At 42.0% G+C, this 71,486-nt stretch overlaps 3 protein-coding genes and 1 long non-coding RNA gene across 5 annotated transcripts in view; 2 read left to right on the forward strand and 2 right to left on the reverse strand.

Moving 5' to 3' along the window:
- The first annotated feature begins 27,740 nt into the window (after positions 1 to 27,740).
- On the forward strand, positions 27,741 to 36,907 carry CDC37L1 (cell division cycle 37 like 1). 2 transcript variants are annotated; one of them, XM_042877508.1, is made up of 7 exons: positions 27,741 to 27,895; positions 29,212 to 29,493; positions 30,206 to 30,296; positions 34,385 to 34,500; positions 34,804 to 34,926; positions 35,511 to 35,666; positions 36,729 to 36,907. In XM_042877508.1, the coding sequence occupies exons 1-7, from the start codon at positions 27,800 to 27,802 to the stop codon at positions 36,828 to 36,830; spliced, it is 966 nt and encodes a 321-aa protein (XP_042733442.1). In that variant the 5' UTR covers positions 27,741 to 27,799; the 3' UTR covers positions 36,831 to 36,907. The 2 variants fall into 2 exon arrangements, with proteins under 2 accessions (XP_042733442.1, XP_042733440.1); XM_042877506.1 differs by having other exon boundaries at positions 35,511 to 36,907.
- On the reverse strand, positions 34,839 to 37,967 carry LOC122183516. Its single transcript, XR_006180274.1, has 2 exons — positions 36,188 to 37,967; positions 34,839 to 36,081 (listed from the first exon to the last, which is right to left on the reverse strand). It is a non-coding gene; the product is annotated as an uncharacterized LOC122183516 (long non-coding RNA).
- Positions 37,968 to 39,712: 1,745 nt separating this feature from the next.
- On the reverse strand, positions 39,713 to 51,106 carry AK3 (adenylate kinase 3). Its single transcript, XM_042877509.1, has 5 exons — positions 50,946 to 51,106; positions 47,696 to 47,815; positions 44,835 to 45,007; positions 42,027 to 42,145; positions 39,713 to 40,748 (listed from the first exon to the last, which is right to left on the reverse strand). The coding sequence occupies exons 1-5, from the start codon at positions 51,091 to 51,093 to the stop codon at positions 40,625 to 40,627; spliced, it is 684 nt and encodes a 227-aa protein (XP_042733443.1). The 5' UTR covers positions 51,094 to 51,106; the 3' UTR covers positions 39,713 to 40,624.
- Positions 51,107 to 61,059: 9,953 nt separating this feature from the next.
- RCL1 (RNA terminal phosphate cyclase like 1) overlaps positions 61,060 to 71,486 on the forward strand; it is a 32,428-nt gene continuing 22,001 nt past the window's right edge. Inside the window, exons 1-4 of the mRNA XM_042877492.1 lie at positions 61,060 to 61,224; positions 63,649 to 63,720; positions 64,464 to 64,639; positions 70,609 to 70,683. Of these exons, the coding sequence (XP_042733426.1) occupies positions 61,080 to 61,224; positions 63,649 to 63,720; positions 64,464 to 64,639; positions 70,609 to 70,683 (468 nt within the window). The 5' untranslated portion in view covers positions 61,060 to 61,079. The remainder of the gene's footprint in view (positions 61,225 to 63,648; positions 63,721 to 64,463; positions 64,640 to 70,608; positions 70,684 to 71,486) is intronic.

A 71,486-nucleotide genomic window follows, 5' to 3' on the forward strand; every position in this document is an offset into this window, starting at 1 on the left:
CTGGTATAAGAAGACAGTGACTTTCCCTACAATGTATATGTTTTGTTTTCTGTTTTCCAGAAAGGCTACTGTTTAATAGAGACATATAGAAAGCTATTTCTATCTGTCCCTGACTTCTATTTCAGTGACGGCAAATCCAAGATGGAGTTATTTATTTCATATTCAAGGAAGGTGTACAAATCCATTACATTAAAACTTGAGATATTCATTTCACACTCAAAGAAGAGCTATTGTTCAATTCACTGATAGTCCCTCCCTTCCTCTTCCACACAATCTGTGAACAGGAATTGTTCATTTCAGACGGCAAAAATGACATAATTCAAAGAATCAAAAAATCACAAAATCCTCAGAGTTGAAAGAAACGTCTGAACGTAATGTAGTCCAACTCCCCTGCAATGAACAGAGATACACATACAGCTAGACCAGGTTCCTCAAAGCCAGGTTCAGCCTGGCCTTGAAAGTCTCCAAGGACAGAACATAAACAAATATCTGGGCAGCCTGTTCCAGTGCCTCACCACCCTCACTGTAAAAGACTTTTTCCTTGTATCGTTTTCTCATTAGCTTCCTCAGTATCTGTACCAAGATACTGTGCACTCTTTCAGTTTGAAACCATTTGCCCTTGTCCTGTCACCACAGATCCTACTAAAGAGTCTGTTCCTTTCTTTCCTGTAGCTCCCCTTTACATACTGAAAGGCCACTATCAGGCCACCTCAGAGCCTTCTCTTCTCCAGGCTGAACAGCCCCAGCCCTCTAAGCCTGTTCTCATAGGAGAGGTGTTCCATCCCTTGGATCATCTTTGTGGCACTCCACTGGACTTGCTCCAACAGGTCCATGTCTCTTCTGCACTGACAACTCCACTCCTGGATGCAGTACTCCAGGTGAGGCCTCATCAGCAAAGAGTACAGGGGCAGGATCACCTCCCTTCACCTGCTGGCCATGTTTCTTTTAATGCAGCCCAGGATATAGTTGGCTTTCATCCAGAAGGGCGCCCATTGCTAGCTCATGTTCAGCGTGCCATTCACCAGTACCCCCAGGTAATTTTGACAGGGCTCAATCCTTTCATCCCCCAGTTTGTACTGTTAGTGGAAGTTGCCTCAGTCTAGGTGCAAGACCTTGCACTTGGCTTTGTTGAACTTCCTGTGGATCTCTGTCAGTGGTTTATGGGCTGGTTTGGCCTAGTTCTGTGACTAGCAGGGTGGAGGGATTAGTGAATCTGGGACTCTGGAAAAGGGAAACAGGGTACCCGAAATAATTAAAACAATGACAGTGATCTGAGGAGAAACAAACTAATTTACTAAATATGGTATCAGAATGCAAGATAACATACTATAATGCAGTATAATTAGAATCGAAGTTAATAAATCAAATATAATGAAAGAGCATCCAAAACCTGAAAGACCTTACACTAATGCTAAGGCAGTGTGTGCACTCAGTATGAGCAGCAGGGACGAGAGCCATAAAAGGGAAAAGAGCACATCAGGTGACCTACCAAGGCCTTATATCTGTTCCCCCTCAGCAGAAATGGTAACAGAACAGTCTTCTGGGGAATGTAACAGTTCTTCTCTTCTGGGACAGGTACTCAGACCTGGAGCATTAACCCTTTAACTCTCAGTGCACTACATGATGTTATGATGTGGAATACCGATAGACAAAACTCATAAAACCATTATATCCTCCTCAGCCCTCTACTCAAGGCTGTCTAGGTCCCTCTGGATGGCATCCAGTCCCTTGAGTGGAGAGCTGGGCAGGGAGAAATTTAATGAACTATAGCAAGGGCAAGTGTAGAGTCTTACATCTGGGCAAGAACAATGGCAGGTACCAGTTCAGGAGGGGGACTGACCTGTTGGAGAGCAGTGCAGGGGAATGAGACCTAAGGGTCCTGATGGACAGCAGGATGACCATGAGCCAGCACTGTGCCCTTGTGGTCAAAAAGGCCAATGGCATCCTGGATTGTATTAGAGGGCGTGTGTTTAGTAGACTGAGAGAGGTTCTCCTCCCTCTCTACTCTGCCCTGGTGAGATCACGTTTGGAACATACTGTCCAGCTCTGGGCCCCTTAATTCAAGAAGGACAGGGAACTGCTTGAGAAAGTCCAGCACAAAGCCACAAAGATGATTAAGGGAATGGAACATCTCCCTTACAAGGAAAGGCTGAGGGAACTGCATCACTTTAGCTTGGAGGAGACTGAGGGGTGACCTCATTAATATTTATAAATATGTAAAGGGTGAGTGCCAGGAGGATGGAGCCAGGCTCTTCTCAGCAATATCCAATGATAAGTCTAGGGGCTATGGACCAAGCTGGAACGTAGGAGGTTCCACATAAATAAGGGAAAAAAATTCTTCAAGGTGAGGGTAACAGAACACTGAATCAGATGTCCAGAGAGGCTGTAGGGTCTCCTCCTCTGGAGGCATTCAAAACCAGCCTTGACATGTTCCTGTGTGATCTAATCTAGGTGTTCCTGTTCTGGCAGGGGAATTGGACTAGACTGTCTTTCCAATCCCTGATATTCTGTAATTCTGTGATGCTGTAATTCTGTGTGTTGGTCTCACCACACAGCCTAGTCCACAGATTTTCTGAGGGTGCACTCGACTGCACTATTGATGTCATTGATCAAGATATTAAAGAATATCAGTCTCAGTACTGCCTCATGCAGGACACTACTTGTCACTGACCTCCATCCAGACATGAAGCCATTGGCCACTACTCTGTTGATTTGATCCTGCAGCCAGTTCTTCATCTGTCAAACAGTCCACCCATCAAATTTGTATTTTTCCAATTTGGAGAGAAAGATGTTATGGTGTACCATGTCAAAGGCTTTACTGAAGGTCAGGTAGATGACATCGTAGAATCATAGAATCATAGAATATCCTGAGTTGGAAGGGACCCGCAAGGATCATCAAGTCCAACCATAGCTCCACAAAGAAGCACCCAAACTCAAACCCGTGTCTGAGAGCAGCATCCTAACACTCCTTGATCTGCAGCAATTTGGGGCTGTGCCCACCGCTCTGGGCAGCCTGCTCCATGCCCACCATCCTCTGATGCAGACCCTGTTCCCCCGCCTGACCTTTCCTTGACACCAACAGTTCTTCCCTTACCCACTGATGCAGTTACACCATCATGTAAGGCCTCTAGATTGGTCAACCAGGATTTGCCGCTGGTAAAGTCACGCTAGTTCTCCTCTATCATCTCCCTGTCTTCCATGTGCTTCCAGGAGGATCTGCCCACGATCCTTTCAGTACAGATGTGAGACTAACACTTTGGTAGTTCCCAGGGTCACCCTTTTACTCTTCGTAAAAATGGGTGTGATGTTGCTTTTTTTTCCAGTCACCAGGGACTTCATCTGACTGCCATGACTTTTCAAATATATATGAGAATAATTTGGTGACCACATCAGCCAATTCCCCCAAGATTCTGGGATGCATCTCATCAGGACCCATAGACTTGTCGATGCCTGATGTTCCTCAGGTGGTAACAAAACCGATCTTTGGTTACAACAGAAGGGGCACTGCTTCCTCAATCTCCCCTTTCAAACCTATCATTTGAGGGCTGTGTGATAAGCAGTTGTCAGAAAAAGCTTTGGAAAAAAAATATTGTTGCATGCCTTGTCCTTGTCTGTTGTTACCACATTGCCTGTGATACTCATTAGGAGGAGTCTACAAAGGACTTTCCTTTGCTGGTTGAGGAACCTGTAGAAGTCTTTCTTATTCTTCTTGGTACCCCTTGCCAAGTGTACTTCAAATTGTGACTTTGCTTTCCTGACTTCGTACCTATATAACCCAGCAGCTTCCTTATTTTCTTCCCATGGTAACTATCCCTATTTCCACTGCCTGTGCATTTTCTTCTTGCTCTCCAGTTTCACCAGTAGGTCCCAGTTCACCCATGTTGGTCCCTTGCCTTCCTTTCCTGACCTGCGACACTTGGGGATGGAGAGCTCTTGCACACTGAGGAAATGGCCTAAAAACACTGAAGAACAACAATTGGCTGTCATACAGAGAAGTCCACAAAATACGAAGTAACCATTCAGTTTAATATTCAAACTAACTTCACAGTTCTATAGACATTGGGCATAAATTAACATTAATCCATAAATTACAAAAGCAAATGAAGAGAAGTAGTAAAAATTGTCTTATTTGGTTATTTATTCAATTGTGCAATTTTTTGAGTGTGATGTCTTTTATTAAAGAAAAATACAAGCACAGTTTTAAAGTGGATTTTATCTAAAAACTGCTTTTCTCATAATTTCAAGCAAATAAATTCTTTTCCTTATCCACAAATGGATTTTTGTTTCTCATTAAACACATTTCATTGCAACTGTCCTTTTATAGCTCACTCTCTCCCTCTTCCACATCAGCTGTGAATGTGAATTACTCACCTCTTTGTTGTTGTATGTGAAATTTGAGCAGACAATGATGACTTGATTTGTTGGCATTTCACTGCCTCCTGTCTTGCTGATAATGGTTTATGTCTACTTTTTACAAACTTCTGCTTAGTGAATTCATGCTTCCTTCATTTACCACTGCATCCTTTGATCCAGACTGTATTAACCAGTTAGTTCTCCCATCAAAAAGTGCTTTGTGTGCTTTCTTTATTGATTATCTAAGAGGTTATTTATTAGATAATATTGCACAGAGCCACAATTCTATCCTTCCCATTTGAACAAAGCAATCACAGGAAGTAAAATACTTTCCCTTGAGTAACATATTTTGAATATGATTCCCATAAATTGTCACTTAACTGAGATACTTAGACGGTATACTTGAATAACCACCCCAGAGTCAGAAATTCAAGATTTTAGTTTTCCATTTTCCATGCTATCAAGTGCTTTTCTGAAATACTTTATCCTTCTCTGAGTTCTGTGGAAGCCATGGAACAACCTCTCAAAACTAAGTCCCTCTTCCAGGACTGAGCCCTGGATGAGAGGTTATAAAACTGAGATAACATGGAAGGAGAAAGAATCTGTCTCCAGCTCTGGACTTCCAGCTCAAAAAAAAAAAAAAAAGAAAAAGGGATCTCCTAGAAAGAGTCCAGCAGAAGGTAACAAAGATGATAAAGGGCCTGAAGCATCTTCCATGTGAGAAAAGGCTGAGAAACCCAAGACTGTTCAGCCTGGAGAAGAGAAGGCTGAGAGGAGATCTCACAACAGTTTATAAGCATCTAAAGCGCAGGTGTCAAAAGGAGGGGGCCAGGCTCTTTTTTTTCAGTAGAGTGCAGTGATGAGACAAGGGACAGTGAGAAAAAACTGGAGCACAGGAAGTTCTGTACATACATGAAGAGGAACTTCTTTACACTAAGGGTGACAGAGCACTGGAACAAGCTGCCTGAACAGGTTGTGGAGTTTCCTTCTCTGGAGATATTCAATACCTATCCAGATGTCTACCTGCACAACCCACTGTAGGGAGCCTGCTTTAGCATAAGGATTGGACTCAGTGATCTCTAGAGGTCCCTTCCAACCCCTACAATTCGGTGATTCTGTAATTCTGTGATGATGTGATATGTGAGCCCGTTCTGATTTCTTTCCATTCTTTTATTTTATCAGACTCCACACAGCATAACATTCTTCCATTTTTTTCTCCATGTCCAGAATTTCAAATTCTGCTATTCTGTGATCAATTACTATCGAACCAGTCCCTGTTTAGTGCTTAGTCTTCTTTGCAGTGGGTTGCAAATGGCATCTACCTGATTTTATTTAAGTAATTATACAATAGTAAATTTCTCTGCCAAAATGAAAACAGAAAAGAAATCAAAGATCTGCATCTGCATCACCAACATGAAGAAGCAGAACACAGTTTAAGACATCAGGGAAAAGAGATAAAAGCTACAAAATGCGTACAATCTTTTTAAAATCAACAGCTCATTCACCAAGCACTGGAGGTCACTTCAGTAAAATTTGTGGTGAAAATACACAGTAGCTTTCCAGGCTAAGCAAGGGTTCTGCTGAGTACAAATCAGGAAATAAGAGCAAGTCATGATTTCTAGTTAGACATGTATATCCTAAAATTGATGTATGGGATTTAAAAAATAAAAAATAAAAATAAATAAAACAGATTTTCTGTCAGTATTGACTGGAATATTTTTGTCTATCTTGAAATACTAGATAAGCACCATGCTGAAATTTAATAGCAACACATTTGAAAATAGAAGTGCTTTTTTGTTCAGTATGAAATTGTCCTGTTGAGCTCATTGATATCTCATGGAAATCAGACAAACCAGTTTACATTCAGGAAATGAAAGAGATATTACTAAGGCAGAAATTCAAATACACATTTCAGTAGTAGAAAAATATAATAAATTTTACCGCTGACTTTTCTTCTGGACATAAACCAACCTGCACATTGCTATTATTTGTATGGAATTATTAACTTCTATGTTTTTGAGATATTCCTTCTTCCTACCCCTGAAATCTCCGGGACTTCTTACTGGCAGGCTAGCAAACTGAGAAACCTAATGATGTTGCAGTGATAGTCAGTGATAGTTCCCATGATTCTACTTTTATCCATCCAAGACTTCTGTTAGAAGCTAAAATGAATGGAAAGTATTTTGTAGGTTTCATAGATAAATCTTTGCATTTAATTTAGCCAGCAGGATATTAGCCAGTAGGATATTGCTTCTGAATACTTTGAAGCAGAAACAATGATTAGAACACTGTTTGTTGATTATTTGCCCAGTTTAGGCAGAGAACAGATAGTGCATTTCAGTACTTCAAGGCTAAAGCAGTAGCAACTGGATTTGCCCATGTTTTGTTCCTACTTTTCACAGCCCCACTCCAGCATCCATGTCTTTTAGCAGTCCTGTATTTAAAAGTTACACTTAAGCCATATGTATTTTAAATGTTTCCACAAATATTTTATTTTAACCTGTGACAGGTAACATTTTTTAAAATCCAGGCTTTCATAAGAATCATAAAGTAATTCAGCTTAAACATCTGGAGGTGGTCTAGTCCAACCCTCACTCAAAGCAGATGAAATTAAGTTTCTTAAGGCCATGAGTGGTTGAGTTGTGAATATTTTCAAGTACAAAGATTTCATAGTGTCTTAGGGCTGACTATCATCACAGTAAAAATGTTTACCTAATTGGAACTTAATGACATGGGGTTATTTTGCCTTCTCAGTAGGCATCACTGAGAAGAGGTCTGCTCAATCTTCTCTGCCTCTTCCCATAAGATAGAGACAACATTAACATCTCAGAATCGCAGAATCATTTTGTTAGAAGGCACTTCTTCAGACCACTTAATGCACATTCTCCCTGCTAAAGTAGGATCACCTAGAGCAGGATGCTTGGATCATGTTTTGTTGAATGCAGAATATCTTCTTGGATGGAGACTCCCCAGTCTCATTTGGCAACCTGTTAAATCAACGTCACAGTAAAATGACATTTTCTTGTTTTCAGATAGTTTTTAGTTTGTTTGTTTGTTTGTTTGCTCTGTGTCTTTTCTCTGAGTACCACTGTGTTTGCATTGCTAGTTCAGGTCACATGTCACTTTTTCAACAGGACCATAATATCCTTCTTTGCAGTGCTGTTCTCCAGACAGTTGGCTGGCAATATGTACCGGTGCCTGAAATTATTATTTCTATTTCTCCTTGTTGATCTTCATGAAAGTTTTCTTGGATGAATTCTCCAGACTGTCAAAGTTGTCTGAATAGAGATACAACTGTCTCATGAAACTAATGTATGTTTTCTCTGTACTTGCTGAGGTTGCACTTATGGCACTGAAGAAGATGTTAAATAATATTAGACTTGGTGTTGATCCCTGGGCTACACCACTAGTGACCTGCCTTCAACTGAAATTTGTGCCAAGCTGTTCAGCCTCTTTCAATTCACTTCACTGTACACAAGCCTGTGCTTTATCAGCTATTCTATGAGGATATTACAAGAGATTGTGTCAAAACCCTTACTAAAGTCAAGGAAAACAATATGCGTTATTCTTCACTCACCTGCTAAGTTCATAAATCCATGCTCACTACTCCTGAACATCTTATCCTTTATGTATTTGCTATCCAATGTTGCTCTGTCACACTCTTAGGGATTGTGGTGAAGCTTATTATTTCACAGCTCCATGGATTTTTCTTCTTTTTCTTGGCAATAGGAGAGAAAATTGTTTTCTTCCACTTTTCAGGAACTTCTGCCAGTTACCATGACTTTTCAAAGATAATTGACAGTGGACTTGCAAGACACCAGTCAGCTCCCTTGGTACTTGCAGGGACAATCTCTCAGCCCCCATGAACTTAGATATTTCCAGTTTGTTTATGTTTTTTCTAATCTGGTCTTTCTCCATGGACTCTTTGTTTCCATCTTTCCCTTTGGTTGCTGGGTCCTGGGAATTTCTGAAAGTTAGTTTTGCTGGTGAAAACTGAGGCAGAGCAGGTATTGAGTATCTCAACCATTTCCATGGTCTTTGTCACCAGTGCCTTGCTCCACTTTGCAAGGCCCACATTTTTTGCAGTCTTTTTTCTGCAATTTATGTACTTGTAGAGTCCTTTCTTGTTAACTTTTACATCCAAAAATCTTGGAAGAGCCAACTCCAAGTGAGCCTTGACTTTCCTAATGATATCCCTGCAAAACTGGAAAAAATTCTACACCTCTCCCAAGTCATTTGCCCCAGCTTCCACCCTTTACATGCTTCTTTTTTATGTTTGAGTACAGTCAGGAACTCATTAGTCACTTACAGAGGATTTCTAATGTCTTTGATTTCCTGCTTCTTGAAATAGGCCCTCCTTAATCTTCGTAAGCATGATCCCTGAGTGTCAACCAGCTCTCATGGACACCCATTCTCTCCAAAGCCATATTCCTTTTTCTTTTTCTTTTTCATTTCCCTTTTCCTTTTCCTTTTCCTTTTTCATTTGTCATTTCTCTTTTCCTTTTCCTTTTCCTTTTCCTTTTCCTTTTCCTTTTCCTTTTTTCCTTCTTTTTTATCCCAAGCAGATTGCTGAAGAGAAAAAAACTACTCTTCTGAAATTCAGGACTTTGGTCTTTGTTTTTGCTTGGATCCCTCCTCTTCTTGTCTCAGAACGTGCTTACGGAATGCCATCAGATTGCCCTTCTCACCTCTTGCTCATTTTAGAGATTTGGGTTTTCTGATGCTATTCTTGCAGGCTCAGGAAATATTTTTGTTTTCTTCCCAGTTGACCAATCACTGCTCCCTCTGTCTGTGTATCAGCTTTTCATGTTGATACAGTAAAGGCTCCCTATTTATCCATCTAATGACCTGATCATGTCAGTATTCCATGTCCTTGCTGAAATATCCACACAATATTTAGTAACAAAAACAATCTCGTAATCTCACTGATGTGCACTTTATTTTCACAACTTTTGCCATTGTACTGCCAAGTATGCTAAACAGTGAGACTTGGTGAAGTCTCCAGCCCATATCTGGCACTAGGTAACCCTACCAGTAACTTGAGGGTGCATACCTCTGAGCATTTAAAGCAATGAAAGTAGCAAATGGCTATCAGAACTATTGATCTAGCTTTCAGCGCTTGCAGTAGGGAAATAAGACCTCTCCCTCCAAAGGAATACATATCAAGTCAACAGAAGTCCAAGGAAGAAAGAACATGTACTTTGCAGTAACAGTTCTGATTGTTTCCTTCATAGCAGAATTTCTACTTCATAGTATGCTACTTTATATCCTAAAATCTCTATGTATTTCTTTCTGCACATTTTGTCCTTAAACTTTTTTTTTGAGAGAAGTATGTAATTATGAAAAAACCCAAAAAGCAGAGAAAACTATTCTTAGAGGAGGTGATTTTACAAAAACAAATGTTTGCATCACGCTATGTAAATACTTCTGCATAAAAAGGGAAAAAAGAGACTACGAATGGGAAAACAAGTGAATTGATTATCATCTGTGAAGAAAATACTTTTCATTCAGTCAAGTTCTTGTCTGTTAAGAACTGCACCTTCCTACTATTTCTTTGTTTTTAGGCAGACAAGTAAAATCATTCAGTGAAATAATCTCACCATTACTTTACCACAATGGGAAATTAAGTGTGAGATCAAGAACATATTCTTCTAAGTTCTGTGTGAAAAGAGGTATCTACAACTTGCTGCTTAGAGCTGGGCTAATGCCACTGTTGATATTACCACCTATCTCAAATAAATCCTTTTAAAAATATATGCAGGATTTTTTTTTTTTTCAGTTCAGATGAACTGTTCACAAAAGAAAGTTCTGTTGAGGACAGACAAGTAGCAATACCTGGCTAAAAGTGGTAGAACATACATTCCAACTCATAGCCCATGGACCACATAAAGACGCAGACAGCTAGCAATGCAGCCCCATAAGACTGTAAACTTTAAACATTATTGTGTAATTTTTAGTGTCATTTTTGATAAGTTGATTTCACAAAGCTAGAGCACAAATTATGTAGGCGATAGCAGAATGCTGTAGAAGGGAGGGTACAGTACGGTCTTATCTCTGCCTCTTGCCCCTGCCACACACTGTCAGTCAAATCAAAACCAGCCTGTATTACTTGTTACATGCACTTGTGCCACTTCGAAAGTAAAAGGCTGTGATTGCCAATATAACATTTCAACCTGCCAACACGTGTGTGCCCATGAAGAACTGGAACAGGCTGCCTAGAGAAACTATGGATGCCCCATCCCTGAATACGTTCAAACCAGATTCAATGAGAAGCAGAGAAATGAGCTCTGCATCTGAAGGGAAAGAAGTTAATAACATATTGTTAGAGGAGCAGGTGATTTGGAGGCAGCATCAGACTGGCCCAGAGCCAGCCATAATAATCAGCTGATGCTGTCATTTCTCTGGCTGGATCCAAGATGGTCTGAGGTTCTAAATCACCTTTCCTTTACCATTACATCCTGATCTTCTTTCCCTTCAGATGGCTTTTAAGGATCAAATTAAAGAAAAAAATCTTACAATGTAGCATCTGATCAACTAGAACATACATTTCTAGATTTCCATTTTAAATGCATTTAAAGAATTTTTGTATTAGGCAAAAATGTCTAACAGTTACTTTGTCTTACATCTTGTACTTTTTAATTTGCACTATATGAGAAAACAGTAACAAAAACGCAACAAAAAGCAGTTTTTCATTTGAAATAATGACATTCCTAATTTATAGGGTAATTACAAGAACTTTCTGAATACAAATGAATGCAAAATTGAGTCTGCAGAAAGGACACTCATCTCTGTTCAGATCTATTCTAAAATGCAGATGACTTGGATTAAAAAAAATCCAAGTCAGTTTCATTGCTTTTTTTGCATAATAATGCAGTGAGACAGATGTAAATACAGTTATTATTAGACTGCAGTTGCTGATTTGGGAAACCATGAGCCCTAGCAAGAACAGACACTAGAAGAATTTATAAAGATATAAAAATGAAAGAGATGAGCGAGAACATAAGGACTGTGTATGAAAAGATGAAAATGGACAGCTGTCATCCTCAAATACTTGCTTGAAAATTTTACAATCACCTGGTCTTTTCAAATGCTCTGAAACAAAGGTACATAACCAACCATGAAATACTGATACTAGGGCTTCTCTGCATATTATTCTTACTATGACTTACAGATGTAGTTGTTATGACAGCATATAACCATGCATTCCCTTATCAATTGTCATATTCAAAAGAACAGATGAGCATCTCCATCTACTCAAGAAGCCCGAAGGTCAAACTCCAGTCCTAACAAACTTTCAAGTAAGTAGCTGAATTCCTTCCTAATTTAGGCACATGATAGATATCATTAGCAGGCAACACATAGGAAATTAGGAGATTTTTACATCTGTAATTCACTGTTCACACCAGGGTATGCAGGAGTCATCTTGTTCTTTGGAAAAAGAAAATTTAGTATATTTTCTTCATAAGACACAAGGTCATCTGCTGGCAAAAAAAAAAAAAAAAAAAAAGCCACACTTTTTCAGACAGAATTTTCATGAAGAATCAGCTGTGCAATAAAAACTAGGTAAAACATGGATGTCTTTGACAGAATTCTGTCTGTCTTGTTCATAAAAGATACTATCAGTAATAGGTAACAGATGAGACATTAGCAAGCCTATGAAAAGAGGTACAAGAATGATAGTACGATCTGAAATTATTCAGTGTTTGGATTACTTCAGACATTAGTGCTCTTTTAGTCTGCTGTGTCTCTCTTTGTGTCAGGGAACCTTTCTGCTTGCACTTTTGATGGCCATGCCAAGCAAAACTACTTAATCAGAACACAAAAAAATAGCAAGCCCAAATAACTAATTTCTGTACTTATATTAAAAAAAAGGACAAGCAACATCAGATTTTTTTGTCTACTTGGCCACAAGAACAACTGCTTCTCTTGCAAATGTTTTATTCATTTTGTTTCCAACACCTTGAAAATACTGAGAAACCATGTATGTATTAATTAGTTTTGAAAGATCTGACTTAGTAGAACTGTCCAGGAGTTTGATGTTGTCATTAACTTTCCAACTGTTACAAGTGCCCCAGAATATCTTGAGGATGGAGATGACTGCAGGTCTTAGATGCAGGTTACTTATTTAAAACAAAGAGAATCTCAAAAGCTGCGACAGATTATGCCAGGCATGTCCAACCCACAGCCCATGGGACATCTCAGCTCAGCACAGCTCACAAGGTAGCCCACCCGTTCCCCTCAATTACTTTCAGCAGCTCTTCCCCACAGAGCAGTAAGGGACACATTCCCATCACTCAGCAACACCCAAATTGTCAGTGTGCTATGTCACCTGAAAGCAGGATACATTCCTCTACTGAGGAATGTATTTAATTTTGCTGAATATTTCTTTAATTTAGAAAGTTGAAAGAAGAAAACTTTGGGGAGTGGTTTCTGTCCCACTGTAACAGTGGAAAAAGACTGTGTTCTCCTCATGAAATTGAACGTGTGTAAGCCCATGAGGCTGGATGATATCCATCCTAGGATTCTGAAGGAGATGGCTGATGTGCTTGCTGAGCTGCTCCCCATCATATTTGAAAAATCATGGCTGTCTGGTGAAGTTCCCAGTGACTGGAAAAAGGGAAAAGTTACTCCCATTTTTAAGAAAGGGAGAAAGGAAGACTCGGGGAACTACAGGCTGGTGAACCTCACCTCTGTTCCTGGGAAGATCATGGAGCAAATCCTCCTGGAAGCTATGTTAAGGCACATACAAGATAAAGAGGTGATTTGAGACAGCCAGCATGGCTTCACCAAGGGCAGATCATGCCTGACCAATCTGGTGGCCTTCTATGATGGAGTGACAGCTTCGGTGGACGGGGGAAGGGCAGTGAATGTCATCTACCTGGACTTCTGCAAGGCCTTTGATATAGTCCCTCACCACATCCCTTTCTCTAAATTGGAGAGGTGTGGATTTGAAGAATGGACTGTTTGATACATTATGAATTGGTTGGCTGGTCGCAGACAAAGAGTTAAGACCAATTGTTCTACATCAGAGTGGAGGCTGGTCACAAGCGCTGTCCCTCAGGGATCAGTCTTGGTACCAGTGCTCTTCAACATCTTCATCAATGACAGAGATGATGGAATAAAGTGCACCCTCAGCAAGTTTGCAGATGAAACCAAACTGAGCAGCACAGTCAATACATTGGAGGGAAGGGAAGCCATCCAGAGGGACTTGGACAGGCTGGTGAAGTGGGACCATGAGAACCTAATGAGGTTCAACAAAGCCAAGTGCAGGGTACTGCACTTGGGTCGGGGTAATCCCAGGTATTTATACAGGCTGGTGAAAGATCTCCTTGAGAGCAGCCCTGCAGAGGAGAGCTTGGGGGTCCTGGTAAATGAGAAGCTGGACATGAGCCAGCAGTGCACGCTTGCAGCCTGAAAGGCCAACTATATCCTGGGCTGCATTAAAAAAGGGGTGGCCAGCAGGGAGAGGGAGGTGATTGTCCCCCTCTACTTAGCTCTTGTGAGGCCCCATCTGGAGTACTATGTCCAGGCCTAGGGACCCCAGTAAAGAAAGGAAGGACGTGGAGCTTTTGGAATGGATCCAGAGGAGGGCCACACAAATGATCAGAGGGCTGGAGCACCTCTTCTATGAAGAAAGGTTGAGGGAACTCGGCTTGTTTAGCTTGGAGAAGAGAAGGCTCCTCATTGCAGCCTTCCAGAACTTGAAGGGGGCTTATAAACAGGAAGGGGATTGGCTGTTTACAAGGTTGGATTGTGATAGGACAAGAGGGAATGGTCTTAAACTGAGACAGAGGAGGTTTAGGTTAGATATTAGGAGGAAGTTTTTCGCACAGAGGGTGGTGATGCACTGGAACAGGTTGCCCAAGGGGGTTGTGGATGCCCCATCCCTGGAGGCATTCAGGGACAGGCTGGATGTGGCTCTGGGCAGCCTGGTCTGGTGGTTGGCAACCCTGCAAATAGCAGGAGAGTTGAAACAACATGATCATTGTGGTCGTTTTCAACCCAGGCCATTCTCTGATTTTCTGATTCTATGAAAATACATGCCCACAGTACAAAACAAAACAAAAAAACACCAACAAAAACTCTCTAAAAAGTGTATTTTTGCAGAGACAAGAAATCAACATTAACAAAAGGGAAAATGTCTTTGAGTCATACCATGTTGAGTTGTATCACGTTTCATCACCTTTGATGTTGAGTCATGAAAAGCTTTGGTACTATGCCAAGTAAAGGAAAAGTGTTTCATTGGGCAAGACTATGCTAAAAAGACTATTAAATCTTTGTCAACAGTTTATGGGCTGGTTTGGCCCAGTTCTGTGACTAGTGGGGCAAAGGGACCCATGGACCTGCACCCCAGAAAAAGGGAAAAAGGAAAAAAGGGGGAAAGGGTAGAGAGATGGGCCTTAAAACAAAACAGCAGCAATGGTCTTAGGAGAAACAAACTAATTTACTAAATAAGATATCAGAATGCAAGATAACTCATAATAATACAATATAATAAAATGTAATTAGAACGGAAGCTAATAGATCAAATTAAACAACAGTGTCCAAAAAAACAAAGGCCTCTCTCTAATGCTGAGGCAATACAATCTAGGGAGCCAAGATCAAAGGGGGCAGGTCAAGAGATGTCAATGACTTTTATCTTCTCCCGCTGAGTGGAAATGGTAACAGAACAGCAAACAGTCCCTGGGGGATGTAGTCCTTCTTCTCTTCTGGGATAGGTACCTGAAACTGGAGCATTAACTCTATAACTCCCAGTGCACTACATGATGTTATGATGTGGAATACCAACAATCAAAAATCATAAAACCATAACAATATTTTAGTCTTTTTTCATAAAATCATAGAATTGCTCAGGTTGGAAAAGACCTTCAAGATGATGGGAACCTTCCGCTGATGGGAATTGCTTGTCTCCAAAAGGGAGACGGATACTTGCCCAGGAGCTGGCGGGACTTGTAGAGAGGGCTTTAAACTAGATAGGAAGGGGGAGGGGGATAAAGCCAGGCCTGCTAGAGAGCAGCCTGGGGAAGTGGTAATGGGATTAGGTGAGAGGCGAGGGGCTCAGCTGAGGTGCGTCTACACTAATGCACGCAGCATGGGCAACAAACAAGAAGAGTTGGAAGCCATTGTGCAGCAGGCAAACTATGACCTAGTTGCCATAACGGAAACGTGGTGGGATTGCTCCCACGATTGGAGTGCTGCAATGGATGGCTATAAACTCTTCAGGAAAGACAGGCAAGGAAGGCGGGGTGGCGGTGTAGCTCTCTACGTTAGGGAATGTTTTTACACTACTGAGATTATGACTGGGGACGATAACGTTGAATCCCTATGGGTAAAGATCAGAGGAAGGGCTGACAAGACAGGCACCCTGGTGGGCGTCTGTTATAGACCCCCAAATCAAGATGAAGAAACAGACAAGGTATTCTATAAGCAGCTGGCACAAGCTGCACAGTCGCCTGCCCTTGTCCTCATGGGGGACTTTAACTTCCCTGACGTATGCTGGGAGTACAGCACAGCACAGAGGAAGCAGTCTAGGAGGTTTCTGGAATGCGTAGAGGACAACTTCCTGATACAGCTGGTCAGAGAGCCCACGAGAGGAACTGCCCCACTAGACCTGCTGTTCACAAACAGGGAAGGTTTGGTGGGAGATGTGGAGGTTGGAGGCTGTCTTGGACAGAGTGATCATGAAATGATAGACTTCGTGATTCATGGTGGAGCCTGGAGGGGGAATAGTAATACTGCTACCTTGGACTTCAGGAGGGCGGACTTTGAATTGTTCAAGAGACTAATAGTCCCCTGGCATTCAGTCTTAGCGAGCAAAGGGGTCCAAGAGAGCTGGTTGCTCTTCAAGAAGGAAGTCTTAAGGGCACAGGAGCAGGCAGTCCCCCTGAGCTGCAAAATGAGCCGGCGGGGAAGAAGACCGGCATGGATGAATAGGGAGCTATTCCTGAGGCTCTGGGAGAAAAAGAGAATCTACCGCCTGTGGAAAGAGGGACAGGCCACTCAAAATGAATACAGGGAAGTTGTTAGGATGTGTAGAGGTGAAATCAGAAAGGCAAAAGCCCAGCTTGAATTTAACCTAGCCGCTGGTGTGAAAAGGAATAAGAAACTCTTTTATAAATACATTAACAGTAAGAGGAGGACAAAGGAGAATATCCACTCTTTGCTGGATGAGGCTGGGAATGTGACCACTGAGGATAAGGAAAAGGCGGAGGTTCTGAATGCCTTCTTTACGTCTGTCTTTAAAAGTCAGACCAGTTATCCTCAGGATACCCCTCTCTCTGACCTGGTAATCTCGGCTGGGGAGCACACTAACCCCCCTGTGATTCTGAAAGAAACAGTCAGAGACCTACTGCTCCAGCTGGACTGTCACAAGTCGATGGGGCCAGACGAGATCCACCCGAGAGTGCTGAGGGAACTGGCGGAGGTGATAGCCGAGCCGCTTTCCATCATCTGTCAGCGCTCCTTGTTGACTGGTGAGGTCCCAGAAGACTGGAGGCTTGCCAATGTGACTCCCATTTATAAGAAAGGTCGTAAGGAGGATCCGGGGAACTACAGGCCTGTTAGCCTGACCTTGGTGCCAGGGAAGGTTATGGAGCAGATCGTCTTGAGGGAGATCATGCGGCATGTGCAGGGTGACCGGGGGATCAGGCCTAGCCAGCATGGGTTCATGAAGGGCAGGTCCTGTTTGACCAACCTGATCTCCTTCTATGATCTAGTGACCCATCTGGTGGATGAAGGAAAGGCTGTTGATGTGGTCTACCTAGACTTCAGCAAAGCCTTTGACACTGTCTCCCACAGCATTCTCCTGCAGAAGCTGGCAGCCCGAGGCTTGGATGGGTACACTCTTGGCTGGGTAAGGAGCTGGCTGGAGGGCCGGGCACAGAGAGTGGTGGTGAATGGAGTCAAATCCAGCTGGCGACCGGTCGTGAGTGGTGTTCCCCAGGGGTCGGTGCTGGGGCCTGTCCTCTTCAGTATCTTTATTGATGACCTGGATGAGGGCATCGAGTGCACCCTCAGTAAATTCGCAGATGACACCAAATTGGCTGGAAGTGTGGATCTGCCTGGGGGTAGCGAGGCCCTACAGAGGGATCTGGACAGGCTGGAGAGCTGGGCTGGAGCCAATGGGATGAGTTTCAACAAGGCCAAATGCCGGGTCCTGCACTTCGGCCACAACAACCCCAGGCGACGCTACAGGCTTGGGGCGGTGTGGCTGGAGGACTGCGTAGAGGAAATGGACCTGGGGGTATTGATTGATGCTCGGCTGAACATGAGCCGACAGTGTGCCCAGGTGGCCAAGAAGGCCAATGGCATCCTGGCTTGCATCAGAAACAGTGTTGCAAGCAGGAGCAGAGAGGTGATTGTTCCCCTATATTCAGCACTCGTGAGGCCGCACCTCCAGTACTGTGTCCAGTTTTGGGCCCCTCACTGCAAGAAAGATATTGAGGCCCTGGAACGTGTTCAAAGGAGGGCAACAAAGCTGGTGAGGGGTCTGGAACACAGGCCATATGAGGAGCGTCTGAAGGAGCTGGGAATGTTCAGCCTGGAGAAGAGGAGGCTCAGGGGAGACCTCATTGCTCTCTATAACTTCCTGAAGGGAGGTTGTAGTGAGCTGGGGGTCGGCCTCTTCTCTCGTGTCATTAGTGATAGGACCAGGGGGAATGGTTTCAAGCTATGGCAGGGGAGATTCAGGCTGGACATGAGGAAGTATTACTTTTCAGAAAGGGTGGTCAGGCACTGGAATGGACTGCCCAGGGAGGTGGTGGAATCACCGACCCTGGGGGTGTTCAAGGAAAGACTGGATGTTGTGTTGAGGGACATGGTTTAGTAGGAGCTATTGGGAATAGGTGAACGGTTGGACTGGGTGATCTTTTAGGTCTTTTCCAGCCTTAGTGATTCTATGATTCTATGATTCTAAGATCATCAAGCCCAACTGTATCCCAACCATACTACCCTAATTCTAACAACCCACGCTAAATCATGTCACTGAGCACCACATCCAGTTTTTAAACACATTCAGGGACGGTGGCTCAAACACCTCCATAGGGAGCCTGTTCCAGTGCTTAACATTCTTTCTGTAAAGTTCTTCCTGATATCTAAACTAAACCTCCTCTGCTGCAACTTGAGGCCATTTCTTCTTGTCCTGTCACCTGTCAACAGTGAGAAAAACAGTTCTAAAACAGTCTCCTCCCTTTCAGAACTATTACTGAACAAATTTTCTGTACTAATGTGTAGTCTGCTATGACAGGGGACAGCTAAGCATACTATGTAACCAGACACATGAGAGCATGGTTTTAACAAACCTTGCATGGAGTAATGAACAGTCACTGGACTAAAACAGATTAGACTTTTTTTTTTTTTTACCTTGCTTAGACTTTTGTATAGAGATCTACTCAAGTATTTTTAACATACAAACTTTACTTACTTTCAAGCATTTCAATTCCCACATCAGAATCTATTGCACATTATCTTCAGGAGAACAGTGTGAAATAAATTAACTATAACACCAATCGATTTAACAACCTAGCATTCACAGGAACACACTATACATTTAAATATGAAATTACACATTAATCAGTATCTGAATCAACTTCAGAATGGGAAAAATAGAAAAAAATCTCACATCTGTAGTATCATAATATAATTCTTCAAACTGTTAAACAACAGAAGTACAAGTGCAATTAGGAAATGTATCTTTGGAAGACGTTTGAATTCCTTGCCAATTCTACAGAACACATTCCAAAATGAAAAATTAAAAGCCCTATCTGTAATCTTCTTAAAGTACTGGTTATCTCCTACAGGGACTACAGACAAATGAGAATGTATGAGAAAGTCTTCCTGAATGTTACTATGCATTATGTAAAGATTGTCCAAGTACGTTAGAAAAGCAGTGAAATAAGATTTCATCTATGAAATAAACATAAACAAAAATAAATGCTTTTTCCTGTATTTACTCCTTGCCTATTCAGCTACAGCAAATTGTTACTTGTTCAAAGAAACTGTTAATCACAGTATGGATGGAAATTATGACCACCTTGAAATAAATGAGAATTTTACCACTAATTTTGTTAGTCCAACCTTCAGACATCTCTCCTGTTCTCTCCATGATGTTTCAAAGATGACAGAGAGCTGTCAGGCAATTACTGCTGCCAGCTCCCTCAGCACTCATCACTGCATCCCATCAGAGCCCATGGATCTGTGTACATCCTCCTTGCCTACATGGTCTCAGACCAGATCCTTCTTGACCAAGTGGACATCTTCTTTTCTCCACTCTCCTATCTCCAGGGTCTGGGATTCCCAAAGGCTAGTCTTAGCAGTAAAGCCTGAAGCAAAGAATGGACTCAATAACTCCAGCTTCCTCAGCGTCCTCAGTTACCAGGGTATCCACCTCATTTAGCACAAGCCCCACATTGTCCCCAATCTTCTTTTTGATATTGATATACTTAAATAAGCCCTTCTTGTTGTCCTTGATCTTTCTTATCAGATTTAATTCCAAGTGGGCCTTACAATTCTTTGCTGCACCCTTCAGTGCCCTGACAGCATTCCTTTATTCTTCTCAAGTAGCCAGATCCATTTTCTATGTTCCATAGACTTTCCTCTTCCATTGAATTTTTCCAGGAGCTCTTTGGTCTTCCTTGTGTGTCTCCTGCCACCTTTGCCTGTTTTCTTGCCCTTAGAGATGCACCCCTCTTAAGCTTAGAGGAAGTGGTGCTTAAGTGCCAACCAACTTTCTTGGATCCCTTTACCTTCCACTGCTCTAGCCCATAGAATAGCTCCATGTAGGTCCTTGAAGAGGACAAAGTTGGCTCTCCTGATGTACAGGCTTTCAATCCTACTTATTGTCTTGTTCCTTCTACACAAGATCCTGAACTCCACTATCTTCTGGTTGCTGCATCCAAGTCTGCTCCCAGCTTTCACATCCCCATCTAGTCCTTCCTGGTTTGTAAAAACAGTGTCCAGCAGTGCACCTCTCCTCATTGGCTCTTCTATGTCCAGAAAGTTATCTTCAATGTACTGCAGGAACCTCTTGGACTGTCTGTGCCTAGCAGTGTTGCTTTCCCAGCTAATACTAGAGTTAGTAAACACCTACAGTGATGTCTCATATATTAGCCTGCCTCTAAATTCTTACCTTTTCACTCGTTCATTATTTATCCATAGGTAAAGATGGATACATTCCTGTTGTTTTTTCAGAAGAGCAACTCTACCACCTCACCTTTCATGGCCTTTCTTTCCTGAAAAGTATACACACATCCACGACAATGTTCCAGTCATGCAAGCAAGGTCTCCGTAATCTCAGTAAGATCATGGCCCTGTGACTGAACACTGATCTTCAGCTCTTCCTGTTTATTCCCTACACTGCATGCCTTGGTATAGAGGTATTTTAAAAAAGAAAAGGTGCATAGGATGTACGTTTCCCTAGAAGGATGCATGACAATTGTCCATAGATTTACATACCCTTAAGATGGTTGGCTTCATGTCATGGGAAACAGCTACGGAGCATTTGTCACTGTTCTGGTTGGTCTGGTTTATTCCCCAGTCACTTGCAATGGCATGGGTGTTGCCATTTTAGACACCACACTTAAGTCCTTCAATTTAAAACCAACTGTCCTAAGTTAGCCAGCCTGCTGCCTAAGGTAGCTCTGCCTCTTCTAGACAGGCGGATCTCATCTGTCTGTAACAGGTTGTAATCCTTATAGAAAGTCCAGTTGCCATAAAAAAAACTGCCTTTTAATGGGGAGACACTCACTATAAGCACTTGGCATTTCTTTTTATCACAGAATCACAGAATCACAGAACTGTAGGGGTTGGAAGGAACCTCTAGAGATCATCGAGACCAACCCCCCTGCCAAAGCAGGTTCCCTTAACCAGGTCACACAGGTAGGCGTCCAGGCGAGACTTGAATATCTCCAGAGAAGGAGACTCCACAACACCCCTGGGCAGCCTGTTCCAGTGCTCCGTCACCTCACTGTAAAGAAGTTCTTGCGCACATTTGTGTGGAACTTCCTATGCTGCAGCTTGTGTCCATTTCCCCTTGTCCTGTCTCCACAAAAAGAGACTGGCCTCACCACTATGGCCCCCACACCTCAGATATTTATAAACCTGGATTAGATCCCCTCTCAGTCGTCTTTTCTCAAGGCTAAATAGACCCAGTTCACTCAGCCTTTCTTCATAGGAGAGATGCTCCAGGCCCTTCACCATTTTTGTGGCCCTCCGCTGGACTCTTTCCAAGAGATCCCTGTCTTTTTTGTACTGGGGAGCCCAGAACTGGACACCGTACTCCGGATGAGGCCTGACCAGTGCAGAGTAGAGGGGGAGGATCACCTCCCTCGACCTGCTGGCCACGCTCTTTCTAATGCACCCCAGGATGCCATTGGCCTTTTTGGCCACAAGGGCACACTGCTGGCTCATGGCCAACCTGTCATCCACCAGGACACTCAGGTCTCTCTCTGCAGAGCTCCTCTCCAGCAGCTCATCCCCCAGCCTGTACTGGTGCATGCAATTATTCCTCCCCAGATGCAAGACTCTACACTTGCTTTTGTTGAACCTCATCCAGTCTCTTACTGCCCAGCTCTCCAGCCTGTCCAGGTCTCGCTGAATGGCAGCACAGCCTTCAGGCATGTCAGCCAATCCTCCCAACTTCATATCATCAGCAAACTTGCTGAGGGTGGCCACTATCCCCTCATCAAGGTCATTGATGAAGATGTTGAACAAGACCGGACCCAGCACAGACCCCTGGGGGACACCACTGGTTACAGGTCTCCAGCCAGACTCTGTACCACCAACGACGACCCTCTGTGCTCTGCCAGTCAGCCAGTTCTCAACCCACCTCACTGTCCACTCGTCCACTGCAAGCAGCCAGTATGATTTCTACTTGCAGACCTTGTTCATGAGTGTCTATATATGCAAGAGCTTCATATCTGCTTTTGGTAGTAAAGCAGGAAGGTGAGGACTGAAGTGGAGCCTTGCTTTTGTGCATCATCAGGAACTAAAGTGTCTCCTTCTCAGTATTATCCACTACTGGTGTATGATTATTAAACATGCTATCTTTCTCTCTCTCAGCACCTCTAATGCTGTGCAGCCTTTTAACTGCTTTCCTCAACTCAGCCACTTGTCACAAAAGATTATCCACTTACATACACCTCGGGCAAGTACTTACCTTAACACAAGAAGAAGGTTCAAAGCACTGGGTGCAACCAACTGCCTGAACCAAGGTCTCCTTTCTCACCAATTCTGGCTGGCTGGACATATCTGACATAGAATTGTAGAATCATAGAATCACAGAATCGTAGAATCACAGAATGGCTTGGGTTGGAAGGAACTTCAAGCACCACCAAGTTCCAATCCCCTGCCACAGGCAGGGTTACCAATTGCTATGTCAAGTACTAGATCAGACCATCCAAAGACCCATCTAATCTGTGCAAAAACTTCACTGGGCAGCCTGTGCCAGCACCTCACCATTCTCTCAGTAAAAATCTTCCCTCTGACATCTAAACTAAATCTCCTCCTTTAATTTAAAACCATTTCCTCTTCTCCTATCACTATTTACCCAAGTAAAAAAGTTTATTTCCCTCATGTTTATAAGCTCCCTTTAAATACTGGAAGGCCACTAGTCTTCCCACTGCCTTCTCTCTTCCAGCTTGAACAAGTTCAGTTTCTTCAACCTGTCTTAACAGGAGAGGTGCTCTAGCCCTTGGATCATCTTCGTGGCCCTCCTCTGGACTCTCCCCAAAAGCTCCACATCTTTCCAGAGCTGAGGGTCCCAGATCTGGACAAAATACTCCAGCTGGGCCTCATGAGGGCAGAACAGAGGTGGACAATCATCTTCCTCATCCTGCTGGCCACCCGTCTTCTGCCAGAACCCAGAATACCATTGGCTGCCTGGGCTACAAGTGCACACTGTTGGCTCATCAACCAGCACCCCAAAATCCTTCTGAGCAGGACTACTCTCAAGGATTTCTTCTCCCAGTTTGTATACATATCTGGGATTACCTCAACCCAAGTGCAAAACCCCTCTGAAGATTTTCCTGTAGGGGCACTGGTTTTAGTCCTCAGGAGAGTACCCACCTCAGTAACAAGAGAGATCAGGAATGCTTCTCTGGATATGAACCTGCAAGCAAGGTACAGAGCCCTGTTAGCACGCACCAAGTGCTGCAAAAACTGCTGCCTCATGGTCTCACTGTCATGCCATTCCGTGTTTGCCTGTCCTAGTTGCTCATGCTCTCTAGGGACTGCCTTTGTATGTGTGGGGGTGGCGACTGCTGGTCCTGGCCCTGCTCACACCTTGTCAGCCACTCTCTCTTAAGAGGGCTGAACCCCACTGTTCTGGCAGCTCCAGGAGCCTCTCTCCTCACCCTGGGGTCTCCACAATTTCAAGATCCCTCTCACACCATAATGCTCTACTCTCTGCAAAATTCACTGGCATCTCCTCAGAGCTGATCACTACCTGGAACTGATTGTCCTCATATAAGCTGTTGCTGTTTCTGAGATATGTAAGAACTGTGCACATGAGAGATGATGTGTCATAACCATTACCATCACAGCCTCAGATCACAAAATCTTCTATAAATGTTTAAATCAATTCTGTTCCAGGAACAAGCCTAATACTTCATTGTACCTTGGTGAAACACTCACAAAACAAGAATTACCTATCAGTTGTAAACAAAAAACAAAAAAAAAAGCTGAATTACAGCCAATAGAAGGCTTGAGACATTAGACCAGGTATGTCCAACTCACTGTCCATAGGCCACAGCCACATGCGGCCCCAGCCCAACATGCCTCCCTAATGTCACTCAAAACAGAATAAAAAAACAATAAAATGGTGGATGAAGGAAGACTGTTCAGTGAAAAAATAGGCATATTAATACTTTTTTGTCAAGATAAATATTATAGTACTACACTCAACTTGTAAGAAAAATGGGTCAGTTTTCAAAAATTACAATTTGAAAATATATCATGTACAAAAACATGCTGCCAATTTTGATGCATCTTAAGGAATGTTTTGTAAAGACAAATAGTGGAACTGAAAGAAGTCTGTCACTTCAACAATTTTTTTTATTTTTTTAAAGTAACAGTGTAGACTCTGTTATAAAAGCTAGTCATGTGTTAGCAAATCTGACTGCACACAAAAAAAAATATCAAAACCATTCACTGACGGTTTTGCACTGATGCAAAGGATAGAAAGCATGGCAGATACAATTTGTCCTGATAAAAATAATGGACTTTTGTAAAATCAATTTGTCTCACCAGACTATAGCCAGACAAACTAAAGAAACAGGAAAATCCATCAGAAGAAATTTGGAGAGTAAAGACACTAATTTCAAATTTTACACTATGGCAGCCAATGAAATGATGCTACTGATATAGCTTAACTAACCATTTTTATTAGAACTATTGTTAACTAATATAATGGCACTGAAGAAATGGCCATGCAAAAAAAAAAAAATAATAATAATAAATATCTTGATTTGTATGAAGTAGTAAAAGTTACATTAACGTGATTTTCCTTAACCTTTGTCGACATATCTGGTATAGCTATTGATGGCATCCCAGAAATGGTTAATAAAAAGGAGATCATGATGGTGGCTCTGCCCTGCCAAGTGGGCCAGCCCAGCCCCAGGCATGTACTCACGGTTCAGCAGCAACCAAATATTAGTGTGTGACTGGCATTGTCTGGGCTGAAACCAGGGCAGAGGGTGTAGTACACAAGGAACAGTGTATAGCAACTCAAGTTATGGCAAATAATTTTATGCATTTTGATACACTGGCTAAACACAGCCCTACGAACAGTGAAAAATATGCAGCACTTTCCATTTTGTTAAAACATTTTGAGAGTAGGGGTAAGATTGCTGAATAAAATCCACTTTTTGTAAATTTCCAACTCCATTTCCATTTGACATAATCACATTACATGCACAATTTCAAATGGAAGGTACAGAGCTGCAATCTGATACTCGACTCAAAAATTTGATCACGCCTCTTTACTAGACTTCCATAGAACTATCAAAAACATTCCTCACTTTATAATCACACCTTATTCACATCAGCACTTCTGGTAGTACATACATTTGTGAACAATTATTCTCAGGAATGAAAACCAGGAAAATCGTATGTCTTGCACTTCATTCACAATAACCGCATACAACATCCCAGGCTTGGGACAGAGTGGCTGGAAACTTGTATAGAGGAAAAGAATACGGAGATGTTAGTTGACAGTTGGCTGAATATGAACCAGCAGTGTGCCAAGGTGGCCAAGAAGACCAATGGCATCCTGGCTTATAGTCAGCAGGAGCAGGGAGATGTACCTCTGTGCCCAGCACTGGTGAGGCCATACTTTGAGTACCGTGCTCAGTTTTGGGCCCCTCTCTAACCAGACAGACACTGAGGCCCTGGAACACATCAGAGAAGAACAATGAAGTTGGTGAGGGATTTGGAGCACAAGTCTTACAAGGAGCAACTGAATAAACTGGTATTGTTTAGTCTGGAGAAGAGAAGGCTCAGGGGAGAACTTATTGTTCTCCACAACTGCTTGACAGGAGGTTGTGCTAGGGTGGGACTAAGGCCTCTTCTCCCAGATGGATAGTGACAGGAAAAGAGGTAATGGCTTCAAGTTACACCAAGAGAGGTTTAGTTTAGATATTAGGAAGAATTTCATCTCAGAGAGAGCGGAAGCCCCTTGGAACAGGCTGCCCAGGAAGTGGTGGAGTCATCATCTCTGGAGGTTTTCAAAAAAAGGGACAGCCAGCAGAGCGAGGAAGGTAATTGCCCCTCTCTGTTCTATCCTCTTGAGGCTCTACCTGCAGTACTGTGTCCGGGGACTGAGCCCTCAGGACAAGAACATGAAGCTATTGAATCAGGAATAGAGGAGTACCATGAAGACGACCAAACAGGCTGAGGGAGATGGTCTCTTCAGTCTGGAAAAAAGAAGGCTCAGTGAATACTTCACTGTGGCCTTGCCTTCCAATACTTAAAAGGAGCCTATAAATGAGGAGGGAGACCAAAATCTTACACACTCGTACAGTGATAGGACAAGGGGAAACAGCTAAACTAAAAGAGGAGATTTAGAGTGGATGTTAGGGGGATATTTTTTAAAAGGGTGGTGAGGCACTGGTACAGGCTTCCAGAGAGGCTGCGGATGTCCCATCCCTGGAGGTGTTCAAGGCCAGCTTGGATCTTTACTGTCAAGGTGCAAACTTATTTTTTGTTACCTCCCAGATTCCAGGTGAGAACCAAGCTGTTTAAAAAACTGAGATCTTCCAGAAGCTCCAAGAACTGAACATGCACCACTCATGTCAGTAGAGTCTATATGTCTGTATGTCTACAAGGGCTTCTCCAAAAGTAATGCAACCTATTTTATTATGCTGGCCCAAGATGTCAGAGGTGGATGTTGGTGTTACGGCAGCAGAAGTGAGCCCTCCTGCCAATATTCCTTACATTTTGTTGCTGTGCAACAGATGGCTGCAGAGGGGCAGTCTGACAGAATGGTGTCGTATGATGTGGAAGAGTGTATGAAGCAAAGGTATGTCATTGAATTCCTCCATGTGGAAAAAAAAATGCACCCATTGACAGACACTGAATTCCTCCATGTGGAACAAGAAAATGGCACCCGTTGACAGACATTCATAGATGCCCACTGACTCTTATGGGGATGTGAGCACAGTGAGGCAGAGGTGGTGCATCTCAGGAGTGGTGACAGCAACAATAACCCATCTCTACCAGTCTAGATTTTTACAAGTCATGGAGGCTCTCACTCATTGCTGTTGAAAATGCAGGTAATGGTGGCGACGACGTTGAAAAACAGTGAAAAACATTAGCTCAGAACGTGCTCTATCAAACAGAGCTATCGCGCTCTTTGTATCGGCTCCAATTTCTGTGGAAACAAAGGAGGCATCACTTTCGGAGCCACCCGCGAACATACGCACACGGCGCTTTCAGGGAACGCCCGCTCGTACCCACACAGTTTTGCTGTACCGTTTCGCACGCGACCTGCAGACACCCCGCGCTCTCACCGGAGGGCACCGCGGGGCTGCGGATCGGGCACGGTAACCCAGCCACACCGCGCGGATCTGAGCTCGCAGACCACCTCTGACGGCGGCGCTCGGCGAGACGCCCGCCTGACCGCATCGCCACAGCGACCGCGTTCCGGTGCTCTCCCTTTCTTCCCCCCCCCCGCCCAACAACAGGGAGCCACGAGAGCAGACGCGCAGCACTACGCGGGGTAACAGGCACCGACCCTCCTGCCACTCCCGCGCGCCGCTGCCGGCCGATCGCCCCGTCGGTGCGGAGTGGTGCGCCGCGCCTCGCGGAAAGCTCCGCCCACTGACCGCGGGGGCGGGCGCTGAGCGGCGGTATCGCTGCCGCCCGCTAGCTATTGCCGGAAGTGGTGCGCGGCCTCGCTTCCGGTGAGCTATCGAACGGCCGGGGGCGGCGATCGGCGATTCCCGCAGCCAGAATGGCGCTGTGGCTCCCGCGGTACCGGGACGGCAGCGCCGCGGTGGAAGAAGACGAGCAGCGGGAGCTGTCTCCGGGCTCCCGACAGCGCCTGCAGGTACGCACCGAGCTGCCGGCGTCGCACACCGCCGCAGCCCATGGTGGCGCAATTCCCCGGCCGTCGCGGGGCGCTTTAGCGCCGCCGGCCCCGCCGCCCCGCCCGGCTCTGGCCTCTCGGGGGAGGCGGCCGCGAAGGCGGGGGGGGGGGGGGGGGACGCGCCGTGGGGCGGGGCGGGCGGGAGCGCCTGGGGCCGGAGCGACCCGGTGGAGGGTGGAGGCTGGCGGCCGGCGCTGCCCGCGGGTAACAGTTTCACGTCTGGTAAGCGGCGCGGGGAGAGCCGCTCCGGAGCGATGCTCTCGTCAGTGTCTGAACGCCAGGTGTGTGGCCTGTGTGCTTTTCTGCAAGCCGGCCTCCATAAGTTCACTGCCGTGAGTTCTATGCGTTCGTGTGTCATCAGCCTACATCACACGTAGCAGCCGTTACCGAGTCCTCCAAACAGCGAGGTTTTCATCTCTGAGAAGGGAAACGCTCCAGAGAGTTGGCACAGAACTTTGAGGCAGAAGAGACTCCCCCCATGTATGCTTTCAGTTTGCGTTGGCCTTCTTGTCTCTGAGTCAGACATTTTCATAGCACAGGCTTTATGAGGTAGCCCCCGAGAGCTGAGGGATGAATATGTGTGGAGAGGGGTGGGAAGGCACAGTGGGGGTGTACTCCCAGCACTCCTGGATTTCTGAGCAGAAACTTGCAGCACACATCTGGAAGCAATGTAAGTGCTGGTGCTGAAGAGGTCATTCCCTCCTAGCTGTGAGTCAGTGTCTTTGATAGATTTGATCAAAAAGAGTATGCTTGCATTGGGCCTCTGCCACTTCATAACTTGCATTGTTTTCGGTTGTCAGTTCAAAGAAGGATGTTGGACATCTGTTGAACTACTCCACATTGGAATGCAGGCAGTTACTTTACTGTTGTTATCTTACATCACAAAACTGATACTTCTAAGAAGTGTGTGTTCAAAGTATTTATCCAAGGGTTCTCTTAGTTGTCTGTTGCTAGCATTCCAGCCAGAGGGAGATCACAGGAGAACCTTTCAACTGTGTCAGAAATAGTCTTCAGATTGTATAAATATTACTGATAGCAGTACTCGATTCAAGATTTTGCTAATACACTTATAAAATTAATATAGCTGGAGGAAGAAAAGTCATCCTAAAATCCCACCTGTACTAAGCCACACTTAATCACTCCTGCAGATAGAATGCTGCTTCTGAGATGCCTTCCAGATCAGCCTTATCTTTAGCATTTAAGCCTGTCTGCTCCTATACAATTTGTGAACTTGTTGGTTTTCCCTCCATAAAGAGCACGTCTGATTTTCCTCACAGACCTATAGCCAAGAGATCGAATTAGCCTGCCAAAAAGAGAAAGAGTTCGTGAAGCACTCTGTAGAATGCACATGGAATCTTGCAGAAGCCCAGCAAAAACTTGGTAGCTTAGCACTGCATAATGCAGAATCCTACGATCAAGAACATGCTCAATCAAAGACTGAAGTTGCAGAGCTGAGATGGAGAGAGGAGGAGTGGCGAAGAAAAGAAGAAGCACTAAACCAAGGGGAAAGACAGGACCTATGGAACACAGATCTTGTTAGTAAGGAGGTATTTAATAAGGTATGGCCTATTTCATTGTGCATCAAAACACACATTACCCTCATTTTTCATCACACTTGTTAGTTTTTAGTGCAAAATCACAAGGCGTGTTAAATGTTTTCTTGTTTACTTTTATTTTGCCTCATGGAAGGGAGTAAGCTGCACTCATGCTACGCATCTAAATGACATTTCCTTACCAGAAGTGGAGATCAGAACTTGTGTGGTCATAAAGTACATATATTACCAAACTGGGTCAAACAATTGCTTCTTCACACCAAGAGTCTGCTTCTCTGCAAGATTCTCAAATGTAAAACAGTTTGCTTTTAATACTGACAACTGCAATATAGGTTATTTAGCAAAAACTCTTTTCAAGTAGAATATCTGCTTTGCTTTCACAACTTAATTTGAAATAAGAACATCTAGCATATCTCATAATTTCACTGATTTAGCTGCGTCAGGGTTGCAGGGTACGTTATTCTTGTGCAAAAATCATTGTGTGCCTTCCTGAGTACTGACTTTTCTCTGAACTTCTTTTTGGCTAGTGAACTATGATGAAACTTTCCAAGTCTGTTATTAGGCAATATGCTTGTTTTAAAGAAAATTTTCTCAAGCATGTGATGTGACTCTTAAATTAGAATCTTCCTTTAGAGGGTAACATGATGACATGTAATAGTCCTGTATATTGCAAAAAGGTATGGAGATTTGTAGTAGTTACAGTCTTTGTCTTCCTCAGAGTTTTATTAATCAGAAAAGAAAAGAAACAGAAGATGAAGATGCAGCTGAGTCATTTATGAAAAAACATGAACAAAAGATTAGACACTTTGGTAAGTGCACTTTTTCCAACTTTTCCGGTTCAAATCTCTACGAACTTCTTGAAGGTTTACTCATTAAGGAACAGAACAGGTGCTAACAAATGGAACACCTGACTAGCAGACTGTCTAGCCTTATTTTATCAGACACATAATCATTTCAAAGTGAAATAAGGTGTAAACTGCTTGTTAACGCCTGTGATCAGTAGGACCATTAACTAAAAACTAAGCCTAAGGTCTTAAAACCAAAGTCTAAGTAACTTTTCTTTTTTTTTTTTTTTGCTGTTCATTGGAGAAGTTAGGGATATACATGGAAACATAAGTCCTGTATAGAAGTGAGCTTAGGATTGTCTGAAGCTGTCTCCTTTTAAGAAGTGGCTTTCTGGTGGTTATTAAGTGTCAGAGGGAATGATTGTTAAAGGTAAACACCTGTAAACATGCTGTGTGTATGTGCACAGTTTTGTTAAAATTGTATTTATCTATCCACTAGGTCTCACTTTAGTTCCATTGTAGTTGTTGAACCTCTAAGCAGAGCTCATTTTGTAATCTGAAACTGTGGTGGTCCTGCTAAGTACTTCCCATTTTTTGTTGCAGGCTGTTTACAGACAATTATGTAGTATAGCCATATGTCAAGTTTCAGAACAATCAAGAATTGGACTGAGTTGGCAAAATATACCTGGTTGTATGAGCTGAGTTTTACAAGATTGGCTTCTAGGGATCTCCAGTTCAGGCATGATACTGCCATGGGTATGTGAATAGTAGCAGTGGCCATATGCACATCTGGACTGCTAAGTGTACTGATGACATAATCAGAAGATGTCTTCTCTGCTATGAATTTCAGCAGAACAAACTGGCTCCATTGTGTTTCCTAGGCAAAGTTACTTTGTCTAAATTCAGATTAAGCAATTATAGAAACAGCCTTCCTACAGAACATGGGGTTTTTTTTACTTTAATTCAAAGTCATGCTGTTTTAATTCAAAATAATTACGTTCCTAGGAAAAAGTATGTTACTTCCTTCATTCTGTGCTTGCTGCTGCCAAGGGGTAGCATAGACTTCACTAGCCATATAATCTAAGTCCCTTTTCTGAATCCTGCTCTGCCTTTAATGTAATAAAGAATTTATGTAGAACATCACTGCTGCTGAGAAAGCCAAAAGAAATATCCATCATTGGTTTCTCTTAGATATTAATTTATCAGAATTAAGATTAGTTTAGGTCATATTTAGCAGAGTTATAATTATATGCTGACAGATGAGTATAAACTTCTATATGTGGTACTGCTTGGCAGCAAGTTATTTGACTGGTAGCGATATATGAAGAACAGCTGTATAATAAATGAATATATAGATGTTATAATTAAGAGATATACAAGAAAGTTAGTCTAAACAGGTTATCACGCTAAAGAAGAATAAATGGAAGGCTTACTTTTGTCCTGGGCTTGCTGAGAAGACTCTAAGAGGAGCAATCTCCAGAAGAGACCCTTTGCCACTGGTAATCAGCTCTTAAATAGGTCTAGGAGAGGTGGTGCAAGGCTCCACCCCTTCCAGTGGCACATGAGAATTGCCTTCACCTGTTCTCCATGGCTGACTCATTGCTTGCCTCAGGTGATCAATCAGAGATTCAGGCTGTGATTCAGCAGTTCCCAGACAACAGCATGAAGTTGCATCTGGGGAGGCTCAAGATGGGAATTGGTTCTTTGACCAAAAGCATACTCAGGAACAGATTCCCCAAGGCAGTGGTCCGAGTCTCAAGCTGCCAGAGTTCAAGAAGCCTTTGGGTAGCACTCTCAGACATAAGGTCTGAATTTTGAGTAGTCCTGCTTGTACCAAGGGCTGGACTTAATGATCTTTGGGGATGCAACTGTGATTCTCTACAGGGGTATAAATGCAAGTAGCTTACTTGAGACTTACTGCAAGCTTGATTTCAGAAAAGCCAAATTCTAACTCTTCAGGGAGTTAGTCAACAAAACCCCCTAGGAATCTGTCCTTAAGGACAAGGGAGCAGAGCAGACATGGCAGGTGTTTAAGCAAGCTTTCTTTAGGCCACAAGAGCTGTCAATCCCCAGGTGTAGCAAGTCAGGAAAGGAAGGCAAGAGACAGGTGTGGCTGAACTGAGACCTGGTGGTCAAACTGGAGAGCAAGAAGAAAATGCATAGGCAGCGAAAACAGGGACAGCTAACCTGGGGGGAGTATAGGGATGCTGCTGGGCGTTGTACGGGTGGAATCAGGAAGGCCAAGGCCCAACTGGAACTGGACTTGTCAAGGGACGCAAAGAAGGATAAGAAAGGTTATATAGGTACATCAGCCAGAAAAGGGAAGTCCAGGAGGGCGTGCACTCCCTAGTGAGCAACAAAAGCAGGCTAGTAACAACAGGCAAAGAGAAAGCTGACGTACTGAATAACTTTGCTTAATAATAAGTTTTCACTAGTGTGTGCTCTACACATAGCACTTGTGTGGATGGTTCAGTAGGTGGCAACTGTGGGAGTGATGCCCCTCCTACTGTACATGAAGATCAATTTCATGACCAACTGAGAAGCGTGAACATCCGTAACTATATGGGTCTTGTTAAGATGTTTCACAGAGTCCTGAGATAATTTACTGACAGTCACCAAGCCTGTCTCTCAATGATGTTTGATAAGTCATGGCCGTTAGGTGAAGACTGCAGTGTCTGCAAAGAACTGTATGTTGTATTCATTTTTAAGAAAGGTAGAACAGATGACCCAGAGAACTACCAACCTGTTAGCCTCAGCTCATTGCTGGGAAAAATGATGGAACAGGTCCTTCTGGAAGCTATGCTAAGGCATGTGGCAGAGAGGGAAGTGATAAGAGACAGCCAGCATGGCTTCACCAAGGGCACGTTATGCCTGATAAACTTCACTACTTTTTATGATGGTGTAGCTGCATTAATAGATGTGGAGCCATTGCTGTCATCTGTGTGGACTTCAGTAAGGCCTTTGACAACGTTCCCCATAACATCCTTCTCCAAACTGGAAAGATATGATGGATGGATTGTTCAGTGGTCAAGTAACTGATTGTGAGATCATACCCACAGTATGTGGGTATGACCACAGAGTAGTGATCAATACCTTAATGTAATGATGGGAGACCAGTAACAAGTGGTGTCCTTCAGGGATCAGTATTGGGACTGGTGATCTTTAATATCTTCATCAATTACATCAACAGTGGGATTGAGTGCGCTGTCAGAAAGTTTGCAGGTGATACCAAGCTGTGTGGTGCAGTCAGTGTGCTCAAGGGATGGCATGTCATTCAGAGAGACCTAGACAGGCTCAAGCAATGGACTCAGGTGAACCTCATGAGGTTTAACAAATCCAGATGCAAGGTGCTGCACCTGTGTCATGGTAATGCTCACAGTCTCTACGAGTTGTGGGATATAAGGGTAGAGCATGAGTGGCCAAGCTGGAGTTGAGCCAGTAAGGTGCCTTCACATCTTAGAAAGCCAACTGTATTCTGAGTTGCACCAAAAGAAGTGTGCCCAGCAGGTTGAGGGAAGTGATTCTGCTCCTCTGCTCTGGTGAGACCTTAACCTGGAGTACTGCATCCAGATGTGGAACCTTCAGTACAGGAGAGACATAGACCTGTTGGAGTGCACCCAGAAAAAAGCCAGAGAAATGATCCAAGGGATGGAATGCCTCCCATATGGGGACAGGTTAAGATAGCTGGAGCTGTTCTGTATGGAGAAGAAAAGGCTCGGAGGTGATTTGTTAGAAGCCTTTCAGTATCTAAAAAGGAGATGTAAGAAAGAGGCAGACTCTGTAGCAGGGTTTGTGGTGATAGGACAAGGGGAAATGCTTTCAAACTAAAAGAGGGGACATTTAGATTGGACATAAGAAGTTTTTTAAAATAGGGTGGTGAGCAGTGGAACAGGTTGCCCAGAGATGCTGTGGAAGACTCATCCCTGGAGACATTAAAGGCCAGGCTGGCCAGCCTCTGAGCAACCTGATCTAGATTTAGATGTCCCCATTCATTGCAGGGGAGTTGGACTTGATAACCTTCTAGGGTCCCTTCCAATTCAAAAGATTGTTTGATTTGCTGCATTGTATCACGTATCCATTTCAAGTATCTCAACCTATGTTTCTCTAATTAGGTATGATGAGAAGATGGGATGATAGTCAAAGGTTTCTGTCTGACCACCCATATCTTGTAAGTGAAGAAACATCTAAGTATCTCATGTTATGGTGCTTTCATCTAGAAGCTGAACAGGTATGAAGATCTTTAAATTGTTTGAAAGTATACAGTTTCCCACTTGCACTTTGGAAGTCGTCCAACTTCATTAGCTGTTCAAGTGTTCCCCTCTTGCTTACTCTAACTGGAGGAAAAAGCTACGTAAAATGTTGTTGTATTAGGTCTAGTTTCAGTGAAGTAACAGTCCCCTTACTTGTGTGGCTCTCAGTTCTTATCTCTTTAGATAATGAAATAAATTAATGGTGAACTGTATAAACATAGTTACAGGAAATGTATTTAAATTGTAACTTTTAACCTTTTTTTCTTTTTTTTTTCCCCCAGAAAAGAGCTCTGATGGAACAAGTAGCACACCAAGCAGTAGTAATGCAGTTTATTATTGAAATTGCCAAAAACTGCAATGTGGATCCAAGAGGCTGTTTTCGTCTATTTTTCCAAAAAGCCAAAGTAAGTGACTGTATAATGATAGTAGAAACTCTTAACATTTTACAAGGAACCAGTATTTTAGAGTAGTTTTTTTCCTAGCTGCAAGATGCTAAGTATTTTATTCACTTAGTAGTATGGGGACGTGTTTTATTAGTAGTTCTTCATAGATATTTTGCTGTAATTCCTATCTTAAAAATGCAGAAGAAATGTAGAAAGACTCAAACTGGTTTGCTGTTGACTGTATTCAGTTATTCATGTCTGATGGGTCTTAATACCACATTAATAGGAGCTCAGTCAAATCCTTTAAGAAGTTCTGCAGACTGAGTCAACTTGTGCATTTCTCTTGGCCAGAATTTTAGAACAGGCCACATTTCTCTCAAGTTAATAAAAGAAGGGCTAAAATGAGATTTCTTTTTACACGTCTTTAGATGAATAAATGACTTTGCTTTTGTGTTTAAGTGCTACAGTTAGTCTTAGTGAAAATTTAGATATGATTTTTTTTTTTTTTTTTGGCTGACATTCATTACTTTTTCAGTAAACAAAAGGTTTGCAATTCATAAGATAATCTGTTTGAAATGAGGATACTTCATTTTTTCTTTTTGCAGACAGGAGAAGGCTATTTTGAGGCATTTAAAAGTGAACTTGAGGCATTCAAGACAAGAGTAAGAATCTGGTCGCAATCAGATAGCTTTCAGGCTATCTTACTATATAATCCCACTATCAATCCTAGTCTTGTAGAACAGCTGACATCTTTGTCACAGGTAAGTTTATTACTTCTAGAAATGAACTTAACCAAATTGGGATTAATTCCTATGTTGAGAAGTTGTACCTTTCTGCAATTAAAGAGAATTATTCCTAGAATAGAGCACTCAAGATATAACTTCCAGTATTATCAATATACAAGGCATATATATACTCTTTTCACCTGTTAGAACTTGTCTGGAGGAGGATCAGGGGAGACCTTATAGCTCTCTACAACTATATGAAAGGAGGTTGTGGCTAGGTGGAGGTCAGCCTCTTCTTCTGCGTAACTATAGGACTAGAGGCAATGGCCTCAAGTTGCACCAGGGTAGGTTCAGGTTGGGCATTAGAAGAAGTGGAGAAGTGTTGGTGGTAGGTGGATGGCTGGACTAGATGATCTTGGAGGTCTTTTCCAATCTTGGTGATCCTGTGATTCTGCATCAGGAGAAGGTGAAAAGCAAATGTTCAGCACCTTTCTATTTTTGTTGAAAAAGAAATGCTGCCTCATAAAGCTGATGCAATGATAGAATTGTATTCACACCTTACCACAAGCAGGGGAAGAGGCTTTTAGGTTAAAATAATCAATGCAATTCATAGGATCCTTCAGCTAAGTGAAGCCTGAAGATCGCCTGTTGTCACAGAAGAAAGCTTAAGGTTGCTTACATGTTTTGTTAGACTACTAGTGATGGCCATATCCTGGAATGAAGAAGCAACTGAAAAGATCTTCGAAAATCAGATATTAGAGAAGGAGATATAGTTGAAACTACTTAGCTTTAGTTTTAATTTGATTAAAGTACTTTTCAGACAAGCTCCATAGTTAAATTCTAGTTAATGTACAGTCTACAGTGCTAGAAATACACCAAACACAATCTGTGCTAACTTAAATTTAAAAAAAAGAAAAAAGGCACTTTAACACAGTGCAGTAGTATTGGGTAATGAATTTTTGTAAGCTTATTTTATTAGTATTGCATGTTTGTCTCATCTTAAGGTAGGCAATATGAAGAGTCTCTCTTCAAGCTAGAAGTTCTCCTTTCTCCCTGCGGTTGTGGAGAATTAAGCTGTCGATTTTTCATCTGTTGCAGAACACAGGTGATCTACAAGGTTCCATAAATACAAATGTCTGCAGTTTAAACTCTGTGATACAAAGAGATGAAGAAGAATCCAAAATGATGGACACAGTATAGCATTGTTAAGACTGAGGCCAAGTACCTTTTTTTTTTTCTTAACAAAGGAAAGAACATGGCTATTTTCTTGACACTTATTTTTCTGGGTACTGCACTTTATTTTTGGTGTCAGATTTGTTGTTGTTTTTTGTTGGGGGGTGGGTTGAGTGGGGGGGTGGGAAATTCAGAAAAACTTGTAATATTGTTTGAAAAATGTGCTGCTAGGTTTTTGGTTGTCCTTGAAGAGCAGGGTTCTCATATTGCTGAATGTGAAACTGGATGTGTTTTCTGCTACTAACCTTGCCTTTCATAACGTTAGAAATCAAAGTATGATAAAAGAATCTGCACAAATACAATGTTTACAAGAAGCAGTAGATTCTTGTTAGAATCTGCTATTGTCTTATTACAGATGTGGATGTCTTACTCTGAATTGGAGATCACAACTGTATTTACGCTACCTTGTTCACATTATAAGCTCTCAAATTCGGTTATCACTAATAGCAATAAATCAATATCTGGTATCAGTATTTCATATCTGGATGGATTAGGTTAAAACACTGGGTTTCTACCTCTACAAAGGGGATTTAAATGTCACATTGTGCTTCATTAAAACTTGGTTTTGTCCTAAAACATAATCAACACTTGTCTATGTATGAGTGCCAAGCTGTATGCCCTCAGGTTCTGATTCTCATTTTTCTAAACAAACTTAAACTATTTTTTTAAAGCCAAGGCTCTGCATGGAGAGAAATATTTGATGAAGGGACAGGGGGAACTTGGGTGCAAGGGCTAGGAAAATATATAGGTTGCTCCGAAAGTAATGCCTCATACTTACTTCTGTGGAAACTGCAATAGATAAAAGAGCATAATAACGCTATTTGAAAGAACACATTCTTAGCCACAAAATAGCTATTGGAACACTATTTTTTCAACACAGTCTCCACCATGTACTTCGTATTTTCACTAGCCTGCACGTAGTCCTTTTAAAAATTAGTACCATTGAAGGTGACTCACAGTTACCATAGCTGAAAAGTGCCTCTCACTGCCTCGCTGTATTTGCATTCATGGTTTGAGCTCCATAAATGTTTAGCAAGTGTTGATGAATATCAGTGGGTGCAGCTTTTTTCTTTTTCTTTTTTTTTCTTTTTTTTTCTTTTCTTTTTTTTTTTTTTTTTTTATTTTTTTTTTTTTTGTGGAGGAATTCAGTGACACACCTTTGCTTCATATGCACTTCCATGTCAGATGCCATTCTGTCAGACTGCCCCTCTGCTGCCGTTTGTCACACAGCAACAAAACGTAATGGAATACTGGTGGGGAGGTTCAACTTCTATTGTCATACCTCCACCAACATAATAAGTGCAACATAATAAAGTAGTAGGCATTACTTTCAGAGCAGTCTTCATATTTAAAGCTATGTCATGATAACATCTTTCAGAGTTTCAGAGGTAATTCATATGGTACTAAAGTGAGTTAACAAAATGGTCAGCTTAAGCAGTTAAAGTGAAAATTTATTAAATGGTTTGTTTTAGGAGCTAGAAATCTAAACCCTGTTTTAAGATGTCCCACAGAACCTCTGCAGTCAAGAATCCTATCCTGCTTTACTACTGCTTTAGCAGTTCTACATATAAAAATCTATACTGTAGTTCAAATATGCCAATGAAAATAGCTTACATTTCAAACAGTGCTATAGGTTTCCAGGTACTTTAACAGTATTGATTTAATTGTAAGGTTGGGAAAGTATCTAGACTCCTAGTAGCTTTGCCAGTATACTTACAGTTGATTCAGACAGATTCAGGCTAAAGCTATTCTGAGACTTGTTTGCAGCTATGGGCTGAAAATAGAGCAAGTCTTAAGTTTACAGTATATATTACATTATTAGTGTAATTGCAGTGGCAGAAACGAGAACTTCAGCTCAACTGGCAGTACCTTTTCCTGTACCTAGTGTTTGTTCCCTACCAGTTTCTTTGCTGACAAACTGAGGATAAAGGAGATCTGTCACAGATGGAAATTATATATAAAGCATATTAATTTGACAGTTGCTCCAGAGTAGAAAAAGTGAACACTGCCTCCTAAGTTAATAATTAAGGGAAACTAGCAGCTTCAGATTGTTCCTTAACTAAATTCTTGCTACATACATGTGTTATAAGGACAATGTATAGTGCACAGTGATTTGTAATTGCTACTATTAGCAGTAGAGCCACATTTATTTACCAACCTGTGATACACTGAAAGTTATTTTTGTTATGTGTAATCAAAATTTCTTGACTTGTGGGGGGAAGGTCTCAAACCATATGGAGGGCAAGAAAGCAAGCATGGTTTCTTTTTGTAGAAATAAGCAGAAATGTAATGAGAAGGTTTTACAAACTCTACAGCACCCATCTTCTTCGAGACTTGCTCAGTATTGACAATAGTAAAGCTGTACATGAATACGCAGACCAAGGTATGACAGCTCTGCAGTTAATAAGTCAATGCAAAAGGAGACAGACCTGCATTAGCAAGACAAGGCGGCTACCTCAGACATTGCTTAGACTGAGTTGTTTCATCCTCAGGTTTTGCTTACCCTTCTTGAAACTCAGACTGGTGAACATTAAAAAAAAAATCCACTGAAGAATAGCAACATCTGCATTATCTGGACTGTTAAAAGCATAGTATATAGAGGTTTGTGAATCCAGTTACTTAGTGAATAAATTAACAAAAGAGCTGGTCAGAGACATGAATTAGCAGCATGAAGTCATTAAAACTATGCTTGCTAAATTAAAATTTGCTCCATTAAAGAAACTAATTTGACAAAGGGAAATCTTATCACAGGCATTTGGGAAGAGCAGCTTTTTGAAAGACAAAGGGAAAGATAGGCAATTTTGACCAGTGTATCTCTACAGGCTTACAAAATTACACTAACTACTCAGTGTCTGCTTTCTTTTTACTAGTGAAGCTTTGCACAGCTGCTCAAAGACAGAGGCTTTACCAAATGAATTTGTAAGTCATACAAAATTTTTCATGCCAATAATATAGCCAAAGGCAGAAATAGAACCACAGCAATAGGGCAAATCATCCACTAAGTCTCAAGGGTAACTTAAGCCCAGCAAAACCAGTAAAGCTAAGGAAAGTTATCATTTTATGTGATTAAGCTACCACTGTATATAATTTTTATTTTTTCCCCCCACAAAGGCTGAGCAACTGAAAGAAGTTGCCAAGGAAGCTGTGTTCAAAGTCAGAATGAGCAGAGCTTTCAGCAGCCTGAAAATGATAAAATGAATATAATGATAAAATGAATTTTAAATGATAAAATGAAACATGTCCTTACGTGTTAGAGAGCTTGAACTAAATGACTGCTAGAAGATCCCTTCCAACCCAAACTGTCCTGTGCTTCCTGCAGCCACAGTCCCTCACAGCTTCTGGGAGGCCACAAGTCAAGCATTCAAGAAACTTCCTTCCATACCTTTTGTCACTGCTTCACACTGCAGTTAGTGAATGATTAAATCAGCAAAAATCCTCTGTATGCTATATTCTGAAACGTATCTCCTTCACTATTATTACCAAACATGATTATTTTCTGATTAACAGAGACACAAGAGTATCTGCTTTTGTTAAAGTCAATTACTATATTATGAAAATCAGGCATATTTTAAAATTAAAAACAAATACAGTGTTGAAGAGAGAACCAGAGAAGACATAGTTTTATCATAATGTAATTTAGGGACAACAGTAGACTTTAATTATTGATCAGTCTGGTACACTACTTAAGAGTAATTATTGATTGCTGAATCTTGTGTAATCGTGTGTGTGCTATGACCAGTGAGCAGAAGTTAGACCTAATTTCACCTGGGAGTGGCAGTGTCTTTCTGGCTCACATCCGGCAACTTGGTTTGGAGGAAAGCATAGATATGTGGCCAGATTTTATTAGTTTCTGTTCCAGAGAAGGATTTCAACAGCCCTTTTTCCCTGAGGAAAAAAAGAAAAAAGTATTATAAAAGTCAAGTTGCCTCATCCTTCCAGGATCCCTGCCTCGCTTTAAGACTGCCCTGGCCAAAGTGTACTAATGTGTACGTGATTTAATGCCAAGAGCAACCAGAACATTGGGAATGCAGGTCTACATGCATTAGTGTGTTCTTCAGACAGTATACTATTGGCCACATCAGTTCAAAAAGCTGGTAGTTGTCTACAGAACAATTAATAAAACTTATTAGAGGTAAAACTTAAGAAGCAGTCAAGCCATACAGCACATCCTATATGGCAGTCATCCAACTGACTGCATTTTAGAGTCAGATCTCGAAAATCAAACCAGGCACAATCAGAATGTTTGGAACTCTAGTAGCTAGTCTTATCTGCAGTGTGTCATTAGGCCTATTTACAAGCTTGTAAACTTCAGAAAGTTACTAGTCAGGAAAAAAAAATTCTAGATTGAAAACAGCTATTTTTCTAAAACTGAACCAATCCAAAAGATAAAGCTCCTAGTTTTCTATTAAGTAGTTTTCCTAGAGCATAATAAAGGGTGGTAGATACAAAGAGATAGAGGAAGGGACAGTTATTTCAGGATGTTCTTAAAAGAAGTCTAGTGTGTTTACTGTAGGTGAGGTAAGACGACAAATCTCTATACAGTGATCAAGTATTAACCTATTTATTACTAACATAGATAAAGCAATTTAAATAAAGCAGAGCAGACCAGCTTACCATAAAGAGAGACTACATACAGTTCTACTCTTCCACAGTGCAAATGGTATTATTCTCAAACAGCTCGTTGTTCTAAGTGTGTTGTTAGCTTTGTATGTAACAATCCTATTCTTAGAACAGACACCTCTAAATTCTCATTAACAACTTTTCTATTTATCAGTTTCTTGACCCCCTGTTGTATTACAAGGACTTCTACACATGCAGAAATTAAAAATACTGTGAAGGTTTCCAAGAAAGGCACTGTCTCTGTTACCCTACTAAATAGACCTACATCACTCAGGTCACTAATATAATTCACTGAATAATGCCTAGCATTATGTGTAAAGCTAAAAGCGGCTGCAATGAAAGGCTGTTGTGCTAAGCTGGATCATCAGAAAGTTTCATGCAACAGTCAAAATCATACTAATTGTACTATTTATATTTCTTAAAAAGGTAGTGAAAGATACACTGCTACTTATACCACACTCACTGTTTTAAGAACTCTATAACTAGAGGGATTTTTTCCTTGCTGTGCTAATGTGAAAGAAGCATAGTTATTTTACTACTTACCGATAGTATTCTAGAACAGGTTTTGTTTGTGCATCGTAAGCCTGCAGCCTCTTGGTAACCGTCTCTGGCTTATCATCATCTCGTTGAACAAGGGGCTCTCCAGTAATGTCATCAATGCCCTAATCATAGTTTAAAACCAAATGCGTTGGTTAAAAGCAAACACTAATGTATATTTCTGTTTGTGTATTTTTTCATTTAAATTATGATCAGATTTCAGGTAGTCCAAGTGTAGGTTTCTGCTTATAAAGATAAAAGCTACCATCTCTATCTTACCTGGAATATAAGAAGTTGACTTTCAAGTAAGATATTCAATTACTATAAAAATACTTTCAGAGTATTTACAGAGAACATGAGGTTATCATTACTTTACTGATTAGGTCTCTGGAACATTTGCTGAATATTGAAACATGTAGACAGAGCCTTCTGATATGGTTTTGGCTGGGACAGAGTTAATTTTCTTCACAGAAGCTCATGTGATACTGAGTTTTGGATTTAAGAGGAAGAAGAAGGTGGTTGGTAATATGTTCATGCATAAGGGCAAGCAAGCAAGAAGCTAATTTGACCTTAGTTTGATGACAGCAAAATGGAGAATGGAATTCACGATCTTTTTAAGTCACACTGCAGAAGACTTAATGTTTAGCAACAGATAAATATGACAGCAAAATATAACATGGAAGCCAACAGAAACAATTCTACAGTTCAGTAAGCAGAGGCATGGGCTTACTATGTGACAATTCCTACTCTTGTACACTTTTCAGACCAGTTTCGCGAAGGGCTTGAAGTGGTTAGTGTGCTTTTAAGTCTTGAAACAAGCAACAGCCAAGGAAATCATCAGTCACTGGCACAGTGGAAGATACAGGAACCTTGTTAAGAATTAACTAGTAGCTTTAAATGCATCTCCTTAGCTGCAGTGAGTTGTGCACTTAGTTACAGAGTAACACACCATACAGACATAGGGGACTCTCTGTTCCTTCTTACATACTAATTAAACCCTCAATTATTTTCATTTGTTCCAAAAGGCAAGTTTAATCTGACATCTGAAGTGGAAATATTAGTTATCTTTTAAATACAAAGTTTATTAGACAACAGAAATGTTCCTTCTTCCTGCTTGTTTTTTGGCAGTTTCAAGAACCAATGATAAATGTCAGTGTTGAATAAGCTGCTCTGTTTATGAAGGCATGAAGAAAACTTGTTCCAGAACATGTCTGATATTAGAGATATTAGAGATTACATGGTCAAACTTACCTTCTTTATATTATACAATAACTTAAAATATTCAGGGGTTTCTATCTAACATCTGTGAAGGCAACCATAATAGTGCCTTAGTTGCACCTGTTAAGTATCAGGACTGCAGTTTTGTATGAACTCTCATGCCACAGTCTTTTAGTTTTGATGAGTGTATGGGAACTGCTGAATCACGGCCTGAACCTCTGATTGATCACCTGAGGCGAGCACTGGGTCAGCCATGGCAGCACAGGTGAAGGCAATTCAGTTGTGCTGCCAGAAGGGGCGGAGCCTGGCTCCACTTCTCCTAAACCCATGTAAGAGCTGGCTACCAGTGGGGAAGGATCTCTTCTGGAGATCCACTCTGCTGGAGTTTTGTAAGTGAGCCCAGGATACGGATAAGCATCTTATCTTTTCTGCTTTGGTGTAATAACTACATAGCCAAGCACTGGTACATCTCATAACAACTATAACATCTGTGCATTCATTGATTGTACAGATGAGCAATTAGGCGGCTGAAATTTTTTCAGAGCTACCAGACAACACAGACAACTGCATTGCACCTGTTCAGTGTCATTCCACAAACTACTTTAATGTGTTGTCATATGCTTCCTTCACTAATTACGTGATAGGTAGAGTGGAGTGCATAGTACGGCTTTTATGGCTGGAACCCACTCTGCTATGTCTGGTAATGCTCTGTTGCTGCTTGTCTATGTTCTTCTGCAATTAAAAGTAACCATAATTTAAATTCCAGTTTTAAACTATACTTAATGTTTGCAATTGCTCACTTTAAGCATTTACCTGGTATTTCACTGGATTCTTTTCCTGCAACACTGTAACCTCAAAAATACAAAGCCTGCTATAGTTGTGATGCAACTTAATAGAACTTCCGGATAAAATGGGATGCTGCAACAGGTAAGTTATTTAGAGTTAAGAATGATACAGAACTGAGTACTTAAAAAAAGTTTAGGGTAATGATGTATATCCATTATATTATTAGCTTACTGTTCTTGTTTTACGACACCTCAAGCTTTAAGCTTTTTGTTCTGTTGAGAAGCTTCTCATACTACCAAGTTCCTATATCTAATTTTGCAATATAACAATATAACAACTGCCCCTCTAAAAATACCCTGATTAAATGGTAATTAATCAGGAAAAGTATCAAGTGGATATCTGTGACTGGTACATTACTTAATGCGCACCCTGGATACAAAGAATGAGTCCTCTAGAGGATGGGAAATGGCATTTCAGACTGCACAGTTAGTAACTGCAAAGCAGGCTAAGATGACACCTAGCTCACATGAATCAGTGAATAATACGAGCTTATGAAACAGTATGAGGAGCTGGCATCATGGTGTTTCATTCTGCAGAGGGCAAGCAAATTGCCCATGAGCTTGAGCTTCTACCTGGGCATTCTCCAAGAGGCAGTGTGTTAGCAGAGAGTTTCTGTGCTCTAAAGAGACAAAACAAATCTTTTTCTTCTGAACTACTGTATTTTGCAATAATGTACATCAATATTTCACTACAATTCCAAATGCAGGGCAACATTTATTTAGCACCAGTATCAATATGTGTATTGCTTACCTGCACTTTGGGGGGACTGAATTCAAGGTTGTAGACTCTGCCACTACTAGGGTGGATCCAACGTGCAGTGAGACGACATTTTATGGTTTCAAATGGTACGTCTAAGTCAATCACAGTGTCTATTTGACACTCTTTATCCAGGGCTTGTGCCTGAGCAACTGTTCTAGGGAAACCTTTATGAAGGAAATAACTCCATAAGTATTCAGAGTTATGAGAATTTGCTGGATTTCAACAGTAGAGAAACTGCTGGTCAGATAGAAAATGTGTATTATCATGCTGTAAAGGCTAAAGAGACATCAGATTTTTCTGATAACTTTTTCAGCAGATTTTTCAGTTTCATGGCACTATTGTTGAATGTCTTCCAGCTTCCTTTTCCTCAGTTCATATAGGCATCTTCCCAGAAGTGTAACAAACAAGCAAAAATACCCCATATTCATATGTACTATGCACCAATTTACTCACAAAAAAAAAAACAAAAAACACCACAATATGCATATTTTGAACAATAAAAGCCATAGGCAGCTCATTCTAAGAGGAACAGAACAATCTACAAACACTCGGGACTGCTCTTATTTTCTTATTTTCTCCCTTTGCATTAAAAACAATATATCTACCAGAGACTGTGAGTACACTGAGGCCTTGACTTTGTTGATCCTATTTCTGCATGTCCAGACAGCATCCTTTTATTCTTTCCAGACTCTGTCCCTACTTCCATTACCTGTACATTTCTTATGTATATTCTTATCCCTCAGTTTGACCAGTAACTCTCCACTCAGCCATGCTAGTTTCCTGCCTCTCCCATTTGACTGGGTGTGCTGGGAGATGGAGATCTCTTGTACTATGATTCTGTGCTCTCCTTAAATATGCGCAAGCTCTACTCTGTTCCTTTGTCCTTAACGACAGCTTCCCAGGGAATCTCATAGTTAATCAAACAGATGGAAGTTCACTCTTCTCAAGTTCAGGATCCTGACCTTGCTTCTTGCTAGGCCCATATTCCTCGAGATCATGAGCTCAACCCAGGCCCAGTGACTACATACCAGGCTGCCTCCAGTCTTAACCTCTTTAATGATGTCATTTCCACTGGTGGATCTATTAGCACTTCTCCCCTGGTTGGTCAGACAGCCTAATGTCTGAACCAGAAATTTGTTTCCAGCAGGCTACAGGAGCCTTCTGGATTGCTTGCAGGCCTCCATGTTGCTTTCCTAGCAGGCATTCCAGTGATTCAAATACCCCATGAGGATAAGAGCCTGCAACCACAATGCTTCTTGTAGTTGAAGCAAGAAGGCCTCATCAACAGGCTCCCTTTGATCAGGTAGCCTATTATAAACCCATAGGCACAAGATGCCCTTTATTGGTCTAATCCCTAATTTTAACCCACAAGCTCTCAACCTGATCATGGCTGTTTCTCAGAAATAGCTCTGCACAATCTCAATTTCATAACATAAAGGGCAATTCCCCCACTATTCCCTGCGTGTTTTTTTCTGAAAAGCATGTAGCCCTCAATTATAGTGTTCAAGTTGTGCGATTCATCCCATCACATTTCCATGCCAGCAATTACATCATAGTTTTCTAACTGCACCACGGTTTCCAACTCCTCCTGCTTAGTTTGCATGCTGCATGTGTTGTTGAGGAGCTCTTCACAGCGCCTTTGAGATAAAAATCGAAGGTTCATGGCACTGAAGAAGTATAATAAAGCACTACAGGATGGAGTTTCCCTTTTTCCAGTCAGGGGGAACTTAACCAGACTGCCATGACTTCTCAGATATGATGCTCTGTGGATTAGCAGCTTCATTCACCAGTTCCCTCAAGACCATTGAATACATATCATCGGGTCCCATGAACCGATGCACCCTCAGATTCCTTAGATGGTCTAAAAACCTGTCTTCTACAGTATATCCACTGTTCTTCTCCCTGACCTTGCTTTTACCTTCTGTGAATTAGGGAGTGTAGCTGGAGCACTTGCCATTGAAGACTAAAGCAAAAGAACTGAGTATCTCAGCCTTTATATCATAGGTAATTAGGTCTTCTGTTTCCTTCCAGAGAGAGTACACATTTTCCCTGGTCTTCTGTTTATTACTAACACCGAGCAGTATGGATGTTTCACTCCCTCTAAACAAAAGGCCACATCAGAAACTTTCCAGTTTTATCTACTGAGACAAGTTGTGGTCAGAATGTGAAAACACATACATCCACACTAGACCCTATCTTTGTGATGCACAACCAACTGTACTCCCAGGGGCTGGGGTAGCAAGAACCCATCAGTCCATGATACTGTGGAAAAAATGTATTTTCTCCCAAGTGTGAATGCTGAAGCTATAAGCTTACACTGAAGAATCCACATGCAATTTGGTCTAAAGGAGGTCTTTAAGAACCATGATTTATTCCTGAGCACTGGTTTTGTTAGTGATTTATTACACATGGCACTTACTGCTGTTTCACATGCTTGCCTACTTTTCTATTTACATAACTACTTCAACCCTTGCTTCAAGTGTTCCACACTCCAAGGACTGTTTAAAAAAACACTTTTCAATCCATATTTTAAAAGAAGCCTCTGTTATTGGAGGGGAAATAAGAATTAATAGAATTACCAGTTTTGAAATGTTATTTTTCAGTAAAAGGGCCTTTTCAACATAAATTAATGTCCCTTTAACACTCTGAAAGCAGCATGCATCCTGTGCACTTTGCAGCTGAAGAAACTGGAGCTGCCAAATGTTTCAGCAGAAGCTGGCAACATACACTGTAAAATACCGAGCCTCGAGGGTGGTGCCAAAGGTTAGGTATCCACTAGTGAATCAAACAAACCACGCTTTCTAGTGCATATTTCCTCTCCTTACATAGTAATATCCGATATGGTAACTTACCATCCAGCAGCCAGTTGTATCGATCTAGACCTTTTAGCTCATTCAGCATCAGCCGTGTCATGATGTCATCTGGAATAAGCCTTCCTTGATCAATGTAGGACTTGGCAAGGATTCCAACTTCTGTGAAAGTAAGAGTAGTCATGTCCCAGTACCTGTGACCTCCAGCAACTAAAAAAATGCCAACAACCCTGTAAACACTTGGCTTTGATCAGGACAGCACAGATCAGTAAAGTTATTAACCAGACACTGGGATCTGATTTTGCAAATGTATCAGATGAATTTGTTTGGACTGTGGCTCCACAAATAGCAACAGAGGCTTTCAGTTTACTTCTAACCCCACAGCCCAAAAATAATTTTACTGCTGAGTATTTGAAAGATAAGTTCCAAAAACCAGGACGAGTCCTCAAAACAAGAATAAAGAAACATTAAACATCCAAGCTCCGTAATGACGCCAGCCCTCAGATTTCCTGCTGAGGAATTTATTTTCTCAGTTTAATGTCTAGTTATTATTCTATGACTTCTCTATAAATGGAAACTCCACAAGTATTTAAGAGAGTAGCACACAATGAGGCACACATGCCAGAACAAGTTTTTATGATTACCAGAGTTACAAGATGTTTATAGATGTTGTAAACTATTTATAGGAGTGCACATCCACTAGTACTTTCCCGTGACGCTGACTACCCTTTAATACCAGTTGCTTAGCCCACCAGCTTGCTAAGATGCCCTTTACACATCACAGATCCAGATATCACACTCTGATATCACATGCATTGTCATGCTGCGGGTCATCTAAGTCATGGGAACAGCCAGGAAGAAATCCATTTGCCTGAGCTCTACTCTGAGCACAAAGTCTTTGTGGCCTTAGTTTATAAAGCAAATAGCTAATTTAATAAGTCACCTCAAATAGCACCTAAGTTGTTTTGTTTTATCGTGGATTTGCTTACGTGTTTATTAATGGACAATTCAGATCTAGTAAGCTAAACAAGAGGATGGGATGGACTGACATTACTGATACACAGTAAGACCACTTCCAGCAGGAAGCAGTAAAATATGCCAGCCCCATCGCCTGATGCAGTATTGAAAGCTGTACAGTGTACAATTGAATATGCACTTGATGCTCAAATCTGTTAGATTCATGCCACCATATTGCTCAAGCCACAATGATCTAAGAGTACATGCAATGCAAACCTGGTGGAAAATGGTAATACCAACATTCTTTGTAAAGACAGGTGAGCTGTTGGGCGCAGACAGGTGAAGCATATGGCAAGTTATAAGGCAGACACGTCTTATTATTTGAACTGTGGAAGAGGAAACACAGCCTGTAACTGCAAGCCCCTCATCTTCTAGAGCCAACTATTGCAGGAGGAAAAAATAATCATGGAATCATAGAATCAACAAGGTTGGAAAATACCTCCAAGATCATCCTGTCCAATCCCTACCACCAATATTTCCCCACTAAACCACACCCCTTTGTACCACATGTGGTACTTCCTGTCAAGACAAAAAAAATGGTATTTCTGCTAAAAGTTTTTCAGAAAATTGGCTTGTCCTAACTGCATACAGCAAACAAGCTTCAGCCACATTCAGACTGCAGGCTGCTAAGCACTGTAGAGACTGTCACCAACTCTCCACTCTCTGACATAGCAGAACATGGCAATAACTGCAAACTGCTAAGGACACTCATGCTCAAAAGGACTTTTCAACAAAGACTGCTTTCAAAAGACAGCAAGTGCTAAAAATAGCTCCATACAGCAACTGGTAATTATATTTAATTTTCCAAATTTTTAACTATCCAATTTAGCTTTACAGTTCCTAAAGAACTAAGCACTGCAAGACTCCATTATTACCAAAGCTCTTTTCCTCCTTCCCTCAGCTACATTCGTCCAGGCTCTTTGAAGTGCCTCTCATTCCAGCTTAGCCCTTTCAGCATCCTACCCACTCTCACTACCTCAATATTCACCTCAGACATTCGGAGACTGTTTCTGCAAATAGTGGCTTACTTTTAATAAAATTAAAACAGAGCTTCATGTGCAATAAGTCATGAATGGAAAACTCCATAGTCAATTCCTTTAAGTTCTGTTAGCTAACTCTGAGTGAATTTCAAGACCTGCTACATCGTTCACTGATCTCTCACAACAAATTTGCACGTTTCCACTCTCCTTCAGATCCTTTAGTCTGTCCACACTTCTGAGATCATTTTTGCTGAATCACTTTTCTTTCCATTGCTCCAAAACTCCCTTGTCAAATCAATCAGTGGGTATTTATTCTTCTCATACACTCCTTACCTTGACTCTGTTTACATTCTTTGATTTTGCTTCCAAGGTGCAACACTTTCAATGGGCACAAAACTAATCTATTTCATAAACAGTGTGTTTTCTTTCTCTTTTGGGAAGTCTTCCATTCTTACTGGATCTTACTTAACCTGAAGGTTCATAGCAGTAACAATTTTTGTTTTGTGAGTTTCTGAGAGAACTTATTCTGACTCTACAATCACACAAAAGTCTGGATGTGTTCAGATATGCATGCAGAGGTGGTGCTCCTAGCAAATGTTTAACTCGGAGATACCAAATGCAGTGAGGTCAGTCAACTGAGCTAAGGCCATTACTCTTACAAAGCGAACATGGTTTGTGTGAAGATATGTGGAAATCAAAACCAGCTGATTTCATAATAACAGATCATTTTTTCATTTTCAAGGATGTTCACAAATTTTCAAAAACAATACCAACAGTTACGTAACCATGCTACTGCTTTGCTGCTGCAAAGGTAGGTGGTCCTTCACAAGTTCTTCCAGGTGCTGGCACCAACACCCTCACTTTACCACAAGCAGCCACAAGTGGTTCCTGCAAGATTTTCAGCCCCACCATGAATAAAAGCAGATCTGCAAGCCAGAGGGTGACCTGTCATCAGTAAAAAAATTAAAAAAAAAAAAAAAAAATAGAAGAGTTGCACTGGAAGAGAGCCAGAGATCAAGACAGGACAACACGGTAAATCAGATTAAGGCAAACAGCTTGAAAACTTTGCCACTCCTTTTCGGAACACCCCCACTGCACACACGTCTGCCCATTTCGGGACAAACACTTCCGACGGAGGAACTACGAGGAACTCCGCGGCCTCACAGCCCCTGGGACAGGCCTCGTGTGGAGCTCCAGGAAACGTAAGCGGCAAGGAGACCGGTGCAGAGCTTTCCGTTTCCCGCGTGCTCTGGGAGGGCCCGGGGCTGGCGGCGGAGCCACCCCCCGCCGCTCACCTGTCTTCTTCTGCATGTTGTCCCTCAGCATATCTCCGCTAGAGAGGTGCTTCATGCCGAAGTGCTTGATGATCCGCGCCGAGATCGTGCCCTTGCCGGAGCCCGGCGGGCCCATGATGACGGCGCGCAGCAGCGGCGGCGGCGCCATCCCGCAGCGGCCGCAGGACCCCGCTCGTCGCCGCGGCTGCCGCGCGCAGGTCCCGCGGCCTAGGCCGGGGGGGGCGGACCGGAGCGAGAGGGAGAGCGGCCTGCAGCGGCGCCGCCTACCCCCGGGCGGTGCCTCGTCCCGGTGCTGGGCTGAGGGTGGTAGGAGGCCGCGGAGTGCCGGTGACAGCTCTGCCGGTGAAGGAGCTGTCAGCACAGGGGAGAGAAGGGAATGATCTTTACAGCACACAAAATAACCGCCAAAATACTGATACCCAAGCAAGCCGCATTAAAACGAGAAGCATCAGAGAGCCCTTAAGCATTATGTCAAAGTAACTTCTCCCTCTCCCTCCTACTCCCACCCCTAAAAAGCAACCACATTAAGGAATTACAAGCACTGATGCTTATTATTGTCCGAACGCACCACATTCATACTTACCAAGAGTTTATGAGAGCATCAGCCCTCCTCCCCTCCCTCCTAGCTCCCCTTCCAGCACCTCCCTCAGCCTGCCCAAACTTCAGGAGGACCACCACAGCTCTCCCTCACCAAGCCCCTGGCCCCTGTCCTGACCATATGAGTACCTCTTCCCAACCCTTACCTTGCACAGTTTAAATTTCCCAGATTAGCCTTGAACATGGCTAATTATCTGACTGTCACCTAGTGATCACTGGACTGTTGACACATACTGCTGTTATCACTACCTCACTCTTCTGCTCAGGTGCCATAAGGTTGTGCTGTGGTCACCTCAGTTCCTGGCTAACCCAACCTCATTCAGCAGCTCTGCTCTTGCTGGTCTTCATAAGGCTGCTCCAACAGTATGATAGCAAGTAGCCACATTTTTAAAAAGCTGGGGCTGAGCTTTGTTTAAGATAGTTGAATGTATTCTGCCGCCAGTTGGTCCTTATTTGAGCACTGTTGTTCCAACAACATCCAGAGGCTTCTTCCCACCAATACAATTCAGTGATTCTCAGCAGTACGCAGCATTTTCACTAAAACAGAACATTGTACCAATAGTTGAATGTTCACTGTCACATCTGCAGCAAGAATAAGCCTTCCTGATAAAGATTATGGAAAGGCTGATTACTAGATCTCCACCACCATGAGCATGGAGAGCAGCAGTGAAAACCAATGTCACAGAAAACAGAACCAAAGACAAAATGCACTTTAATAAAATCCAGCTTTCCTTTTTACAACCTTGTTTAATTGCAGTGTTTGCAAGAAGTCTTCTGAAATAGCAACAGAAAAACCTCCAGATGGGCATGTGGTATTCAGCAACAGTATGAGCAAAGCCCAAAAAACTGTCTAGTAAACAAGATGATAGCCTTAATGTTAAAGTATGAAAACACTGGCTGAGCACTTAGAAGTATAAGCATGCAGTAAGCCCCATAACCAAACCTGTTATTACCTCTCTTTATTCTACAATGCAGCAGGACAGAAAGTGTGAAACATTCAAAGCTTTATGAGAGTTCCCTGGGAAACATCTCAGTCTGCCAAAGCAGTAGTTGTATGCAAAGGCTGAAACACAATTTTGTAATGTAGATGTTAGAAGCCATGCTATTTTTTGCAGTTAAACGTTTCACATAAAATTATGAAAGGTAGACAAGTTTTGAGTGTTTCTAATACAAATTTTTGGGGAAAGGGAAGTTACTGTATGAAATAAAGAGACAACAAACACTAGATTTGTCAGTGAGATCACTAAACCTTATTTCCAAAGTCACTACGTATAAAAAATGGAAATAACTTATCTATGTGTTAATGAAGGAGCTTGAAGATCAAATTCCCTGCAGGCACTACTGGACAGTTCAAAGAAAAGGCACAGTGGACAGCTAAAACAATCACACCATCAAAAACCACTTAAAAATGTCTAGATTTCAGAAAGCATAAGCAAAGAAAGAGCGGATGGAGGTGGACTGAGAGGCACTTCACATACAGAGTCTCACTAGCATATAATCTTTGCAAAACAACACAGGGGTAACTACATTACCAAGTGTTCATAGTAGAATGAATTCTTGTTCCCTTCTCCTCAGCTATCTTTGCCAGAGTACATCCCTCATCTTAATGGTTTTACGCAACACTTGTGGCATATTGAGAAATGCAAAAGTGAATAAATATAGGGAGGATCTGTAGCAGCGTATAGATAATTATAGATAATGGGTAATTCGGTACAGTCCTTTAGTTGAAAAACATGCACGTTATTTTTTTCTGCATAATTTTAACATTTCAAACATGGCAATTGTTTATATTAATCCAGACTAAACTACTCATACCTTAACACAGTAACCAGGCTTAATTAATACAGCCTACATTGTATTCTCAATTAACCTTTTTCCTGCTTACAGATCAGATGCTTTATTCACACGTGTAGTTTACACACTTATGTACAGACTATATGCCCTTGTGCCCTTAAGTCCTGATTAAGGAAATTTACCATTTAGCTAACACACAGGCACCAGAATCTTGCTTTAAACAAGTCCTCATGTTCTTTCCAAAAAGGAGTCTTTCAGACTTTTCAGTGGCTTTTCAAACATAAGTAATTCTTTAAAGAGACTTATTAAGACTTCTACTGTAAAAAGAACTTTAGTCTTATCTTCTCCTTGGAGATCCATGTCCTTTTGAGTTTGGTAAAGAATTCCATTAGTACTGTAACAAAACTCATTTCCTAACCTTTCTATTTTACATCAGAATGGTTTCTTATGTGAGGAAGAAGTTACACAAGGGCTGTAACAAAAGTAATGAAACCTATTTTAGTTTGTTGGCCCACAATGTCACATGCACACGTTGGTGAAATGGTAACAAAGGTTGAACATTCCCACCAATACTGTTAGATTTTGTTGCTGTATAACAAATGTCAGCAGTGGGGCAGTCCACAGAATGACGTCTGACATGGAAATGCATATGAAGCAAAAGTGTGTTACTGAATTCTTCTGTGCCAAAAAAAAATGCACCATTGATATTCATCAACACTTGCTGAATATTTCTGGAGATCAAACACTGGATCTGACCAGTGAGGCGGTGGGTGGTGCATTTCAGCAGAGGCAACAGCAACATTAAAGAGAAGCCATGCACAGCTGTTACATCATTAAATGAACAGTATCTTGATCAGATCACCCACATGAATCAGCAGATTAAAACCAGGGAAATGGGGCTGAATATTGGCTTCAATGCACTGGAAATGATGGCAACAACATTGGAATATCAGAAAGTCTGTACTGAGTGGGTCCCATGAATGCTCACACATGAAAAAAAGAACACTACCTGCGAGTTTTCCTGGATGTATTGAAACAATAAGAGGCTGAAGGTGACAGATCCCTGGATCACATAATCACTGGTGACCAGATGTGGAGTCATCACTACAAGCCAGAGTTAAAACAGCAGTTCACAGAGTAGTGACATGTGAATTCCTTAGTGAAGAAAAAGTTCAAGACACAGCTCTTAGCGAGTATGATGTGCACTGTCTTTTGCAATACAAGAGGTGTAATCCATCTGCTTTTCGTAGTACACAGAAAAACTATCAACTCAAGACTGCTACACTGCAGCACTGAATGAGTTGAAAATTCAAGCTTCCATTGTCAGGCCAGGGAAAAAGACACCTTTCTTTTGTAGGTATGATAATGCCAGACCTCGTACCAGTTCAATGACCATGAAGTACATTTCCAGACTTAGTCATACCACACCCAATGTGCAGTGGCATATAGAAACATTCCTTTTGGAATGACCTACATAAAATACAATCCCTTTAACATTTCACTTAATATGAAGGATATAGAAATGGAAAAGGAATGAAATTATGTGATTGTTGTATGCCATATTAGCCTGAATAAGCAAGAACAATCAGGGTTAAGCAAATCATGGATCTTCCAACACTTGAACATACACTGCATTCACCAGAACTATCACAGGTGACTCTTAATCACCTTCTTTCTGTATATGAATCTTTAGCGGATCCTGACAAAACACCATCAAACTTAATTTCTCACTTAATGCCTACTTGTGTGAAAAATGGCCACCCTTCTTGCAGTCTGAATACAGGCTTGAACATGACATGCAGAAACACTTTCTGTCACTAGATGTCAGTGAAACCACGTTTAAAGATGCTGCTGCTGCACTTGGATGCACAGTTCTTTCACTCTGGCAGTGCAAGCACCCATGTTATAGCACCTTGTTCCCCAGTCTACGTGGTTATATCTGAGCTGCATGTGCACTATATGCTCTCCGGTCTATTTAAAACAGTTAACATTGTATACTATTTGATAAAGTGTGGAAAAATTCAACTCCACAATGACATACCTTGCAGATTTTACAGTATTTTCATATATTTTCTACACCTTTTTCTTTTCTTCCAAGTGATGAAGATACTCTGTAACAAGCACCTCCACACATTGATTGCTGATTTGGCTCAGTTTTGGGAGGAGGAGGGAGGGGGATTCAGATCTTGAAATTATTTCTAGATCTTTATTATAATCCAAATCAAGGAAATACACATTCCAATTATCTGTGTACCAGTGGCTCTCTTCTGAAGATTGCCAATGGGAATATAAGAAGCATACCTTCTACAGCTGTTCCCCAGGCTATATCAGAAACAGTTTATTCAACCTGCCCAGAAGCTATGAAGTATCTCTATTTAGCTTAAATTGAAATTTTTCAGATAAGGCATTCTCCATAAGACTTCATGTTCACTTGTTTGCCCAATCAGTTTTAGAATTGGACCCAAATTCATCTTCCAATGTAGGAATTCACACGGTAAAATTCTATTTGGTACCCTACTTTTTCAACTGGAAGGCAGGGAATCAAAATTACAACAGATTAAGTCAATAGCACTGGGAGGCCTGTGTTCCTTTTTGTTTAGCAATCCTGCTCTGCAGCTCAGAAGGCTGTCTGAACAACTGAAGCTGTTTCTTTTCTAGATAGAACTGTTTCCCTAGCTGGCTCAACGTCCACTATTGGAACTGGCTCCCTAATTCAGACCACAATAAAAACGTATTGGGCAGAGGAAGTTTTCAACTTGCAACAATACAGAATATAATGAATAATTAATGACTGCCAACTTCATGAAAGCCTGTGGGAATACAAGAAAAACTGTTCAGAGCAGAAGCTGTGGAGCAAGATAAACAGCATAGAACCAAGGACACCTCTAGAAGAAAGAACATCTCACAGCTCTGATTGGATAAGTGCCTGTGTGAACGGCTGAAGAGTGTTTTGTAGAATGCTCTGTTGACATGTAAAGGTGGATGGGAAAGTTGTAGGGGTGAATGGGAAAGCTAGGAAAAGAAAATTTGTGACGGTATGTAAGTGATGTGAGAACTTGTAATAAACAATTTGGATCATTCACATCTGAGTCCGTGCATCAGACGCTGCCAAAGCCATGCCTCAAATTCCTACCTTTTTGATATTGGGAATTTACTAAGAATGGCGTTTTTCCCATTTCTTTAAAAACTACAGTTAAGTAGTTTTTAGAAGGAATGTTTCACAAGCTTATTATAGACTTGAGGAAAACCAAGACAATTTAGTACTTCAGAACGGGAATTACACAGATTCTCTGAGATCATCAACTTACATTTTGGTGAATTTGACTTATACTTTAAAATCAAATTTTGGGTAAATAACTTACCTTGAGCATATCCTAGCTGAAAACAAACTGTGGTACATCCTCCTTTGCACAAACAAGTTTCTCACAAATCATACTGAATTTCCCACTGACCAGGATTTCTTTCCTTCCCAAGAGTTCATTCTGTTAGTACATGAGGTTATATTACTAAGGCATTCCTCCACAGATGACACAGCAATGGTCACTACACATGACACTACTTTAGGCAATTTGGACTAAGATACTTTTTTTTTTTTCCTTTTTGTAAAACTCTCTAAAACTGTTAGTTACAGGATTCCTCCCTTAAATTGTAGTAATTTTAAACATTTGACAAAAATTCCTACATAAATTTCTCAAAATTTTCAAAAATTCATTTAATATGCTTTAAAACTAGCACAATTTACTAGTAATTTCAAAAGTCAACTATCCAGTCAGTTGAACATCTGATTTAAACTTTAAATGTCACACCAATCAAACTGTAAAGGACTGAACTTAAAGGAGAGTACCTGCAACAAACCTGTATATAAAATATACTATCTTATTTTCTTGTCTTTCAAATCTATTCAAGATTGAAGTAGTGTTAGAAGCTTTTTTTTTTTTCCAAACCATCAACCCTATCACTATTAACCTCCTTCAGCAGGTTAATCCTTCAGCAGGGTTTGTATGAGATAGTCTTTTCCTTTCAAAGAAGCTATGACTTATTTATGCAAAGTGGTAACTACCACAAAAAACAAACAGTTTCTGTACAGAATTGATGGTTCTTCACTGCTTATACAGATCAATGAAGTATGGGAAAATACACTCCAGATAGTAAAACCACCAGCACCTCAAGGCACATTAAGGAAAAAAATATCTGAGAAACATGATAATTATTAAAAAATAGGCTATCATTCAGATAGTACAGATTTATTTGAAACAGATTTAATCTTCATAAATAACTGAAAGTTGATTCTAAAATCTCTTGACCAGGACTGCAATATTTGAAGAGAACTAAAAAGAAAAAAGAAAGAATTTCAAAATGATGCCCAAGTATTGCAGTTTCCTAATGATATCAGAATGGTTCAATTTTGAACCTTCAGAAAGCTGAGAAGTTTTATCACTACAAGCAATTGACTGTTTCCATGAACCTCTTCAAAATGACAAATGCATCTCAGGCTTCTGTTTATTGTTTTTAACTAGCACTCCAGCTTTGAACAATTTGCTTTAACTAGAGACTTTAAAGCTGTCAGAATGACTGCATTTTCACCACAGGAGGACTGACACATCCCTCCTCCAAGGAGAGGTTGAGTGAGTCTTGACTGTTCAGCTTCGAGAAGGCTCAGTGGGGATCTCATTAATGTACATAAATACCTGCAAAAAGTACGTAGCCAGGCTCTTTTCAGTGTGCTCAGCCTCAGTACAAGAGCCAATGGGCAAAAACTGAAACACAGGAGGCTCCATTGGAACATCAAGAAGCACTTTGTTACTGTGCAGGTGACTGAGTTCTCCTTCAGAAGATCTTCAGAAGCCACCTGGGCATGGACCTGGGCATCCCTCTCTAGAGTCCCTGCTTTAGCAGGGATTGGACCAGATAGACCCAGAGGACCTTTCCAACTTCAGCCATAAATATGAAAATATGAAAAATAAATGCAAATGTATCAAACAAACAAACAAACAATAAATAAATAAAAATTTGTAGGCTTAAAAGTAGAATACGACACAGAGCTGAATGTTAAAATATAGAAGACTTCCCTTTAAAATGATCACAGTGTGTTCATTCAGGAACAAGTCTATGATTTGGGAGCTATGATTCAGTAGTAATCCAAGTTTAGCCATATAAAATTGCCCATTTCACAACATGAAACTGCAGGTCGATAACTGCAATGCAATTTCCATTTTGTTCCATGTTAATCCAGGTAGGCAGCTAAACACAACACAATTCACTTGCTTACTCCCTCTGCTTGGTGAGATGAAAAAGAGAATCAGAAAGGCAAAAGTGAGAAAATTTGTGGCTTGAGATAAAGACAAATTGATAAAGTTAAAGCCACACATTAAGCAAAGCAAAACAAGGAATTTATTCACCAATTCCCACTGGCAGGTAGATGTTCAGACACATTCCTGAAATGCAGGACTTCATCACAACTAACAGTTATTCGGAAAGACAAAAGCTACAACTCTGAAAGTCCCTCCTTTCTCCTTCACAGTTTTTATTGCTGAGTATGATGTTACACAGGATGAAACACTCCTTCAGTCAACTGGGATCAGCTGCCCTGGCTGTGTCGCCTCCCAGCCTGTCATGTACCCCCAGCCTCGACAGTGTTTGAGGGAGTATAAATAACAGAAAATACTCTTTGTGCAAGTGCTGCTCAGTAATATCCAGAACATCGCTGCATCATCAACAATGTTTTGGTCACAAATCCAAAATACAGCAACACATGAGCTATTCTATCCCAGCCAAAAACAGAATAGCTACCAGTAAAACCAAATTTCTTTTTCTGAGGACTGTAAGTAGTCAAATTGTGATAGATCATTACAAGTAGCTTGTAGATCAGTTTATCTAAATAACAAATGAACCTTAGTTGCACCGATAAAAAAAGCTGAGCTACCAAGCAGCTAATAAGAGGACGTCGTAGTTCTTGCAAAGTTCCTATCATGGCAAAAAATATATCTAAATAAATGCTCTGTCTCTGGAAAACAACTTATTCAAAAGAAATTGAAGTGTTATTGGTTTGCATGAAAAACATTCAGATCTTTTCTGTTTGTAGCCATATGTATTCATGGCATGTAGTCCATCATTGAAAGGACATCCAGAAAAAAACAAGATTTCATTTTTCTCTAGATAACAGGGATTCTGCACCCACAATGCTGCTTCAGTTTAGATCAGGGGCTATTTCATCTTTAATTCATCCGAATATCCAGGTAGTAATACTAAGTTTAAACTCCACTTTTGCTATCTTTCTAAGTGTATTTTTTGAGCTGCTGTGTACTCCCAAAAGGTGCTTAAGGCACAGACAAAACTGGAACACATCTATTGAGTACACAAATATGTCAATATTTTGCTCTAGGGGAAGGTCTACATTGAGAACACACAAGAAAATCAGAAACGGCATTGCTTCCTACAGCCAACGTTTCTCACTGAAGATAGAGAGATCACTGCTGGGATCATACATACATCAACAGTCACTAATGGTCCTCAGCATCTCCACCAGCAGCCTCCCACTCACTCAGCTCCTGTTAAGCACAGGTCCTGAGGGCTTTTGTTCCTTGCCTCAGCTACACTGTAGGTTTAGATACCTCCAGATGCACTTCCTGACGGGATACCAGGCCTGTCCCACCTCCTGGATGGGCCCCTCAGACCTAGGATACAGGTTTATCTTTATCCCCATCCACTACTCTTCATAACTGGATCTGTTAGTTGGATCCCGGGTCTGACAAACTGCTGTCAATGGATCCAGCACCTGTTCTGTGCTTTGGTCAGAGAAGGCACTGCCTGCCTGTGCAGCACTCACCCACTGCTCCTGGAAGCTGTCAGCTGCTCCCTGCTAACAGTCTGACTTTGTCCATAGCAAAGCACAAACTGTATTAATCAGGGATAAGAGCTAACATGAGTTTCTGCACATGAGGAAACACAAAGCAGAATATATTTGTGGAAAACACCACAGTATTGTGGGCTCCCTCCAGCACAGGATATGAGATCACTTTTCTGTGTTTTTAGTTTTTTTGCGTAACACAAGGAACTTCTTCCTACATGGGCATAAATGTATCCCAGCAATTAACTGTTACCCATGCTGTAATCCACACTCCCCTCAAGGACAGCCCTAAAGCAGGAATCTCAAGTGGTTCTTTCATTAATTACCCTTATGACGGTCAGCAATAAATTACTTTAAAAAAAAAGTTTGACCGAACGCATTGCCAGAAGCTCATTCGTTCTTATCTGAGAAGGGTATCCTGGTCCCCAAGCCGTGCTCCACCCCACGATTTAATTCTTCATCTGTCAGATAACGGGGATTCAGGCATCCCACAGAAGCTGAGGCTGCAGAAACAAAGCACCACGTAACAGCGCGGGTGAAAGACCACACCAAACCAGAAGCAGACAAACACCAGCCTGCAATAAAAAAAAAAACACACGCACGACGAGCAGAAAGGAGCAATATTTAATTACCGACTCTCGAGGCACGGCCCCGCAAGCGGGACCACGTCTCATCCCGCACGGCAGCGCCGCGCGCACATTGGTCCCAGCGGCGGCGCGGGGCGGGGCGGGGCGGCCGCGCGGTTCCCCGGGCACCACCCCTTCCTCCCTCCCACCGGCCCGTCCGCCACCGTCCCGGCGCCCCGCCCCGCCCCCTGCCCTTTGCCCCCTGCTGTCCCAGCGCTTCCTGTTCACAACCACGTGGGCGCGCCGGGCGCCGCGGGGCAGTGCGGTGGCATGGCGGGCGGCGGTGGTAGCGCGCAGTGCCTCAGCTTCGCGGGGTGCAACTTCCTACGGCAGCGGCTGGTGCTGTCCACGCTCAGCGGTCGGCCGCTGAAAATCCGCAAGATCCGCGCCAAAGAGGAGGACCCCGGTCTCCGCGGTGAGCGAGGCGCCGGCAGAGTCCCTAAGGGTGCGGGTGGAGAGAGTGGCGGAGCCGAGCGTCTAACCGGGCGCTGCCACGGAGGGCGAAGCCACCCGCTGCTCGGCCCGCCGCTGAGGAGGGATCCGGACGGCGAGGGCCGGGTGTTGGCCGCGGGACGTGCCCGCTGCGTGCCCGAGCGGGATCACTTGAGGGCCCGGGTGAGGATCCCTGTCCTGGGAGCCCGCAGCCGTTTGGGGAGCCCCGCGGCAGGCAGCCCTTTGCTCCCATGCGGAGCCCTCGTCCCCAGAATGGATACTGGCGGTGCACGGGGGCACGATGGGGCGCGGAACGGCTGTGTTCTGAATTGCATTTGGGGTTGTGTTCAGTTGTGGGCGTTCCTCTTTGGTAGGTGTGTCAGCGTTTGGGCGTTGGTAATCCAACGTGCAGTTCACTCAGATTGTTGTGACCGGAGCGTTTGCTGTGAAAGCCTTCTGAACTCCGAGGGCCTAATGTGCTCACGAGGATGCACTCCGGAAAAAGTCCTGTCGCTGCTGTGTGAACTTTCCCTCCATGATAACTGTCATGGTTCTATGTTTTTTTTTTTATGTTCTTGTTTTTTTGTTTTTGGGTTTCAGTATTCCACATCAAAACATCATGCAGTGTACAGGGCATTAAAGTGCCCCAATTCCAAGTACCTATCCCTGTACATTACAGCAGTTACGGGATCTGGCCCTTCCGGGTGGGGGGGGCGCTCTCTTGCTGCCTGGCAGTGGGTGCTGGAGGGTGCTTTCCTGGCCGTTCCAAGCTTTTCAGGTTTGACTCGGTCCCGGGAACTCTCTCTCTCTCATCTTGTCTGATTTATTCATCTCAATTTCAATTAAATTGTATATATTGTGTTATCTTGTATTCCGATATTATAGTAAAATAAGTTTTCCTCCATAGATTGTTGCCATTGCTCTTTTCCTCCCTTCCTTCCTTCCTTCCCATTTTTTGTGGGACTGGGGTGGGGGGGGGAGGGCAGAGGCCTGTCGCCCCTGTCACGGACATAGATTGATCTGATCAACTCCGTGACAATAACGGAGAGCAGGACCAGCACTGTGTGATATATTGACACACTGCAATTTCTGCAAATAGCTCTTTCCTTTCTTTACTGTATCCAAACAGCTTGAACAGAAGGAAGACGGATCACTGGTTGGGAAGCAACAGAGATCAGGATCAGGAAGTCCTGCCAGTCACTGACATGGGCATGTGCACTTGGTCCTTGAAACTGGCTGGGTTCTGAACTCTGCATAAATTCAAGCTCTCCTTTGTGTTAAGCCTATGCCAGCCCAGGATCTTGGAATACTTCAGTATAAGCACTCACTTAAGATATGCTTGTGCTTTCCCATGTCTTTCGGCAGGAACCCATACACACAGGAGAAACCAATTAGCACCACACAAGCTTCTGTAATATAGACTGTAAGCAAAAAGAGAGAATCACAGAATGGCTCAGGTTGGAAGGGTCCTCAAGGATCATAAATCTCCAACCCCCCTGCTACACGCAGGGCCACCAACCTCTCCATTTAATACTAGACCAGGCTGCCCAGGGCCCCATTCGGTCTGGCCTTGAACATCTCCAGGGATGGGGCATCCACAACCTCTCTGGGCAGCCTGTTCCAGCACCTCACCACTCTCTCTGTAAAGAATTTCACTCTGACAGAGAACCTAAATCTTCCCTCCCTCAACTTAGAACTATTTTCCCCTGTCCTGCCGTTATCAACCCTTTCAAAGAGTTGATTCTCCTCCGTGTTCTCCCTTTAGGTGTTGAAAAGCTGCAATGAGGTCACCCTGCAGCCTTCTTTTCTCCAGGCTGAACAAGCCCAGCTCCCTCAGCCTGTCTTCATAGGGGAGGTGTTCCAGCCCCCTGATCATCTTTGTGGCTCTCCTCTGGACCCTCTCCAACCACTCCCTGTCTTTCTTGTACTGGGGGACATCAACTCCAGAGATGTGATGGGAAGAATTAAGTTTTTGTAGTCTTAGCACTGCAATTGATAGTTTTGAAAATGGAAAACTGGAATATCTCCAGGTGGAAAACTGGAATATCTCCAGATAGCTCGTGGTTCCCATGCTTCAGTAGTGCTTCACATCTGAATAGCAGTTCTAAACTATGTTACAGAGGATAGTGGGAAGCTGTCATTAGCTTGTTGTACTTGGGGTTTTACGTGGAGTTCTTTTGGCTAGGATTTGTACGTACATGCAAACATTACCTTTATTGTAAGCAAAATGTAACTTATCAACAGCTTTATCCTGGGCTTGGGTGATCAGATGCATCAGCTTCTATCATTTGCTCTTCATTTGCTTAATGCAAAGGAAAATGTTTAAGTCTGGTATGCTGAAGTTTCTTGCTGTTTTCAGGAGTAAATTTAAGTAACTATAAGATTATTTCTTTGTTCTATTCCTCAGACTTTGAAGCATGTTTTATTCGCCTTATTGACAAAGTGACAAATGGCTCTAGGATTGAGATAAACCAAACAGGTGAGGTCTGTTTTCTCTTCTTCCTCTGTTGCAGTCTTCCAGGCTCTATTACTTGAAGTAAAAATTGCAGCTTGACAGGTAGGTGTTTAGATAGCATTGACTCCATGAATTAGATGTTACTAAGCACAGAAGCTTTTTAGTAAAGAAATACATATAAGATCACGCATCTTCAGAGTGCAGTGCACTGAAGCTGAGGGTAATATTTTGTTTAATATGTAGGATCTCCTAGCAGAGGAAAGTAACTGAACCAAGCCAGTACTTGCCAAGTCATGTTCCTAACAGGAGTTACAGTTACTTTGATCAAGAAGCATCCCATGTAGTAATCTCAGTTGTGTAGATTATGTGTAGATTTTCAGGACTGGTTTGTCAGTAAAGTGGATAATATGTCACTGGATATACTGAGACAGGTTTTCAACAGAGCATAATTTCATTCTATCTTCTTTAAAAGATAGTTGCTTTTAAAGATTGTTGTTTAAAAGATAGTTGCTTGTTTCAGCATTTTGGGGATAGTTAGAGTTTCTTAATTTTGGAGGAGGGCAGGAAGGAGGAGAAATGATGTACAAAACAGTCATCTGCCTTGACCCATTTATTTACTGTGGTCTTTGAAGTAGTGTGGTGGTAGTGCTGCCAGTTTTCTATAAAATCTGCTTTCCCTGGTTGTAAAGTGTCTTTATGCTGCAGTAATGGCTATCATGCTGACATTGCTTTAATTTTCTTTTTTTCCTCACTGGCTTCTTTCCCAGGTACTACCTTGTATTATCAGCCTGGTCTTCTATATGGGGGCTCACTGGAACATGACTGCAGCCCTAGCCGCAGTATTGGCTACTACTTAGAAAGTCTACTCTGTTTGGCACCCTTCATGAAACATCCACTGAAGATTGTCCTGAGGGGAGTAACAAATGATCGAGTAGATCCTTCGGTAAGTAATAAAATGTAAGTACTGGAGGAGGATTCTTTCTTTCTAAATAAAGATTAGGAAGAAGTCTATAAAGTATACTGTGTTTTTTTGTGATCTTTTACAGCATGCAGTATTACTGCATCTGCCAACAAGCTGTCTAGATAAAACTACTGAACTGTACTGAACTGTTCCATTTTTGCTCTCCACATTACATTCGATATTCCACTCTTTGACTTCTGTTCTATACTGCTTCTGTTTTCTCATTTGGAAACTCTCTAAATGTCATGTGAGGCCCTTCCACTAATTCATTTCTCCCACAGTTAGGGAAAAGTTTACATCCCATTACGTACTGATTTGCTATAAAAAGAAGAAATTGTCTATAAAAGTTGGCTGTGACAAAGAAGGAATCTTCAATCCTTTTAGAATCATAGAATGGCTTATATTGGAAGGGATATTAAAGGTCATCTGATTCTAATTGCCCTGCCATGGGCAGGGTTGCCAACCACAGCCCCATCCAGCCTGGTTTTGAACACCAGAGATGAAGCATCCACAGCCTCTCTGGACAGCATCTTCCAGTGCCTCAACATCTTCTTAAGTAAAACATTTCTTCTTAATATCTAACCTAAATCTACCCTCTTACAGTTAAAGCCGTTCTACCTTGTCCTGTCACTATCAGATTGTGTAAAATGTTGGTTTACCTCTTCCTTATAAGCTCCCATTAGGCATTTGGAGGCTGCAGCGAGGTCTTTCTGCAGCCTTCTCTACTCCAGGCTGGACAAGCCCAATTTCCTCAACTTGTCTTCATAGGAGAGGTGCTCCAGCCCTTAGATCATCATCATGGAATTCCTCTGGACCCTCTTCACATCCTTTCTGTACTGGCGGTCCCAGATTTCCAGGTGGGGCCTTACCAGTGCAGCACATAGGAGCAGGATCGCCTCTCTCCCTCTGTGGTCCCCCTGTCTTGATGAAGCCCAGGGTATTATGGGCCTTCTGGGCTGCAAGAGCATGCAGTTGGTGCATGTCCAGTTTTTTGTCCAGAAGACCTGCAAGTCCTCTGCAGGGCTGCTCTCAATGAGTTCTTCTCCCAGACTGTACTTGTATCTGAGATTGCCTTGACCCAAGTACAACATTTTGCACTTGGCCTTGTTAACCTCAGTAGATTCTCACATGCCCACTTCTCAAGCATGTGCAGGCCCGTCTGGATGGTATCCCTCCCTTCTATTGTGTCAGCTGCACCACTCAGCTTTATGTTGTGTGCAGACTTTTTAAGGATGCACTCAATCCCACTGTCTGCGTCATTTATGATAAAGATGTAGAGTGCTGGTCCCAAGATGGACCCTTGGAGGACATCATTTCTGATCCCATTCCATAGAGCCACTGATAACAACCCTCTGGCTATGAGCATCCAACCAACTCTTTATCCACTAGTAGTCCAGCCTTCAAATCCACCTCTCTCTCCAATTTAGAGACAAGGATCTGGTGTGGGTCCATGTCAAAGGCTTTGCACAAGTCCAGATAGATGGCATCAGTTGCCCTTCCTTGGTCCACCAATGTCATCACTCCACTTAGAAGACCACTGGACTGGTCAAGCATGATCTGCCGTTGGTGAAGCCACACTGGCTGTCTCAGATGTCGTCTTCATCTTACATGTGTACATGAGGATCTGCGGCGTTATATTCCCAGACAGAAAGCTCACAGGTCTAGTTCTCTGCATCCTGCTTTTTGCCTTTCTTAAACATGAGAGTGGTGTTTCCCTTTTTCCAGTCACCAGGGACTTCGCTTAACAGCCATGATTTGTCAGATATGTTGGGGAGAGGATTGGCAACCACATAAGCCAGTAGTTCCTTCAGAACCCTAGGGTGCATGTCATCTGGCCCAGTACATTTGTACTCATCCAATCTCTTCAGGTGATCTCAGACTTGCTCTGCTCTTACACTGGGAGGGATTTTGCTCCTCTGCTTTAGAAGCTCAGGGACATGAGAAGCATGAGAACCTTGACTTTCCGTGAAAACTGAAGCAGAGAACTCATTAAGTACTTCAGCATTCTCTGTATCTGTATCTGAGAAGGCTAGCAGTCCTGTTTCTTTTATCAGAGGGAGTATACTCGCCTTTGCCTGTTTCTTCTGCCTAACATATCTAATGAATCCTTTCTTGTTTTCACATTCCTTGCCAAGTTCAAGTCCATCTACACCTTGGCTTTCCTGCCTCCATCCCTAGTGCATCCTTCTGCACTTTTTCCGCTTGTCCAAGGGGAAGAATGGAGGGAAAACCAGTGTTAATACTTCGTGACTAGTTTAAGATGAACAAGGCATTTTTCCTCTCATTCTTCATGTATGTGCCTCTCTAGTTCACATTCATAGATATGAAAGGCAAGGCACCTGCTCACCTGTGTTGGAGGTTATGTTGTCTGTTCGGTTGGATTTTGAAGTTTAGCTTAGTTTGTAAGAAGGATATTGTATTTTGTTAACATATGTCTATTTTGAAGTTATGTTAACTCTGTAAGAGATATTCTTGTCTACATCTGTCATCTGTGGGTAAATGGGCAAATTCAGATCTACACATATGACAACTTACATACAGATTTAAACATGATTGCTGATGTACTATCCATTTTGAGCTCAAAAAAATAAGGTGGTTCTGCCAGCCTCTCATCCCTATCTCCTGCTTTCAGCCATGCACTGTTGTTGATTCCAATGCTGCAGACACTTTTCAGGGCCTTCGCTAAGCCAGTTCCCTAACTAACTGGCAAAATAGCTGACATTCCCTGCATTTTCTCAAGGAGGAATCCAGAAGTGAAGTGGGAAGTGAGAGAAGTAGAGTCTCTGCCTTATGGTAGCAGTGAGCAGTTAGGCTGACCCAGGGGCATTCTGAAATCTACTGTCATCCCTGAGCTCACTACTTTTACAGCTGTGAAGTTACTTTCAAAAATATTTGTTGGATGCAATAGCTGTGCTGTGGGTTTGAAGTTACTCTTTGCAGGACTTCCTTTGGTCAGAAGGACATAGGTAACATAGTAATCTCCTGCAGCGGGGAGTGGAAGTGGTTGAGGGAAGAGGAAAGGTATTGCTGAAGAATGGCTTGTGGAAGGAAAACTTTCAGCTGAGTTCATTGAGTCATAGATCAGGCTGGTTGGTGGGGTAGAAGTATAGATTTGTTTGTTTACATACACTGATATTCCACCCATGGCATGCAATGAAGAGCATTTTGGCAACTGGTGTCTGTAGTGATAACTGTGCAAACAGTGATCAGGAGGATACTGTGGCTTCTGGAATACAGGATAATGTGCACTTGTGCAGGTTGGGAGTGGCAACATTAGTGTGATACGTCCAAAATGAGTGAGAGGGATAATGCTCTGTTAGGAAGAGATCTCCACGTGGCTTCAGAATACTAGCCTGAACCATTCACTGGCAGCGTGTGTTTAAATTACGTTTTTTTTTTTGTGACCACAGGTGAGACTTGACCCTGAACAGTTTGCGGGACCATTTGTATGGGACTGACATGCATAGCTGATGTAGTTTTGAGTTTCTCTGTATAGACAGTACAGGGAGGATGGGAGGGATATCTTTCTAAGGCCCCTTTTTGACAGGAGTGGTAGCAGCATGCAGCTCCTCACTCCTGTATTTCCATTTCCTTCTCTCCAGTGCTGTTACTGTGACAGATTCAGAGTGCTACAGTTGGTTTGTCTGTAACTGTTCTTAATGGTTGAGTTTACAAACATTATGTCATGGGACTTTCCACAGAAATGACTTTTCTGATGGCTTGAGACTGGTATGTAAAGTTTGGGCTTGGGAATGATGAACTTCAGTGTTAATCAGAATTAAGCAGTTGTAATTCCAGGAAAGCAAAAGTTTTTCCTACTAACTCCTCTCACCTTTTTTTTTTTAATTTGCTGAACTCTGGTGCATTGCACACAATATAGGTCCAGTCACCAAATGTAATGTGTGTATGGCAGGGGTAAACAGCTCTGCTGTTCTGTGCAGAGCTAATAACTATAGGAAGGGAACAAGCACATACCAATATGTCTTTTTTTTTTGCACCTTTTGCTAGCTAAGGGATTCTGCATGTCACTAGAAGGTTTTTAAAGATTTTTCTTTTAGTTACTGTCAACTTCTTTAAAGGAAAAGGTTCATCAACTAATGAACAAGCAATTTGGATGTAGCAACTTGTTGGCATTTGTGGTGTGGTATGCCCTCAGTTGTATGATGCTATTGTTGTGGTACAACTTGGTATTGTGTTGTTTGCTGCAGAGATGGAATAACATCCTTCCAAGGGGAACTGAAAGGTAGTTTTATGATTGAGTGATAGGCAAGATCCTGGAAAATAGGGTTTTGAATCTCAGTTCTGCTGTTGTCTTCACTTTCAGTTAAGTAATCACCACTTCTGCATGATCTCATCCTTCTCTTAATCAGAATAGTCTTTTCCACTATTCACATACTGCCAGTTATCTTCTCTGCTGAGGCTGTAAATCTGGAACAGAGACAGTCTGTTACTGTGCATTTGTACCTGATAGGTATCATGTCTGGACTTCTCTGGGGACAAAACACTGCAACAAGTCTTGAAACTTTTGGGAACAACCAAACCAGACTTAAGATTGAACCAGCTTTCAGCGTTTCCTTAACAGTCTTCTTCCAGGCAAGTTTTAATCCAAAGAATTGCAAAAGTGGATATGGAGGAGAAGAAGGGAGTTTCCATCTATGCAGTAAAGCTTTTCTTTTTTCAATGGTATGTGCATTTTTAGAAGAGAAAGGGAGAAATATTTTTAACCTTACTCAAACCAGACTGGTATGTTGAAATTTAATCACCTGTGCCAGCAGTATTCACATGTGTTGATGGGTGTCCATATGCGTGTTATTAGAGGATTTTCCTTCAAAAGTCAAATCAGTGAAATTAGTGAATACTGCTGAGGGGCAGAATTAAGGTAGTAAGGGGCTGTACCATGTGCTTCTTAAATACATAAATCTCTGTTTTACAGATCTTTTATGAAGACATTAAAATACTGATACATACTTGCTATCATTGAAAGCAACTCAAAATCTCTCTCAAGTATGGTGACCAGCAAAGTTTGGAAAATGAGAACTGTAGCAACTCGGGTGGCTCTAGCAGGTTGTTTTCAGTACTTTCACAGGGCTTGCACTGTCTGCAAAGCAGAGACATGAAACTCAGGGGTCAACAATTCTTGCTGAAACCATGGAAAGAAGGATGCTTTATTTGTGCATCTTCACAGTGCTGTGTACAGTGAACCTGTTTCTTTCTCCACCTGAATTTTAGTTCCTCTTTGGTCACGCTGTCCTGGTCCTGTCTTTCCCAAGTTTGTCTTGCATGATTTGCTATTGCTCTGCTTAAATCAGTTTTGTCACATTTAGTGCTAAAGTTTCAGTGGAAAAAAGACATCAGACAGTCATTGTGGTCTTAGTTTAGTGAAACAGAAGGAGCAGTGGCATGGAAAATCTAGCTGAGACCTACTTCTAGTGAGTAGGTGGCTCCAAGGGAAGTGAATGATTTTTCATTCGCTTTAGACTCTTCTAGTTACCTAGAAGCTTCTGTTTCCAGAAACAGATGAGAAGTTCTTGACAAAAGAGTAAGGTTGCTCCTTGCCAGTTCAAGGGGCTGCTCTAAAATATGCTCTTGGAATCATCATATATTTCAGTTGTCAGAATTTTTTCATAACAGCATAAGATTATTTTTTTTTTTTGTAACCACATTCAGAGAAACAAGTGAGCAGTTCTAGCTGAACCATAACAGAAGTCAGACTAAGGAAGAAATCCTGAATAAGAAATTTCCATCTCCATAGTTTGCTGTTGTAAATTTTGTAAGTAGTGAAATCGTGTGATAATTTAAGAGTAAATGAAGCCCTCTGCCTTCCTATGCCTGCCCACAGAGTGCCTACCACAGGGAAGCTTCATCCTTGTTAGACATCTCATATGACTTTTAAGTTACTGACTTTTGTAATTTCAATAAAGGGTCTGCTTTTAAAACTATGTGTTCTGTAGGTTGATGTCCTTAAGGCAACGGCTCTACCACTGCTGAAAAAATTTGGAATTGATGGTGAAAGTCTGGAAATCAAGGTATGAGAGTATGTTTCTTTCTTTCTAAATGTACATGGGAACAATGCTTTCAGCTGCTTCATGGGACTATGTGCTTGCTTTCCTCTTCTGTCTCTAGCAGATATCTGTTACTATCTAAATAATATATATTATTATATAATAGTATTTGTCTTGTTCATGGTATGTCTCAAATAGCATAGTACACATATAGTGGTTGAAGGTCTGTAGTAGAATAGAGATGCAAAGGCTGTATGTAGAGAGGGTGACAAATGCAAGTGACCTTTCTGAGTCTTGGGGATCTTTGCAAATTAAAAAACCTTTCTGCTTTCTTGTTCCTGTTCACTTAATGTAATTTCTTCTTCTTTACTCCTGTTCTTCCTGCCCCCTGCTTAGGGCTAGGAGGTAATAATTCAATCTTTTGTCTCCTTTACCAGCAAAGGTACTGGATCTGTATTTGGTTAAGGTTTATTTCCCATTTGGAATATATAGTATATAGTAAAGAAACATTTCTGTAAAGACTACTTTTTACAGACATAATAAATTTGTGTGTAGAATAGGCTCAAGAGTAGAAACTATAATGTTTCTAACTAGAAAAGACTTATTTAAAATGTATGAAAGCCTAGAATCTACTTTTAGTCTTTGCTCCTCTTTGACTTCACGGTTTCTCCCCTCATCCTACCAGTGGCCCAGGATCTGTTGCAACATTGCTGACACAGAATCATAGAATCACCAAGGTTGGAAAAGACCTAAAAGATCACCCAGTCCAACCGTTCACCTATTCCCAATAGCTCCTACTAAACCATGTCCCTCAACACAACATGCAG

Source organism: Lagopus leucura, unplaced genomic scaffold, assembly GCF_019238085.1.
Source record: "Lagopus leucura isolate 7727_CA_CO unplaced genomic scaffold, USGS_WTPT01 Super-Scaffold_100018, whole genome shotgun sequence".
Lineage (NCBI taxonomy): Eukaryota > Metazoa > Chordata > Aves > Galliformes > Phasianidae > Lagopus > Lagopus leucura.

Coding starts and splice junctions, on each gene's coding strand:
- CDC37L1 (XM_042877506.1), top strand. CDS start 27,800: ATGGCGCTGTGGCTCCCGCGGTACCGGGACGGCAGCGCCGCGGTGGAA. Junction 30,297..34,384: donor ACAAAAGATTAGACACTTTG/GTAAGTGCACTT, acceptor TTCTCTAATTAG/GTATGATGAGAAGATGGGAT. Junction 34,927..35,510: donor TATTTTTCCAAAAAGCCAAA/GTAAGTGACTGT, acceptor TTCTTTTTGCAG/ACAGGAGAAGGCTATTTTGA.
- AK3 (XM_042877509.1), bottom strand. CDS start 51,093: ATGGCGCCGCCGCCGCTGCTGCGCGCCGTCATCATGGGCCCGCCGGGC. Junction 47,816..50,945: donor CAACATGCAGAAGAAGACAG/GTGAGCGGCGGG, acceptor TTACTTTCACAG/AAGTTGGAATCCTTGCCAAG. Junction 40,749..42,026: donor CCTGTTCTAGAATACTATCG/GTAAGTAGTAAA, acceptor TTTTTTCCTCAG/GGAAAAAGGGCTGTTGAAAT.